Source organism: Pavona decussata, unplaced genomic scaffold (genome assembly GCF_977016875.1).
Source record: "Pavona decussata unplaced genomic scaffold, jaPavDecu1.1 SCAFFOLD_381, whole genome shotgun sequence".
Classification (NCBI taxonomy): Eukaryota; Metazoa; Cnidaria; class Anthozoa; order Scleractinia; family Agariciidae; genus Pavona; species Pavona decussata.
Genome location: NW_028145755.1, coordinates 421697 through 493547, shown reverse-complemented (window position 1 = coordinate 493547; position 71851 = coordinate 421697). Strand labels below are relative to the sequence as shown.

Genomic DNA, 71851 nt, shown 5'->3' with positions numbered 1-71851 from the left:
TCTTTATACATTTCCTTTTAATAGGTAATTGAGCAACCAGTATGTACCAACCAAATCCCTCGACAGATTCCAGAACAGGTGGGTTTTCTTTGTCTTGACATAGCAACCGGTATTGTCCTGATTTAGTTTGCATTGTGATGAGCTTGTGTGTTCTTGTGCCATCAAAAGGTGGAAAAATTTATTCTGATCTCAAATTTTATTATTTCAGAGGATCTACACCAGAGCTGGCCCAGGAATAATCATGGGAGGTGTTCTGCCATTTGGATGCATTTTTATCCAGTTGTTCTTTATCTTGAACAGTATTTGGTAAGTGGTAACTTGCTTTGAATCAAAATGTTTTGATGGTAAACTTAGCATATGATTGTGGTAACTATGTTAAATAGTTTTTTATCTAATTTCTCTGAGAATATTTAACATATCACATGGTGAGTGACATGGTCTTTTTAGTTTATGGTGTCTGTTTGTTTGTAGGTTGCTGTTTTGATGTATGCTAATGAGGAACAATGTAGACAATTGTCAGGAAAGATTTTCCTTTAGCTTTTGATAACTGTTTCATGTATACACACGTCACTTCCAGAAAGCCTTTTGTCACTTCAAGTGTTCTGAGTTTTCAACCACACCCATCCAGGATGACTGAGGTCTTGACATCCAATGACCTCTTTTTCAAAATTTCTTCTTCTGTTTTGCAGGTCTCATCAAATCTACTACATGTTTGGTTTCTTGTTTTTTGTGTGTTTAATTCTGTTACTGGCTGTGTCAGAGACGACAATCCTGCTGTGTTATTTCCATCTTTGTGCAGAGGTATGGAAGTCATGTTTACTTAAAATCATACTGTCTTGGATGTAGTGCTGCTCTGCAGCATTTATTTACATAATTAATAATTATGCAAATGATTAATTCAAATTCATAATTATGTAAATAGTTAATTCATAGTTCATTTGCATAATAACAGTACTACATTAAACTATTGTGCTGGCAGCTTTCATTTAAATACTGACATTACAAAGACTTCAATGAGACGTCATACAGGAAAGTACTGCTCATCAGTGGCTTTCAGTTGAATGGTCACACTTTAGGATTTCATCCACAGGCTCAAAAGTTAAAAACCACCTTGTACAGCATAATGAACAGCACCACTGCAGGAGCTTTCATTTGAAAAATGGTCACACTTTAGGAATTACATCCACAGACTCATAAGCTAGAACCACTTTGTATGTAACATAATAAACAGCACCACAGGAAAGTACTGGGATTTTGTCCACACAAGCACTGTTGGTTAAACCACATGATAGGTTTAGTTTTGACATAAAAAGAGTTCAATAGTTTCATTGCATAATTATATTAATGGCTAACAGTTAAGTTGTTTGATGCAGGATTATCATTGGTGGTGGCGGTCATTCTTGACTGGTGGCAGTACTGCAGTGTATTTCTTTTTGTATTCTATCCATTTCTTCTGCACCAAACTGACGATCACTGGAACAGCCTCCACCTTCCTGTACTTTGGTTACACCCTTATCATGGTGCTGATCTTCTTCCTCTTCACTGGTGAGAGCTCTGACTTTGTGCTGCATCTTCTCAGACTTATTAATAATTAATGAAAAGAAAACAAAGAAAATCACTATCGTTAATTTGGTGAGCTTTTGCTTTGAATTTCTCCAAGAATTATTAATAGATTGAGAAGCCTCAGTCATCAAAGTTGGTTTTAAAACACTTGGCTGCACCTCGCTTTTTTCAATCCACTTCTCAGCGTTTAGAAAATTGGATGAAACACTCTTCCTTGAGGTCTTTCCTAAAATTCCCTTGGTGTGTTGAATCTGCATGTACATACTAAGCCTCATATTTTAAAACATTATTTTGGTTTGCTTTGTCTCAAGCGCAAAGGCTAAACAGTTGTACAATCATACAGCTAAAGAATTCTTTTAACATTGTTGGAAAGTTTTTTGTTTGTTTTTTCGGAAATGACGTCAGCTCTCTTGGTGGGCCTGTTAGTGCTCTTAGTGCAAAAGTCAATGAACAATATGGTTTAAATAATAATTATAATATTAATAACAATAATAATATAATAATAATAATAATTTGTGTATACCATTGTCAACTAATGAAAAAGAAATTCAAACAAAGCTAACTTAAGCATAAATAAAAGAATTAGAAGTAAATCAGTGCCACGGAATAACAAAACTTGTTAATTATAAACAATACGAGGTACAAATTCTCTCAAGGAGAATTTTGGAAATGGCACAGTGAAAAGCATGTTGGGTGTTAGTGCTGATCTCAGTTTTTGTATTTCTCAGGTACTGTGGGCTTCTTTGCCTGCTTCTTCTTTCTGAGGAAAATCTACAGCATTGGCATATTAAAGTAGACTGCGCATGCAACATTGGAAACGTTTCTGGTCGGAATGTCTGAGAAAATTGTATCAGCAAAAAAAAAAAAGAATATTCTTTGACCAATCTTGGTTGACAGAGATGTTGTGTAAACTGGACATTGTTATGTGATATCTTTGGGTTCCTGTGGAAGGCTAGTTTCCTTTACAGCTGTTATTTGGTTCATTGCTCTACAAACTAATGCTAGATAACAATTATGAAGGAGACTAGTGATAAAAAAAACTGCGTTTAAAAACATAGTCTTGCTGCAGCCTTTCCCAGTTGTGAGTGGAGAGGCTTTTAATTATTTGTTTCCAGTTGCTCTGGCCTGTTCGTAGCAACTGCCCTGGTAGCAGTCGAAATTAGGCAGGAGGTGGAGGGGGGCAAGAAAAAGTAAGAGAAAAAGGAGGACTGAAAGTCCCTCCCTTTTTTCCCCTTTCCATCTTCTCCCCCTCCCAATCACGCCTGCTAAGGCTAGCAACCATAACTGGCAACCAGCAGTGAAGATGCCTGACTACAAGGATTATACAAATGACCAAGCAACAATCATGGAAGAGCTAGTCTAGCTTAAAACAAGCTATTTTGGGAGCCAGCTTTCCTATGGCTGGTGATAAGCATGACTGTTGTGAAATTATTCACAGAATGATGTCGTTAGTGCATCATCAGATAGTGGTTTTTTCAAAGCCACAGTCCTTCTTACTCACTCAGGGGCGTCATAAACATGTTTGTTGTAAATTAGTTAATCAGTGTTCTAGCTAGGCCAAACATTTGCGTAAGTTTACATAAATTTATTATCAATTTACAGACATTAACTACATAGCATTTCATATTATATTAGTTAATGTGTTTGCGTATATGTATATTTACTTGCTTAAATTAACGCCAAGTGTGAGTTAGTGAATACATTTGCCTAAATTAACTGTTTGAATAATTGGAAATACGATAGGGTGGCGGCTTACACGACTTCTCGATCAACGTCCGCAGAAAAAAAGTTTAACACTTTCCACTAATGAAAAACTTGTTAGTTTTAACTACGTCAAAGAGTTGCTGAGTGTTCAGGAATCTTCCGTGAAAGCTTTACTTTCGGTTTTTATGGTAAACTGACAATCTTACTCGAGAAATTGCAAATAATATTTATTTTGCAAAAACGCGCCGTGCGTACCTTCGCCAGCTGTGATTATCGAACAAACTCTGCTCCTCTTTTTCTCGAGTTAAAGATATTAGACATTTTTAAGCTCAACGCATTTCACGGTGCAAAATGTATGAACTTAGCATCACCAAATACTTCCTCCCTATTTTCCAATTTGTATCTTTGAAATTTGCAGACGATTACTGATCCCATACGTGAAATACCAGCACCAAAAAATTCACTCTTCTCTTTCAAGGTCCTTCTTTATGGAATCCTTTGCCTACCAACATTGTGAATTAAGAAACGCAATTTGTTTTAAGACTTTTAAACTATCGTATTCTTGTTAACATTTGTAAAATCAATTATCTCACTGTCGTTCTTATTAACCTGATTGTATTTACCCAGAACGACACTCAGAACTACAATCGAGGAGGCCCCTTCTCGACCCTTCGCTATAAGCCCTATGTTTCTGGAGACCTCCTCGCTACAGCTCATTTTTCATGGTAATTCCTTTCAATCTCCTAATTCCTAAACTTTTAAGCGGAATTCCGCCATACGTTTTGACGCTTTAAATTGTATAAATTAACACCACTTGAACATTGACCTTTTTTGACTCGAAAATGAAGCCAGGATGTCTTCCGAAACGTAATCTCTCTTCGCTAAATTTTCTTTTAAATTGATTCTGAAAATCCTTACACACTTTGTTTTTTGGCCTTATTTTAATCCTAATATTACACACTTTGTATTTTGGCCTATTTTCCATCCTACTACTACGGTGTCTTGCCACATTTGATCCTAATACTATACACCGGATTTTGGCCTATCGACGTCGCCATTTTTAACTCCTTTATGTCCCGACGGATCACAGCGTGTCGTTAAACCCCTTTGACACCCTAATTCGATTTAAAAGAATATTTGTATTTCGTCCAAAAATCGACTTTTTTCTAAGGGGTAAGTCCATGCTTTTTGGCCAAAAATTACCAAATTTTCATGTTGGTATTTTTCACTTGTTTACGTCCCCAGGTATCTTATCGTATCGCAAAACTAGTTTGGGAATCATTTTTAAGTGTAAATAACGCCCTGACAAAGAATTTTCTGTTTGACACTCACTCCGACTTCATCTTTTCTGGGCTATTTCTTTGTCCCTGGTCCCTTGGGAGTCCTAAAAAAAACTGTCTCAGGGGACATTTTTGGACACACTAATTCGAATGGAAGCTTTTAAAAATGTATTTGTATTTCGTCCAAAAATCGACTTTTTTCTAAGGGATAAGCCCATGCTTTTTGGCCAGAAATGACCAAATTTTCATGTCGGCATTTTTCACTCGTTTACGTCCCTAGGGATCTCGGGGTGTCGAAAGAATCCCTTGGGAATCATTTTTAAGTGCAAATAAAGCCCTGACAAAGAATTTTCTGTTTAACCCTAACACTGACTTCATCTTTTGTGGGCTATTTCTTTGGCCATTGGGAAGCCTGAAAAGTGTCTCAGATGACGTTTTCGGACACTGATTGGATTAGAAGCTTTTATTTTAAAGAATATTTGTGTGGGGTTTGGTCCAAAAATCGACTTTTTCTCCAAGGCGATAGTCCAGGGTTCTTTTTGTCAAAAATGACCAAATTTTGAAGTCGGCATTTTTCACTTGTTTATGTCCCTAGGGTTCTCGGCGTGTGGGAAAACTCCTTTGGGAATCATTTTTAAGTGCAAATAACGCCCCGACAAAGAATTTTCTGTTCAACTCTCACCCTGACGTCACCCTGACTTCATCTTTTCTGGGCTATTTCTTTGTCCCTGGTCCCTTGGGAGTCCTAAAAACTGTCTCAGGGGACATTTTCGGACACACTAGTTCGATTGTAAGCTTTTAAAAGAATATTTGTATTTCGTCCAAAAATCGACTTTTTATAAGGGGTTAGTCCATGCTTTTTGGCCCAAATTGACCAAATTTTCAGGTCGCTATTTTTCACTTTTTTACGTCCCTAAGGATCACGGCTTGTCGAAAAACTCCTTTGGGAATAATTTTAAGTGCAAATAACGCCCTGACAAAGAATTTTCTGTTTAACACTCACCCTGACTTCATCTTTTCTAAGCTATTTCTTTGTCCCTGGTCCCTTGGGAGTCCTAAATACTGTCTTAGAGGACATTTTCGGACACACTAATCCGATGGGAAGCTTTGAAAAGAATATTTGTATTTCGTCAAAAAATCGACTTTTTTCAAAGGGGTTAGGTCCATACTTTTTGGCCAAAAATGATCACATTTTCATGTCGGCATTTTTCGCTTGTTTACCTCCCTAGGGATCTTGGCGTGTCGAAAAAATCCCTTGAGAATCATTTGTAAGTATAAATAACGCCCTGACAACGAAATTTCTGTTTAACACTCACCCTGACATCATTTTTTCTAGGTTATTTCTTCGTCCCTGGTCCTTTGGGAGTCGTAAAAACTTTCTGAGGGGACATTTTTGGGCAGACTAATTCGATCGGAAGCTTTTAAAAAAATATTTGTATTTCGTCCAAAAATCGACTTTTTTCTAAGGGGTTAGTCCATGCTTTTTGGCCCAAATTGACCAAATTTTCATGTCAGTATTTTTCACTTGTTTACGTCCCTAGCGAACTCGGCGTGTCAAAAAACTCCTTTGGGAATCATTGTTAAGTGCAAATAACGCCCTGACAAAGAAGTTTCTGTTTTACTCTCACCCTGACTTCATCTTTTCTGGACTATTTCTTTGTCCCTGGTCCCTTGGGAGTCCTAAAAACTGTCTCAGGGGACATTTTTGGGCAACTAATTCGATTGAAAGCCTTTAAAAGAATATTTCTATTTTGTCCAAAAATCGACTTTTTTTAAGGGGTTAGTCCGTGCTTTTTGGCCAAAAATGATCACATTTTCATGTCGGCATTTTTCACTTGTTGACGTCCCTTGGGACCTAAGCGTGTCGAAAAACTCCATTGGGAATCATTGTGAAGTGCAAATAACGCCCTGACAAAAATATTTCGGTTTTACTCTTACCCTGACTTCATCTTTTCTGGACATTTTTATTGTCCCTGGTCCCTTGGGAGTCGTAAAAACTGTGTAAGAGGACATTTTTGGACAACTAATTCGATTGGAAGCTTTTAAAAGAATATTTCTATTTTGTCCAAAAATCGACTTTTTTGTAAGGGGTTAGTCCATGCTTTTTGGCCAAAAATGATCACATTTTCATGTCGGCATTTTTCACTTGTTTACGTCCATAAGGATCTCGGCGTGTCGAAAAACTCCATTGGGAATCATTTTTAAGTGCTAATAACCTGACAAAGAATTTTCTCTTTTTACTCTCACTTTTACTTCATCTTTTCTGGACTATTTCTCGGTCGTTGGTCCCTTGGGAGTTCTAAAAACTGTCTAGGAGGACATTTTCGGGCAACTAATTCGATTGGAAGCTTTTAAAATAATATGTCTATTTTGTCCAAAACTCGACTTTTTTCTAAGGGGTTAGTCCATGTTTTTTGGCCAAAAATGACAAAATTTTCATGTCGGTATTTTTCACTTGTTTACATCCCTTGGGACCTAAGCGTGTCAAAAAACTCCTTTATTTGGGAATCATTTGTAAGTGCAAATAACGCCCTGACAAAGAAGTTTCTGTTTTACTCTCACCCTGACTTCATCTTTTCTGGACTATTTCTTTGTCCCTGGTCCCTTGGGAGTCCTAAAAACTGTCTCAGGGGACATTTTTGGGCAACTAATTCGATTGAAAGCCTTTAAAAGAATATTTCTATTTTGTCCAAAAATCGACTTTTTTTTAAGGGGTTAGTCCATGCGTTTTGGCCAAAAATGACCAAATTTTCATGTCGGCATTTTTGACTTGTTTACGTCCCTTGGGACCTAAGCGTGTCGAAAAACTCCTTTGGGAATCATTTTTAAGTGCAAATAACGCCCCGACAAAAATATTTCGGTTTTACTCTTACCTTGACTTCATCTTTTCTGGACATTTTTTATTGTCCTTGGTCCCTTGGGAGTCGTAAAAACTGTGTAAGAGGACATTTTTGGACAACTAATTCGATTGGAAGCTTTTAAAAGAATATTTCTATTTTGTCCAAAAATCGACTTTTTTGTAAGGGGTTAGTCCATGCGTTTTGGCCAGAAATGACCAAATTTTCATGTCGGCATTTTTCACTCGTTTACGTCCCTAGGGATCTCGGGGTGTCGAAAGAATCCCTTGGGAATCATTTTTAAGTGCAAATAAAGCCCTGACAAAGAATTTTCTGTTTAACCCTAACACTGACTTCATCTTTTGTGGGCTATTTCTTTGGCCATTGGGAAGCCTGAAAAGTGTCTCAGATGACGTTTTCGGACACTGATTGGATTAGAAGCTTTTATTTTAAAGAATATTTGTGTGGGGTTTGGTCCAAAAATCGACTTTTTCTCCAAGGCGATAGTCCAGGGTTCTTTTTGTCAAAAATGACCAAATTTTGAAGTCGGCATTTTTCACTTGTTTATGTCCCTAGGGTTCTCGGCGTGTGGGAAAACTCCTTTGGGAATCATTTTTAAGTGCAAATAACGCCCCGACAAAGAATTTTCTGTTCAACTCTCACCCTGACGTCACCCTGACTTCATCTTTTCTGGGCTATTTCTTTGTCCCTGGTCCCTTGGGAGTCCTAAAAACTGTCTCAGGGGACATTTTCGGACACACTAGTTCGATTGTAAGCTTTTAAAAGAATATTTGTATTTCGTCCAAAAATCGACTTTTTATAAGGGGTTAGTCCATGCTTTTTGGCCCAAATTGACCAAATTTTCAGGTCGCTATTTTTCACTTTTTTACGTCCCTAAGGATCACGGCTTGTCGAAAAACTCCTTTGGGAATAATTTTAAGTGCAAATAACGCCCTGACAAAGAATTTTCTGTTTAACACTCACCCTGACTTCATCTTTTCTAAGCTATTTCTTTGTCCCTGGTCCCTTGGGAGTCCTAAATACTGTCTTAGAGGACATTTTCGGACACATTAATCCGATGGGAAGCTTTGAAAAGAATATTTGTATTTCGTCAAAAAATCGACTTTTTTCAAAGGGGTTAGGTCCATACTTTTTGGCCAAAAATGATCACATTTTCATGTCGGCATTTTTCGCTTGTTTACCTCCCTAGGGATCTTGGCGTGTCGAAAAAATCCCTTGAGAATCATTTGTAAGTATAAATAACGCCCTGACAACGAAATTTCTGTTTAACACTCACCCTGACATCATTTTTTCTAGGTTATTTCTTCGTCCCTGGTCCTTTGGGAGTCGTAAAAACTTTCTGAGGGGACATTTTTGGGCAGACTAATTCGATCGGAAGCTTTTAAAAAAATATTTGTATTTCGTCCAAAAATCGACTTTTTTCTAAGGGGTTAGTCCATGCTTTTTGGCCCAAATTGACCAAATTTTCATGTCAGTATTTTTCACTTGTTTACGTCCCTAGCGAACTCGGCGTGTCAAAAAACTCCTTTGGGAATCATTGTTAAGTGCAAATAACGCCCTGACAAAGAAGTTTCTGTTTTACTCTCACCCTGACTTCATCTTTTCTGGACTATTTCTTTGTCCCTGGTCCCTTGGGAGTCCTAAAAACTGTCTCAGGGGACATTTTTGGGCAACTAATTCGATTGGAAGCCTTTAAAAGAATATTTCTATTTTGTCCAAAAATCGACTTTTTTTAAGGGGTTAGTCCGTGCTTTTTGGCCAAAAATGATCACATTTTCATGTCGGCATTTTTCACTTGTTGACGTCCCTTGGGACCTAAGCGTGTCAGAAAACTCCATTGGGAATCATTGTTAAGTGCAAATAACGCCCTGACAAAAATATTTCGGTTTTACTCTTACCCTGACTTCATCTTTTCTGGACATTTTTATTGTCCCTGGTCCCTTGGGAGTCGTAAAAACTGTGTAAGAGGACATTTTTGGACAACTAATTCGATTGGAAGCTTTTAAAAGAATATTTCTATTTTGTCCAAAAATCGACTTTTTTGTAAGGGGTTAGTCCATGCTTTTTGGCCAAAAATGATCACATTTTCATGTCGGCATTTTTCACTTGTTTACGTCCATAAGGATCTCGGCGTGTCGAAAAACTCCATTGGGAATCATTTTTAAGTGCTAATAACCTGACAAAGAATTTTCTCTTTTTACTCTCACTTTTACTTCATCTTTTCTGGACTATTTCTCGGTCGTTGGTCCCTTGGGAGTTCTAAAAACTGTCTAGGAGGACATTTTCGGGCAACTAATTCGATTGGAAGCTTTTAAAATAATATGTCTATTTTGTCCAAAACTCGACTTTTTTCTAAGGGGTTAGTCCATGTTTTTTGGCCAAAAATGACAAAATTTTCATGTCGGTATTTTTCACTTGTTTACATCCCTTGGGACCTAAGCGTGTCAAAAAACTCCTTTATTTGGGAATCATTTGTAAGTGCAAATAACGCCCTGACAAAGAAGTTTCTGTTTTACTCTCACCCTGACTTCATCTTTTCTGGACTATTTCTTTGTCCCTGGTCCCTTGGGAGTCCTAAAAACTGTCTCAGGGGACATTTTTGGGCAACTAATTCGATTGAAAGCCTTTAAAAGAATATTTCTATTTTGTCCAAAAATCGACTTTTTTTTAAGGGGTTAGTCCATGCGTTTTGGCCAAAAATGACCAAATTTTCATGTCGGCATTTTTGACTTGTTTACGTCCCTTGGGACCTAAGCGTGTCGAAAAACTCCTTTGGGAATCATTTTTAAGTGCAAATAACGCCCCGACAAAAATATTTCGGTTTTACTCTTACCTTGACTTCATCTTTTCTGGACATTTTTTATTGTCCTTGGTCCCTTGGGAGTCGTAAAAACTGTGTAAGAGGACATTTTTGGACAACTAATTCGATTGGAAGCTTTTAAAAGAATATTTCTATTTTGTCCAAAAATCGACTTTTTTGTAAGGGGTTAGTCCATGCGTTTTGGCCAGAAATGACCAAATTTTCATGTCGGCATTTTTCACTCGTTTACGTCCCTAGGGATCTCGGGGTGTCGAAAGAATCCCTTGGGAATCATTTTTAAGTGCAAATAAAGCCCTGACAAAGAATTTTCTGTTTAACCCTAACACTGACTTCATCTTTTGTGGGCTATTTCTTTGGCCATTGGGAAGCCTGAAAAGTGTCTCAGATGACGTTTTCGGACACTGATTGGATTAGAAGCTTTTATTTTAAAGAATATTTGTGTGGGGTTTGGTCCAAAAATCGACTTTTTCTCCAAGGCGATAGTCCAGGGTTCTTTTTGTCAAAAATGACCAAATTTTGAAGTCGGCATTTTTCACTTGTTTATGTCCCTAGGGTTCTCGGCGTGTGGGAAAACTCCTTTGGGAATCATTTTTAAGTGCAAATAACGCCCCGACAAAGAATTTTCTGTTCAACTCTCACCCTGACGTCACCCTGACTTCATCTTTTCTGGGCTATTTCTTTGTCCCTGGTCCCTTGGGAGTCCTAAAAACTGTCTCAGGGGACATTTTCGGACACACTAGTTCGATTGTAAGCTTTTAAAAGAATATTTGTATTTCGTCCAAAAATCGACTTTTTATAAGGGGTTAGTCCATGCTTTTTGGCCCAAATTGACCAAATTTTCAGGTCGCTATTTTTCACTTTTTTACGTCCCTAAGGATCACGGCTTGTCGAAAAACTCCTTTGGGAATAATTTTAAGTGCAAATAACGCCCTGACAAAGAATTTTCTGTTTAACACTCACCCTGACTTCATCTTTTCTAAGCTATTTCTTTGTCCCTGGTCCCTTGGGAGTCCTAAATACTGTCTTAGAGGACATTTTCGGACACACTAATCCGATGGGAAGCTTTGAAAAGAATATTTGTATTTCGTCAAAAAATCGACTTTTTTCAAAGGGGTTAGGTCCATACTTTTTGGCCAAAAATGATCACATTTTCATGTCGGCATTTTTCGCTTGTTTACCTCCCTAGGGATCTTGGCGTGTCGAAAAAATCCCTTGAGAATCATTTGTAAGTATAAATAACGCCCTGACAACGAAATTTCTGTTTAACACTCACCCTGACATCATTTTTTCTAGGTTATTTCTTCGTCCCTGGTCCTTTGGGAGTCGTAAAAACTTTCTGAGGGGACATTTTTGGGCAGACTAATTCGATCGGAAGCTTTTAAAAAAATATTTGTATTTCGTCCAAAAATCGACTTTTTTCTAAGGGGTTAGTCCATGCTTTTTGGCCCAAATTGACCAAATTTTCATGTCAGTATTTTTCACTTGTTTACGTCCCTAGCGAACTCGGCGTGTCAAAAAACTCCTTTGGGAATCATTGTTAAGTGCAAATAACGCCCTGACAAAGAAGTTTCTGTTTTACTCTCACCCTGACTTCATCTTTTCTGGACTATTTCTTTGTCCCTGGTCCCTTGGGAGTCCTAAAAACTGTCTCAGGGGACATTTTTGGGCAACTAATTCGATTGGAAGCCTTTAAAAGAATATTTCTATTTTGTCCAAAAATCGACTTTTTTTAAGGGGTTAGTCCGTGCTTTTTGGCCAAAAATGATCACATTTTCATGTCGGCATTTTTCACTTGTTGACGTCCCTTGGGACCTAAGCGTGTCAGAAAACTCCATTGGGAATCATTGTTAAGTGCAAATAACGCCCTGACAAAAATATTTCGGTTTTACTCTTACCCTGACTTCATCTTTTCTGGACATTTTTATTGTCCCTGGTCCCTTGGGAGTCGTAAAAACTGTGTAAGAGGACATTTTTGGACAACTAATTCGATTGGAAGCTTTTAAAAGAATATTTCTATTTTGTCCAAAAATCGACTTTTTTGTAAGGGGTTAGTCCATGCTTTTTGGCCAAAAATGATCACATTTTCATGTCGGCATTTTTCACTTGTTTACGTCCATAAGGATCTCGGCGTGTCGAAAAACTCCATTGGGAATCATTTTTAAGTGCTAATAACCTGACAAAGAATTTTCTCTTTTTACTCTCACTTTTACTTCATCTTTTCTGGACTATTTCTCGGTCGTTGGTCCCTTGGGAGTTCTAAAAACTGTCTAGGAGGACATTTTCGGGCAACTAATTCGATTGGAAGCTTTTAAAATAATATGTCTATTTTGTCCAAAACTCGACTTTTTTCTAAGGGGTTAGTCCATGTTTTTTGGCCAAAAATGACAAAATTTTCATGTCGGTATTTTTCACTTGTTTACATCCCTTGGGACCTAAGCGTGTCAAAAAACTCCTTTATTTGGGAATCATTTGTAAGTGCAAATAACGCCCTGACAAAGAAGTTTCTGTTTTACTCTCACCCTGACTTCATCTTTTCTGGACTATTTCTTTGTCCCTGGTCCCTTGGGAGTCCTAAAAACTGTCTCAGGGGACATTTTTGGGCAACTAATTCGATTGAAAGCCTTTAAAAGAATATTTCTATTTTGTCCAAAAATCGACTTTTTTTTAAGGGGTTAGTCCATGCGTTTTGGCCAAAAATGACCAAATTTTCATGTCGGCATTTTTGACTTGTTTACGTCCCTTGGGACCTAAGCGTGTCGAAAAACTCCTTTGGGAATCATTTTTAAGTGCAAATAACGCCCCGACAAAAATATTTCGGTTTTACTCTTACCTTGACTTCATCTTTTCTGGACATTTTTTATTGTCCTTGGTCCCTTGGGAGTCGTAAAAACTGTGTAAGAGGACATTTTTGGACAACTAATTCGATTGGAAGCTTTTAAAAGAATATTTCTATTTTGTCCAAAAATCGACTTTTTTGTAAGGGGTTAGTCCATGCGTTTTGGCCGAAAATGACCAAATTTTCATGTCGGTATTTTTCACTTGTTTACGTCCCTAGGGATCTCGGCGTGTCGAAAAACTCTTTTGAAAATCATTTTTAAGTGCAAATAACGTCCTGACAAAGAATTTTTTGTTTAACACTCACCCTGACTTTATCTTTTCTGTGCTATTTCTTTGTCTCTGGTCCCTTGGGAGTTCTAAAAACTGTCTAGGAGGACATTTTCGTGCAACTAATTCGATTGGAAGCTTTTAAAATAATATTTCTATTTCGTCCAAAAATCGACTTTTTTCTAAGGGGTTAGTCCGTGCTTTTTGGCCAAAAATGACCAAATTTTCATTTCGGTATTTTTCACTTGTTTACCTCCCTAGGGATCTCGGCGTGTCTAAAAAATCCATTGGGAATCATTTTTAAGTGCAAATAACGCCGTGACAAAGAAGTTTCTGTTTTACTCTCACCCTGACTTCATCTTTTTTGGGCTGTTTCTTTTTTCCTTGGTCCCTAGGGAGTCCTAAAAACTGTCTCAGGGAAAATGTTCGGACACACTAATTCGATTGGAAGCTTTTAAGAGAATATTTGTATTTCGTCCAAAAATCGACTTTTTTCTAAGGGGTAAGTCCATACTTTTTGGCCAAAAATGACGAAATTTTCATGTTGGTATTTTTCACTTGTTTACGTCCCCAGGCATGTCGGCGTGTTGGAAAACTCCTTTGGGAATCATTTTTAAGTGTAAATAACGCCCTGACAAATAATTTTTTGTTTAACACTTACCCTGACTTTATCTTTTCTGGGCTATTTGTTTGTCCCCTGGTCCCTTGGGAGTCCTAAATACTGTCTTACGGGACATTTTGGCACACACTTATTCGATTGGAAACTTTTAAAAGAATATTTGTATTTCGTCCAAAAATTGAGTTTTTTGTAAGGGGTTAGTCTATGCTTTTTGGCCAAAAATGACCAAATTTTCATGTAGGCATTTTTCACTTGTTTACGTCCCTAGGGATCCTTGTGTTTCGAAAAAATCCCTTGGGAATCATTTTTAAGTGCAAATAACGCCCTGACAGAATTTTTTGTTTTACTTACACCTTGACGTCATCTTTTCTGGGCTTTTTTTTTTGTCCGTGGTCTCTTGGGAGTCCTAAAAACTGTCTCAGGGGACATTTTCGGAGACACTAATTTGATTGGAAGGTTTAAAAAGAATATTTGTATTTCGTCCAAAAATCGACTTTTTCCTAAGGGGTTAGTTAGTCCATGCTTTTTGGCCAAAAATGACCAAATTTTCATGTCTGCATTTTTCACTTGTTTACGTCCTTAGGGTATCTCGGCGTGTGGAAAAAAGTCCCTTGGGAATCATTTTTAAGTGCAAATAACGCTGTGACTTTTCTGTTTAATTCTTACCCTGACTTCATTTTTTTTGGGTTATTTCTTTGTCCCTGGTCCCTTGGGAGTCCTAAAAAATGTCTCAGGGGACATTTTCAGACAGACTTATTCGATTGAAAGCTTGTAAAAGAATGTTTGTATTTCGTCCAAAAATCGACTTATTTTCTAAGGGGTAAGGCTATGCTTTTTGGCCAATCTGTAAAACTTGGTCATTAATTAATTAAAAATCTGTTATTTGAAAACAGTTGAACTTCAAATTTGCAAAAAAATTAGCGAATTCATCGCTGATGTGAGTGATTTTATGGTCTCAACTAAAGAAAGATAGTTACTAGAATTTTTTTTTACTTTTTCTCTGTTCGGACGTTTTAACATTTTACAGTTATGTTACATATGTACGTGGCCTATACTTTGCCAGCGGAGGTTTTTATTTGTTATTTCAGTCTTCCGTCCTCCAGCGGAGGTTTTAATTTGTTACTTCCGTCTTCCCATATATATTTTGTCCATTCTATTTGAGCGACAAACATCAGAAAAACAGAAGCGACAAAAAATGAACCCCTACAGGCAGAGTACTTTGTATGCAGGGACAAAAACATTTCATGACCAGCTGAGGTAATAGTACTTTCATGACTGCCTGACCTGGCACTAAAAAATTCATGGTTGGGTATTGCAGTGGTTTCTAATAGGCCATTTTAAAGTTGTGCGTTTAGTGACCTGGCCTTGGATTGGAAGCGAGTCTGGGGGTGACCTTGTTTTGATACAGACCTCACTTTTTTCATATGTAAATGCAAACTAGTTAGCATAAGAACAACATGATCTACATATGAAAAGCTGTGAGGTTTGTACCAAAACAAGGTCACCCCCAGCCTCGCTTCCAATCCAAGGCCAAGTCACTAAGCACACAACTGTAAAATGGCCTATTGACTGTTGAAAGTGACTTGGTAACTAGATAAAGTAAATAAATGAGAATTTCAGTGGCTTCCACAGAGTGCCTCTTTCATCCAGTTTTCTTGTTGAATTGGTATTTTGGAATGTTGTTTTTTTGTGGAAGGAGGAAAACCAGAGTACCTGGAGGAAAAACCAATGGAGCAGGGACAAGAATTAACAGCAAATTTGACCCACATGTGGCATCAACGCCGGGAATAGAACCCGGGCCACATTGGTAGGAGGTGAGTGCTCTCTCACCAATTGCTTTGGTTTTGCTTTAAGGCTTGTTTCCATATGATCGTGGATCGCAGATCGCAGATCGTAATAAGTTCTGCGATCGTCTGCGATCATATGGAAACCAGCCTTTAGATAGAACATGGTTCTATCTTCTGCGATCGTCTGCGATCACGATCGCAGAAGTAGTTTCCATATGATCGCAGACGATCGCAGACCTTATTGCGATCTGCGATCATATGGAAACCAGCCTTTACTTCGCTCTGTGATTGATTAGCAAAACTAGCACCATTTTTTTTAATCAATGAGAAAACAAAACCAGTCATGACGTGCTTGAATGCCTTTTTCCACAATGGCAACTGTTGCATATGCAATGCTTTGCTGTCTGATTGGTTCATTGCGCTGTTTGGGTCTGTTGTGATTGGCTAGAGTAATTACCTTAAATTTGGTTTAGAGCACTCAATTGAAAACTGCTCTACTTGGTTAAAGGCCACTTTACTCGTAAAGATTTGTTGGCCCCGACAGTGTTGGAGTGCATATCTTGCTTGCAATTTCGATTGACATCTGATGGTAGTTTCTTTGAGATTGTCAGCCCAACTTGATAAAAATGTATTGCACTGCAACAGATTTTCTGATTTGGGGCTGATTATCATTTCCCAATTTGCCATTAAAATACAGGCACAATTCATGCTCTGATACGGTCAGGCCTACAAGTCAGGCTGACAAATCGTAGTGAGTAAACCAGTTAAACTGTGTTAACTGCTTTAAAGTTCTCTCAGATCTTGAGAGAACATAAAAATGAGAACTGTTAAAAGCCAATCTTTGTAAAATAATGCTTTAATAATGGTTTAAATACTGAGCTAAAACCTAAAACTTCTGAAGAATGTTCAGTCAAACGTAAGAAGCAACATCGTTTTTGTGGGGATGAAATGAAACTAGCTATTGTAGCAATGTCCATTGCAAACTATTTTCAGTTTATCAGTGAAAATACTGTCTGTTACAATGTTGGTACATAAAAGAGTTAAAAGGTGCTAAAACTGTACAGATACAACTTTTTCTTAGAACTATTTATAAATTCAGTGTCTCTGTTAAGCAGAAATTTTGAATGGCAGCCTCAAGGAGTGTCATCTCCCTGCAATGCAAAAAGAAACCTGACATCCGTAAAAGAGGGACAACAGAAAAGGAAAGTTCAAATGTATGCAGAGTACTCTCATTACCTGGGGCCTAAGCACCCGATGAGCTTAAAAGAAACCTGCATTCACTTGACTGTATGTCTATTGTTTTACCACATTTGCAATTGAAGACCCGAGAGCTTAAAGGGAGGGGTTCACATTTCAGTGCATGTGCATGAATCTGAATGCTTTTTTCTCTTTCTTATCAATTCTATGGCCTTAAAAATCCCACGCACACGTACTTCAGTAATCACATTCTATAATTAGTCCAAGGAAAATGACTGATGACCAAAATTTACAGAGACTGCTTGTGGATTGTACTCATATTGTCGATATTGAATTATGCGTTGGCCCGTAGGATTTATTCCATGGTTGATGTGTTTACAGTTATTTGCATGCGAAATAACGCAATCATATGAAAAAAATTACCACCCGAGTTACCTATTCCCTTCTGAATGGTTCATAAACAACAAATTAAGTTAAACAGACTTGGGTCATAGCGAGCAAAGGCGAAAAAGTGTTTTGATTCATGGACATGCGCAGAACCGTGAACCCCTCCCTTTAACTGCCTTATGTCAAATTTTAGGTTGATTTTTCGTTTCGCTCAAAAGCGCCTGAATTTTTGCACATGTCTTCAATGTAATCAAAGAACATTGCTTTGTGTTTTTTCGTTTAAGTAGTTTTTCTCAAAGTCTAAGCATTAACCAACAAACAGCGATGTTCTCTGGCTAAACTGCAGGCCACATGCAAATATTCAGGCACTTTTGAGCGACATGAAAAATTGGCCTTAAATCAATGTAAGGTAGTTATACTCGCAGCTCTTCAATTATTTGGGAAATGTCTTTAAGATATTATTCTGTTGGAGGAGCCATTGTCTTTGACTGGAGTAAAACTCGAAGCATGATGAATGCTCCCAAAAGGCCATTTCCAAGTCGCTGTGAACCTCATTATGAGGCTGAGTGCAAAGCTTTCCATATGAAAATTAGTTTTGTGTGCATATGAATGAAAACAAATTTTCTCAATGAGGTTGGAGGAACCTTGGAAATGGCCAATTTTATGAAGTTAAACCACTTCAAAGAATTTCCGCCACTTCTATGTGTGGTTGGTGTTCCTGTGCTGCAACTCTCCTCTAATAGTGTTGCCACTCTATGTATGCTGAGCTGATGAATTCCTCAAATGAGACAAATTACTCACCTCCATGATAAACATAGCAAATATTAAAGTTCCTTAACAAAACGATTTAAGTAACGCGCCGTGGAATAGCAACAGCTACTTGCAGGTTAGTGTAACAAATACAATGATAGTATTAAATACAATCAATTGTTCTTACTGTGTCTTTCTCCTCTTGTGAGTCACCATAGAAAGCTTCAGGCAGTTCCCTCTTTTCCCGTCTCACTCGAATAGGAGTCTTCTGGAGGTTTGAATAAATACAATTATGACTACAAGTATGACTAGTCAAGCGTCAAATGCAACTTCACAGGTGAGTTCCCGCCCCTCCACCAAACATTAAGAAACTACTTTTAGAGATTACAACAACTCTTGGACAATTTTGTGACAACACTTGACCCCTTGTTAAAAATTAAGCAAGCAACTGTATTAGTTTACTAATTTCAGATGAGGGTTCCCCCCCCGGGAGGTAGGTCAGAATGAATGTTTTTCTTCTATCTGTGGTGTCAAACTGTAACATTGTTTTCACTCTCAGCCATATTAAAAAATTGTGTTACCTTTTTCTCCATGTCTGCATCCTCTTCGCTCTCATATTCCTCAATCTCTTCCTCATCGTCATCCTCAATATCCTCCAGACTTGTACGCCTACACACATTTGATAAAATTAGAAATTTCATGCTACTTAGATTATCCTATTAAAACCAAGCCCTGTATTTTCTTTTCATCAATATTGATGATTTTGATTTCAATTGAATTAATTAAATTTGGACTTACAATCTCTGAAACATCAAGGAAAATTGACTCCCCTTTGCATGGGATTTTATAACCGGTCATGTTGTTACTGATCACATCATGCCAAACAGAAGTTTTAACCTTGCTCCATATTTTGAAAAGGGAGTCAAACTTTGCATTTTACGCCGCCTACAGTTAAGGGTAAAGCAACAAACTATATTATTTAGGTCTAAGCACTTCTCTATACCATTTAGCACTGATTATATAAACGGTTAGCTTTCAGTCGTTGTTATGACAGACATTTGATAGTATAGGACTTCTATGGATTCGACATTCGGAGTTCTGCAAAATACGCCTGCCATCATGATCAAACTTTTGTTGTTGGGAGATGACAGGAGCCACCAGAGCACAATAGACCCTTCTCCAAAATGGCGGCAGAAAATTCAAATAAGTTAAAAAAAACGTATACCAGCACTAGAAAGAGCACTTTTACTTTAGTAACCCTGCAAGGTTTGAGCATATCAGGTGTAATATCAGCTGAGAAAATGTAAGTTGAAAAATGAAAAATTTACAGACGTTTGTATGACTGGGGGTATGACGTACAAATGTCTGTAAATTTGTCACATTTCATCTGACATTTCCTAAGCTGATATAACACCTAATATGCTGAAACTTTGCAGGGTTACTAAAGTAAAGGTGCTCTTTCCAGTGCTGGTATCATTCAGTTCAATTTTAACTCATTCAAATCTGTTGCCGCCAGTTTGGAGAAGGGTCTATTCTGCAATGTGCTTTCCCATGTAACCAGCTACCTAGCCTGCTCAACAGGGATAATCAGGGAGGGGGAGTGAGAAAAAGTGAGGAAGAAAGAGGCGACTGGAGAGGCTACACAGGCTACCAGCTACCTACCCAATGCCTGAAGTGTCCTTCTTAGTACTGTAGCTAATCCGTGCCTTTTTGCTGGGCTGTTCACCTTTTTGACTTGACAACCAAGACCTTTGCGAAGATGCAGGAAGGCTGAGTGATAGTGAGAAGATAAAATGAGTCATTCTACTTAAATCACAAATGCTGTGAGAGTTTTTGGCCTAATAGGATTGCGAGTTAAAACTCGTGTCAAATCCCACTCTCGTTTGGCCTGTGTGGTAGGCACTAGAAAGGAGTAGGACAGACTGAGGGGCATTGGGTGAGAGTACGGAAAGCACTTTGAGTGTGCACATGATTTCCCTTGTCCCTTTCCCTTTTGAGCACCTGTCAGGCAGGCTTACTCTTATTTGCACCAAGATAAACAGATACCAGCTTTTAATTGCTAAATATTATATTTGCCATTTTTGTTCTATCAGTATTGATATATTGATTGTCATTGCTCAAGGTAGTGGCTGGGAATAGTGACAGGTTGGGCTGGGCTATGAAACTCCTCCCTGTAAAGTATTAACAGCGCATACACAAACAGGAAAAAAAAAGATTGTATTCAAGAAAACACTTAAAATTGGGGACTACAAAAATGATGTTGCCTTGAAAACAGAAATCCCATGAAATTGAAAATAACATGGAATGTCACACCATGTCTTGTTTTTCTGTAGCAGTGCACTCATTTTACAGGGAATTCTGCAATTAAGTAAGGCAATAAGAATTATTCTTTCAACTCATTACCTTTCAAAATCCTGATCCTCATCATCCTCTTCCTCCACTCCTTTCTTATCCCCTTCTTCATCAGACTGGGACGACTCCTCGCGCTTCCTCTTCTGTTGCTCCCGTTCCTTTGTCTCTGCACTTTCCTCTTCCCCCGTCTTACTTTCTTCCTGTTTACCTTTCTTGACAGAGGAAAGCGGTGTCTGTTCCTCTTGTGTCCATTCCCCCGATCCTGAGGAAATCTCATCGTCATCATCATTAGCCTGCTCTTGCTCAACAGGTTTAACTGGTTTTGCTGTGAGCTCAGTTTGCTGAGATGTTGTCTTGGTTGATTTTGGTGGCCTTCCTCTTGGCATCTTTGGCTTTTGTTGTTTGGATTTTTTCCCTTGTGCTGAACGCGCTTGCTTTGTCAGCCATTCTCCTTCTCTACTGTCATCACCTTTGAATAGTACAATATGCAAAACAACAATTACTCATCACAATGCCATTGTTAAGCTGATTATACAATTAGTGTTCTATGCGTTTAAAGTAGTGCCCGCTAAATTTGTATAATAAGGAAATCTAGACCAAAGACCTCTTTCTGACAGGTAGTGTTCAGTCTCCATCTAGGAGCTGGCGGCTAATAGTGGAAGCTCCTAGATGTCTCAGGCACCCAACCTCCACTTAGCGATGAAGTTGTTAAAACAATGTTAAAATGCATTATGGAAATCTGCAAACAGATTGACACTGAAAATGCTCAGTAAAGTGTACCTTCCATTGGAAGTTTTCTCTTTGCTCTGGTTCCTTTCTGTTGACCTACAGTTCAATGACAACAAAACATTACCATGGTGAGGAAAAGGGTGTGACAGAATGTAAGGATGGGGTGGGGTGGGGGAGAGGGTGTCAGAGGGGTGGACTATGAGGGTAACTTGCATAACAAAACACTGTGATAGGCACACTTGAGGGGGAAGTATCACGCAAATTTGCTGTCATTTCAAAACCCAAAAATGTTTGTCTGTCAAGTAAGAACAAGGAACTAATTGTCAAGTTTGTTATAAATTATCACCCCAGTGCAATAAATGTCGATTAGTGCCTCTGGCCTAAAAATATTAGGCTAATGTTTTTTTCAAGTTCGCGCATTTTTGTTTCCAAAATGCACTAGAACATATCCCGAGTTGTTCCTTTCAAGAATTGAGTTGATTTCTTTCCTCTCGTCATTCTAGAATTATTTGCCAGCTGATTGAAGGTCTTATTTCACCATTTTTAAGAAAAGATACCAAAAAACCCCATGATACTTCCCCTTAAATTCTTTAAGCACCAATAGTGACCAGCAGCTAATTTCTCCTTACAAAGTCCCTACTTGATCAAACACACAGCCAGGTCACGAGAATAAACAAGATGATCATCAAAGTTGTGTGTTTTGATATCTAAAGAAATTCTCCCAACTAGTGCCATACGAAATACAGAGAAAACAGTGAGGATATTACACATGTTGATAATGGGGCATAAAAGATCAAGGGTGAGGAGACAACGGATCATGTGATTGCCATTATAATTTCTCACGTGACAAAATAATGTGAGCTACATAGGTTTATAGGCATTCAATTCTTTACTGTATTTTGTTCCATTTGTTGTTCATACATGTATATATATGTACCTTCTTCCTCTTCATCTTGTCTAGCCAGACCATTTCTGTAAGTAATCAATGGACTCCACTGACCTCCCTTTTTGTGAACCATTTCTTTGGCATTATCATCAAGAAATGGCAAACTGTAAGCAGAAAAATAAACAAATCAACTATACTGCTTAACCTCCATGGCACAAGTCCTCACCTTAAATCAAGCTATGGATTAAAAGCTCCCAGTGATCTGGACCTGGACATTTTTCAATGTAAACTTCATCATTGCAAGTCTTGTTTGTCACATTGCTATACTTCCATCAAAATCATAGCCCCGCTGTTCACTACACTATATACTTTATTACACACCACACACAACCCTTAACTTAGTTGGTAGAGCAATGGTTGATCAAATCTGGAGGTCATGCATTCAATCCCTGCCAAGGTCACCAAAGGCCTTGTACCTTACTCAATAAAGCGACGGTCGATCAAATCCAGGGGTTTGTGGATCTGATTCCGCCGTGGTCAAAGATTTTGTGTCACATGCGGTTTTACTAGGGCTAACTCTTAAATTGGAAATTCATACGTTAATTCTCTGATCCACCATTAGCAGTACTTACACTCCAGTTGCACTAGTCTTATCATGGGCTATAAGCTTGAAAGTAAATTCATTCAACACTTCTAGGAACTGCAGATTGGTTGGTGGCTCGTCGTCATCCTTCTCCTTTTGCACAGATGTGTCGTCACTCCTCAAACTGTACTTAATTCCTTCTCTGTAAAATAAAACAAGCTGTTGTAAAATGAAACATCAAACCATGCAACAAATCACCATCATCGTCATTGTCAATGTCATCACCATCACCTTCAATCATCCCAACCAGGACACAAGGCGGCAACTAATTTCTCAAAGGTTTGGTTTTATCAACGAAATTGACAAGGTGATTTGGCCACTGTATAGAGATTTGAGTGCTGATGTTTGAAGCATTAGTCTTTCATCAGAACGATCTGCTCTCACAAAACTCTCATCTGCCCTTCCTGATTCACTTTTACAAAGGGCTAAGGCTCAAAACGCCAGCACTCGAATTGCTTTACAGATGCCAAATCACCTTATCAATGCAGCACCACAGTTTCTTAAGAAACAAAATGCAAAACAAAATGCTAAGTGTCATTGAGGATAGTTGATCTTCAATGCTGTTAAACCAGTTGGTCTGCAATGTGTGAAAATAGGAATAAATAATAATAATAATAATAATAATAACAATAATAATAATAATAATAACAATAATAATAATAATAATAATAAAAATAATAATAACAACAATAACAGCATTGACGCAGGGAGTCTACATGTATGTAGGTAGTTTTCTGTGGTGCCCTGCAAATAATAACAACAAAGATCATACCAATCAGATTATGAGAATTACATTTTAACTAACCGGTGCAACGTAACAACACATTCCCGAGCTTGAGGTTTCACAATATCGACTCCTAGAGAGAGCGCAAACCTATGAGCGAGTTCCTAAAGAAAACAAAAAGAATGTTAAATTCCAAAATAGCAAAGCCATCACTCTAATTATGGAAAAGATGTATAAAGACAATGTAGCCTGTTCAATTAACGATCATTAAACTTGTGGAGGCACGGTGGTGTAGTGGTTAGCGCATTGGACTTTTGATCAAACGGTCAGAGGATCTGAGGGTCGTTGGTTCGAGGCCAGGTTGGTCTCTTCATTGCTGTGTTGTTTCCTCAGACAAGAAACTTTGCTCCACATTGTCTCTCTTCACCCAGGTGTATAAATGGATACCGGCGACATACTGCTGGGGGTAGCCTTGTGATAGACTAGCATCCCATCCAGGGGGGAGTAGCAATACTTCTGGTTGCTTCATGCTACAGAAACCAGGCTAAGCTCTGGCCATGTGGGCCACTTAGGCTCTTGTGCGACTTTACCCTAAACTTGGGGTTACCAACAAACAACTCCAGCTAGCAGTCAGGGCAGGACTTGAACCAGGGACCCCCTGAATTGCAAGTCCAGTGCACTAACTTCTCAACCATGCTGCCTCCTTATAATTCAGTAAACTAACAAACCTTGATTGCTGCAAACTCCTTTGAGCCGCTGTCAATATCACCCTCACTGTCATCCATCAGTTTCTCAAACTCCTGTTGTAGACTCAACAGCAATACCCTGGCAAAGGCTTTAGTGTGGATTTCACGACATTTTCCCATGGTGTGGCGGATTATATCACCAAAGTTACTGTATGCCTAGACAAAGACAGCAGGAGTCTTGTTAAGATGTGTAAAAGGAGGTAACAAAATTGCAACAGCTGGTGATAGCAGACGGGAAGCATAGAATAGAATAGAATAGAATAGAATAGACTGTTTATTCACAAATACATCGCAGTCATTAGACTGAATTGCATATTTTACAGGGAAATATAAAAATAGGTAAATGTTAAAAATAATAACAATGATATGTACATGATACATGGTACATGATACATGGTGGAAACCAAACATGGCAGAGCTTGAAGTCAGCATTGTTTTTGACAAAAAAAAAAGCTCAAATGTGGACAACCCCTCTTGTCAATGTCTCCCAGGGATTGATAGGAGTGAGATGGACGGGGGTAGAATAGAAACTAAACAAGGCAAAGCTTGAAGTAAGTGTTGAATGTTTTTGAGGAAAGAAAATGCTCAAAACACAAGCAATTTCTTCACAGGTGATGGACTTTCAATGCGATATTGTCAGATGGATGTTTTAACAATATCTATGGAAAGGAAATTCCCCAAAACAAGGACAAGGTTTTTCAAAATACAATGAACTTAAAAGCAGTTTCAATAATTTTGGAAACATTTTTAAGTGATAGCCGGTAACATTTACGTTACTAGACATTTAAAAAAAAGGTTACTGGCACCGGCTCCTAACAAGAACGTTGGGACAGTTTATTGTCGAGCAAGTTACCAACATAATTTACTTATCTCTTGTTTGGTAGAAGCTTACTTACTAAGCCTAGAATAAAATTTTTGCAGTAGTGTTTGGAGGATTAATTCTTCTGAGATTTACAAAAAACCGTCATATTAACTTTTCTGAAAGGAATTTAATGTTGAAGTTCAGAAGTTCCAAAGCCTTACATTTAGTTTTAAAACAAGAACAACAACTGTGTTATACAAGGTACCAAACTGTAACACTGTATAAAAGCTCAACAGGTAACAGTGAAACTCTGAACTTGGTTACTGTAACATTTAAATTGTGGTTAACAGCTGTAGATTTTTAAGAAACTTATTTGCTGGAAGCAAGTTTTTGGGAGGGGTATCTAAATTTTTGGCATTTTGCTAGTGTTAAACTTACTAAAAGTAAAGAACCTAAACCACGCTCAGTTTGATGAGATCACCAGAATAAATAAATTCCTTGACTTTCCCCTAACTATTTGCTGACCACAAACCAATTTTCACTGACTACCAAAAACAAAATTGGCAATGAAGCCAAAGTCAACTCCCTTGAAGATAATCCTTGCCTTTGCTGACAAGGAATCTCTTTTCCAAACCTTGTGGCTTGCCAAAATAAAAATTTCTTGACTTAACATCGACTTTGGGTAAGGATGTAGAATTTCCCTGACATGTGAAAAATTCCCTGACTTTTCCCTGACAATAAACAAAAAAATAATATGTTTTTCCCTGATTGTAGCAGCCCTGTATGAAAACTGAAATAAAGAAGGGCAAAAAAGAGGCAATACCATTAGCAAGAAATGCTCTCAAACCTTGATGAGATAAGAAAACACAGGTGCAACCAGTTTCATGTCAATCATATTGTAAGCGATGAGTTTACAGAAGCCGGCTAGAGCGGTCCTCTTTTTACTGAGCTCCAAAGCACTGGCGTCAGTTTGATCTTCTGTAAACACAAGTAAATAACTACAGTATTATCACAGTGTGATAGCTTCTATGGACTAAACCTGTCAGCAACATTATTTTACATAAATTTGCACACATTTGCATAAAAATCTTTTCACTATGTTTTTAGCTCTGAGTGTGGATTTTGCACAGATCTTAAAATAATTTGATAACATCAAAATGGTTACGTTGCTAGACTTGTAAATCCATGTGTCACAGGTTTAAGTCCAGTGCTGACAGCCATGTGCAAATCACCAAAGGAAGCTCCACCAAGAAAACCAGAGGAAACTTCTTTGGTGCTGGTCGAAAAGATGGCAGCACTGATCACAATCCTATGATGGAGTACAGTGTAGCATCCTATCCAAAGGTGCACTAGTATATAGTGAGCAGCAGTTATTAGGCAAGCTGAAGCAGAGGCAGTATCAGAAGGCCTACACAGAGTTCAACTCCTCAGCCATGCTCGTAAATAGCCAGCTGGTCTATGGTTGGCTTGAATTATTTGTTGCCCATTATTTGAGTGGAGTGCCTTTAGACTAGCTTTGGTGTAGCTACGTGTACTGCCACTAAAAACAGTGCACTTACATTTACACCTTTGTACACCAATCTGGCACACCTTTACAAAAATGTACCTGAAACCTCAGAGAAACAAGAGAGCTTCATTTGGGAAGAAGTCGCTTGCCTGGTTTTGCACAAAAATCTTCAATAATAAGAATCTCAAACTCTTGAGTGTACATGAAATTTTGCCTCAAAGACCGTGAAGGTGAACATTATTCATAAACAAAAGACAACTTTACCATCGTCATCTTCTGGCTGTTCTTCATCCAAGTCTTCAAACACATGATTAACAACATAGTCTCTGAGTCTGACTTGAGTGCTCTGGTCTGCTTCATACACCAGAGGAGCTAATATAGGTGCTACAAAGTGCAAACAAAAAGCATGTCATCACCACGTTCGGATCATCACATTACTGGGCCGTCAAGTCAAAGCACAGGCCTTCAAGCAAAGTTTGCTTTTTAATTAATACACAAAATAATACCTCTATTCTTTAACTGCTTGGCAAAAATGACCAGCAAATCACAGATACAATTGAACGCCTTAAAGAAAAAGGCAACAACAGATGATTACTATAAAAGGAAATAAATGGAAGGTTCTTTGTGGGGTAGAGTAGCAACTGCTGTAAAGGGATTGGCTTGGACCAAAGTACAAAGTGGTTGGAAAAAATGGTAGGGCAACAGAGACAAACGACAAATAAATATTACCAAGTTTTCCTATATTCAACTACTTATGAAAAGTGTTAGTCCTTGTGGTTTGAAATGAGAGCTCAAATTAATAGTTTGTATTATGACTGGGTAGCATAGGTGTTCATTGGTACCACAGCAGACCCATGAGGGAACAGTGTGTAGTCTCAACAAGAAGGATAAAAATCCTCCAATCACTAACAACCAATTAAGTGAGGATCAAAATGCACCAATGACCATCAACCATGGTGCTATTTATATTGATACACAACAAGTCGACACCATCGCCTGAGTAAAAACCGGCAGTAAAGCAGTCAAAATGACTCCATCAACGCCTACAGACGATTAATTTGAGCCATCATTAAACTACTTTCTGAAACTTAACATTCTTTTTTACACAGTGGAAATGTCAACAAAAGCCTAACATTAGAACCAGTGGGGATCTAGGGGTGGGGCTCAGGACAGGCCCCTTACAGTGTATTTTTAGACCAAAATCAAGGCACATACGGCCAAGGCACTGAAATATCTGAAGGTCTGTATCTGCCAGGGGAACAAACTATATCAGGCAAAAAGGCAACAAGCAGAGCCATAAACACTGATTCAAAATTAAGTCTTCACCAGTTCAGCCGTGAAAACAAGCCATTACCTTAAGGGTGACAAAGCAATGGCTGACAAGTATGGATTTAGACACAAAGTTGGTGTGTAAAACACTAACTTAAACCACCTTAGTTTGATTGTTGTCAAGCAGAACCATGACCTTACTCACCACTCTCTGCACTGAAGGTGAACTAAACTGAATGAGCTCGTCACACTGAGGGATGAACTTGCTCACACGTCTCTTCAGTGTGCGCACATCATGCTGAAAATAAGATAAAAATATGTAAATAAATATTTTGAGCGAATTTGTTCCGAGGTTGGGAAGCACTTGGTGGTTAACAAGCTTTGACTGTATTGACTCACTGGTGTGAACCCTGGTTTTAGTAAAGGCTACATTTATTAGAGGGTAACACTTGACAATAGTAAGAACACTGATAAACCCATGGCCCTCATTACAATATGAAAAGCACCTAAAAACAAAACCAGTATTATAAACATTCAATATATACATTACTTCAAAAACTCATAAGCCCATTGACCTATCAAATGGTCTATAAAACATCATGTGCAGTGGTTTTAAAACCCAAAAAAACCTCCTCCTTATTAGTATGCAGTGTTTAATGTTTTTCTTGTATGCTAGTTTCCAACGCCCACAAAAGCATCATTGTTATGAACTCTCTTGACACACGCTTTTCCAGTCATATGTTGTATTGTGGAAGGCGACTCAGCTGAGAAGTTCAGTTCTCTAAGATCAATGACTGTTTAATTACCAGGACCAAATCTACAATAAGAAGGGAACACATCAAAGTGTTTCCTTGCTTCTTCTTTACAAAATTGTTATAACACATGTTGATGTACCTTATCAGGTTCATTGACATCAATTTCTGTTAAACTCCAGATGAGAAGCATCTGCATGCTTGTAAAGGTTAGCTCCAGAATCTAAAGGACATAATAATATCATGCTCAGTGTTCTAGCTTGGCTGCAAAACATCAGGGTCCAGTTGTTCAAAGCCTGATAAAGCTAAACCTGGATTATCAAGACCTTTGGTTCAAGTTCAATTACACAACAGTAAAAACTTTTCAGAAAGATTTTTGCCCTCAGCTTTGATGTTGAATTTTTCTTTACCACTAGCTTAACATTAGAGTTAAATAAAAACAATAAATTTTAATGAGTGAGATGAAAACCTCGGTTAACTTTTAATTGTGGATTAACGTTAATCAGCTTTCGAACAACTGGACCCAGGGCACCAAATAAACTTGATATAAATTATGCAACAATTTTTGTATACATAAAGATAAATTTGCATGATTTTCCATTCACTCACATAAATTGAAGGGGTGCGTGGAATAAGGCCCTAAGTGACTTTTGTTGTAAGGTCAAATTCTCCTTTAGTTTCACAAGCGAATACAATGAAATTTGGAAGCAGAATCTAGCTTTTTATCAGAAGTCACTAAGGGCTTTTTTCCAGGCACCCCTTTAATTTGCATTACAAAGAAACTCCACTACATTGGACACAACAAGTTCACAACAACATGAATGCATTCACAGTACAAAAAGAGGCTCCATGTGTTTGCGTAAGCTACAATGAACATAAACAGTGCCTATTAGCATTGGCTATTAGCAACTTGCTGGATGGTACATCAATGGCTAATTGCTTACCTCATCTGGCACACTGTTCTTTGTAGCGTAACTAATGATGTAAGATAGGTCATCATAAAGATCCCACTTGTTGAGGTTATGTGATCTGCAAACACCATGAGATATTAGAAAGGTTCACATGGTTTACCATACATATTCCAGAATAAAGTTTATCACTAGGCTCCAATTTATTGATGAACATAACCACACATTTGCCATTTCTGATCCTTGCAGTACAGTGGAACCTCCGTTTTACGATATGGCAAGGGGACAGCAAAATCATATCATTAATTTGGGATATCATTGTAAACAAACTCCCGATTTATAAATAACTTTTGTCAGGACACAGAATGTTGGTCGTTAAATTGGGAATATCATTAGATCGACGATCATAAAACGGGGGTTCCACTGTACTGAGGGAATGTATCATACATGGAGCTTGTTAATAACACCAAGCTTGCAACAAGCCTCTCTGCATCTCTAAGGTTTCAGAAGTACTGTAAGTACCATATAACTCTAAATATAACTCCGTCCGCAAAATAAGCCCCATGATATCTCAGCAATAAAGGTTGTACCAAGTGTGTGAGCATCTTACTATGTAACACGCACAATAAAAGTAAATAAATAAAGAGAATAATCAACCTTTCAAAACAAACAAAGCAAAAAAGACTTTCACATGGTGATTGCCCAGCTGTTTTATCATGTAGTTCCAGAAACTAGCCTTTAACCACCTCCACCTCACCCCTCTAAAAATAATATACACTGTAGCTTCACATACTTCTTTGAATTTTTTTAGGGCCTTGATCCTCCCCACCCCCACCCCACCAAAAATTTTCAATCCCTTCTGTGCGGATGGGGTGTGGAAACTGTCTGGAAGTGCTCATTGTGTAAAAGTTCATAACTGAATTACTCTTTAAATCCCGATTGTGGTTATGGCACACTGTGTTATTGGCAATCTGCGTTGCGCACACTTAACAGCTTACAGCGGGGTATAAAACTTACTTGTAAAATGACGCTATTCTTGTGAGGTTCACGTGAAGAGCAAATCTGTCTTGATCGTCTTCATCGCCCTCATCCTAAAACATTGTCAATAAAAAAAAAAATCAACATCATCCAAATCTTAAACATTGTTTCTGAATCTAATGCACCTATCATCAGCCATCCCCTGAGGGGGGACATCTGGCAAGGGAGGGGAATTTGTAAAGTTCCCCTCAAAAGTGCTAATTACCCTGGCTTGGAAGGGGACATAAAACAATCAAAGTTAAGAAAATTGCCCCCCCCCCTAGAGAGTCATCACAGAACAAAAATGTGAACTAAATAGCCCAGGCCCTCTGCGGCCAGCATTGTCTTCGTTCTACACACGTCAAGAACCGTGGTATCAGTATACCATGTCTCACATATATCACACTAGATCATTAGATGGATTTGCATGACAATATCAGAGCTTACAGAATCTGATAATGTCAAGCTCTTCAGAGCACGTGGAAACATCAGCCCAAGAAACATCATGTACAGAAGTCTGTTTGCCATTCATTTACAACAGCTACAATATGGCTGCTTGGTTTACAAAGGCCCCTATACTTTCCCCAAAGGGAACTTAAGTGAAAGAAAACAGACCTCCTTCGCTTCTCCTTTCTGAGCAAATCATCGATCAAATTTCCCTTTAAGTCCGCGTTAAATGGTCTACTTGTTCCCCCCCCCCCCCCCAAAAGGGATAGCAAAGATAGGTGTAGAGTAAATGAGTGATCAAAACAACACAACTCATTACGAAAACTTACAGCTTCTAAACCATCCTTCAGGTGGTTTTTGAATTTTGCCACAAATGAGTCAATGAGTTTGTTCTTGGATACATCCTAAGGAACATGAAAAACAGAAGTACAATAAAAATGTTGTTGCAGGCATTAAGCGAATAATTGAGAGGAAACTTCACTGCAAACATATATTATGGTACAAGTAATATACATATAGGGTTGTATGAGTACTCACAGCAGTAGAAGCAAAAGTGTATTCATTATCTGTTAGTGTCCTCAAACTTTTCCCACATTCATCTAAAACCTGAAAACAACATAAACAACCATCACCTGAGATTCCTAAATTCACAAAAAATATCTACCAGGATTTTTGAAAAAAGGCCCACTCAAATCATGATTGTTTCTTGGAAAGTGTGGTGCAAATGGCTTTTTCCCTAAAGGTGCTGTTATGGGTGTAAAAACAAAACGTTGTATAGTTTATTCCCGTCCTATCTCTTCTTTCTCCTTTCTTCTTCTTTTCCTGATCATTCTCAACCTTCTTGGGGACATAAAACCATGATTTGGAGCCAGAGAGGGGAAGGAGGAAGAAAGGGAGGGAGAAACGAAGGAAGGAAGGAAGGAAGGAAGGAAGGGTTGAAGGACGAAAAGAAGGATGAAAGGGAAGGAGGGAGGGAGGGAGGGAGGGAAGGAGGGAGGGAGGGTGGAAAGGGAGGAAAGAAGAAACAGTTACAAGGATACTTACATTGGTATCAGAATGCTTCTCAACAATATCACTGAGCTGTACCAGAAGTTCATCCAGATACTGAAAAATAACACCAGAAAAGACAGGTATTAATGTACAAGCTTGGATAAAAAAATGTTTATGACAATGCAAATATAAAGTTTACAAACCTTCCCTAGTCTCCTGTGTCCATACTCCTCCAGGTCAAAGAACTGTGGAACTGACACCAGGTTTACAACGTTGTCAACATCTGTCCCAAACTGGAGAAAAATGAAATATCATTTATTGTATTAGACCATGATGACCCAAGACCCCTTTCACAACAAAGACAAGTTTTATAAGCAAAACAGCTACAGAAAGTACAAACTGTGGCATGCTGTTATCTAGCAACACCCCATTACCACAGGAAACCAAGGAACCAACATGTGAGTGCTCACTCCTAATTGCGCTGGAAAGGCTTACATTTCTCCGGACTGAATCTTAGAGGCCTATACTAGTAAGATAGATAGATAGATAGATAGATAGATAGATAGATAGATAGATAGATAGATAGATAGATAGATAGATAGATAGATAGATAGATAGATAGATAGATAGACAGTTTTATTTAAAATCACCTCGCAGCCTAAAGGCTGAATAATACATATTAATTGTTTACAAATATTAAAAAGTAAACCTAATTACAGAAATAATAGAAAAATGTAAATACATGTATGTCTCATCAAAGATGCGTATATTAGACCAAAACTAAAAACTAGAAACCACAGCCGGGATAAAGTTTAGCTAAATTTCAAGTTAAATTTCCTCAACATAGCAAAATAATATAAACGTATTCTTAGTTATATCAGTAAAAAGGCGTGGCATATTAAAATGGTGCTGTTTCCTAAGGTTATAACGTGAATTGTCATGCAATGGTGGAAGTAAAGTCGACATATACTAAATCAAAGCACAAATTGTTCACCTTGTTTAACAAGCTTGGAAGTGTCTGCATGAAATGTGCACTGAGATTTCTCTTGTCATCCATAGATGATTTTGTTTCTTTGCTTTTACGTACAGTCCTTCCCGGAGGACCCTGCCGTGTGGCAGCTTGTTTACATGCACACACCATAATATCAATCAGAGACATTTCTTCACTGTCATTCAACCCTAGCAAAAGAAAACACAAAAAAATTGCAGTGTGCAAACAAATACAGAACTTATTACTTGGGAATAATTTGTCCTTCTGCAGTTGGCTGTTATCTAGCAGTAACCTGACAGACAAGGAGACCCACAAAAATGATATTCATGGAAACCTAACTTTTTTTTTCTAAAATACAAAAACTAAAAACAAAGAGTCACGAAATCGCAATTCCAAAGCTTGGTCAGAACAGTATGCACATACACAGCACAGCTACATTAGTCATGACGTGGCATCCATGGACAGCAAAGCCATATTCTTTGTAGCTTTTTCCCTTACTTGTTGTCATATTTTTCAGCCTGGACTCCATATTTGGCACATTTTATGGTATACATGTACCTATTTTGAACATCATTCGTTGTTAACAGTTTCAATGTACCTTGTTTGTCACTTTTATCCAGGAGAACGTCAGTCATCAACTTCCACTCCTATTAATCATACCGAGCAGAAACATGTTAATCAAAGCATACTTGGCTTTCCTGTTACAACAACCTGTCTATAAATTGCGTCATTCAGCAGACATGCATGGGTATCCAAATGACCATGACCAACAAACTCTCTGTGAATTCCTTCTTGAGAGGAATCACTTTTTCTCACAATTAGCCAGCCTGACATAACACAATGGAACACATGTTCCTGGGGTAATGCATGTACCTCCACTGGCACCAGCCAGAAACTGCTGAGAAACTGCTACATTGAACACAAATCCAGGCAACCCAGCCATGAGCACTGCATGCCAAGGTAACACAATTTTATAAAGAAAGAGGGAGGGGGACAGGGTAGAATACACTCACAAAATTGGACTGATAGAAGCCCTCTACATCATATCGTCATTTTTACCCCTCTTTAATTTTCGAACTGGGAGCACTGATACTCAGCGTGACAGCTACTTACAATGGCTGGAAACATAAGCTTGTGGGCTACATGCTTTAGCCGGTGGTCAATTACCCTGGTTAAATTTCATATAATTTTAACCTCTTAAATGCTGATGCCTGTAGACCACTTTTTACAGGTTGATATGAACCATGCTCAATTCAGTTACCTTTAGTATGTCCATAGTTTCCCACAAACTATCAACTAGATATGCAGCATGATTGTGAACCTGTATAAAGGGCATAAAAAACAGAACTACATAAGAGTCACACAAGGAGGATACCTGAACAAAGTTACATTAGGGGCAGGGTTCGTACTCTTTTGAGCTTTTGAAATTCCACGACTTTCCATGACCTTTTCCATGACTTAGAATCCAAGTTTTTCATGACCTAAATTTGACCATTTTCTTGGAAATCATCTTTCATTTTGGGTATGTTTTTACTATTTTCTTTGCAAAAAAACCCAATTTATTTTGTACTTTTTAGTAAACAACATTTTCCATGACTTTCCATGACCCACACCTAAATTCCATGACTTTCCAGGCCTGGAAAATGAAATTCTAAAACTCCATGACTTTCCAGGTTTTCCATGACCTGTACGAAACCCTGTAGGGAAGTGGTCAAAACTACTACAACAGTTTCAAACAGAACCTACCAAACTACAAAATAGATGGTGGTCTCTGCCTGTACTTCACCTTCCTCAACCTCAAAAGATGGTGTCTTTAATTATTCAATAGCAACCACTCTGCCCAGCAGTAAAAATGGCAATGAGATTCAAACCTCACTTTTCTTTATTTCTTATATTAAAGCCAATAAAATTTTTTTGGCAATGTTCATGAGATAGGTGGTGTCTTTGATAACTCCTTACCCCAGACGAGGTGGGTCCTCTTCGAACAAACTTGTTACGACCGGTTTCCATTAAAGCATTAAATCCTGGTTAATACTGTACATACTATTAGCTAAACAGTTTGCAATGGAAAGTGACAATTATGTGTACTTACTTCACTGACAAGAAAGAACTCAATCAGTTTCTTTAACTGAAAAACTTTGACTTCTTGGTCAGCTTTCTTTCCTGCAGCAAATCAAAACAGTGCTCAAACATACCATAAAATACAAAAAATGTTCTCACAGCAGATGTTATAGACCCTATGCAAAAATGGCTGATATTTTAATATTCTTATTTGTATTCAAATTAACCTCACTAACTTCGTTCTTGAGTTAAAAAATCAAAAGAATATTTCACCGTGAACGAGGCTAGTGAGGCTAATTTGAATACAGATAAGAGAATTTTAAAATGTCAGCCATTTTTGCATAGGGTCTATAATGCACTTGTTTTGAAACCACCAAAAAAGATTTATGCAAACACCATGTAAATTAGTTGCAAATTTGTGTAAATGTATGCATATGATTGGCAAATATAATGCAAATTTATGTAACCTTTGTGTAAATATTTGAAAACAGTTAATTATGCCTTCAGCTTGCCAAGAACATGCCAATGTACTGAGAATATTTGGCAACATTCACCTCGTTTAGATTTACTGGCTTTTTTCATTTCCTCATCTGCTGCCATCACTAGTCTCTCCTTCAGGAATTCTCCAGCAGCTTTTGCAACATTCCGACTTGTGCAGAAGACAAGATACTCCACCTGCTGACACTCTTCTTCGTCTAGTTTGTCATTCCTATAAAATAAATAACAAAAAGGATGCATTTTAGATCACTCATTAGCTGCACTTGGCTCAATCAGCCTGTTGCTGTATAATGAACTGCAGTCTCATTGATTCACACAAAAGACTCTCACAGAAACAAACACCAAGCTGTCAAAGCCACAAGCGTCTCGCACGGTATTGTACCCAACCGGAAGTGAAATTTGACACTTCTATATGCCTCAAAAGCGGAGATGAAAAATTGACAAGGATTTTTTTTTCGACTTTTATACCAGAACATGAAGATTTCGTCAAGCAAACAAAAAAATTCTGTTATATGCACTTTAAAACTCACTTAAGTAGTAATGTAACCAGTTTTACTGCTTCAACTGCTACTTCATTCTCCTTGTCCAGAGTCATAGCAACTAGTCTTTCCTACAACAGAAGCAACAAACACCTGATTTCTTTACAACTGCATTTTACATACACATGCAAAGAAATTCAGACAGCGTATCAAGAAAGCAACAAAATATGGAACAGTATTGTACCTTGCATCTTTCAGTCAAAGACTCAAGATTGGACGAAAACTCATCAACTTCATAAAGGCCTCTCAAAGCCAGGATAGCTTTCTGACGAACCTCTCCAATCTAAACATCAGTAAAACAATAATTAAAAACTTAAAATCCCTGCCAACCAATGATGGTCCATACTGCTAATGGATTGGAGAGCTGCCGTTTCCAATGACCCTTGACTCTGACATTGGTTAAAAGCAGAGGCCATAGCTGTTATATATACCAGCTGCGAACTGGCTATTAAGCCAACCACTTCATAAAGTGAAGATGATAGCTTACCAACAGCAGCATAAACAGGGCTTTAGGTACAAAAACAACCCTTGACAGGATCATTAATAAACCCAGCCAGTTCTATTGGACTGTACACCTTTAAAATTACCCTCAAGTATTTGTGTTGTTGAAATTTCAGCCGGTGACAAGATCTCTTTCATACAATAAAATTCACTGGTAGCCGGCTCTTAGGGACATCCCGGCATAAAGATTTTCTTGCTTGGAATGGAAAGTTAAAGTAGGATTCTTCTTCCATGTACCCAGCAACAAAAGTTGAAAGTTGTAAGATGCAAAGCTTTCAAAACTTGTTCAAGTCTCTAAATTAATGTAGAAGCTTGTTTTTAAAAGGACTAAAAGATGACAGACATGAAAGATTTTCTTCAGTTTCTGATCAACTACATTTTCACGTAGAGCTTGTTCAAAGTTATGGGAATCCCGAGCTTTCAAACCAAGACATGACCCTTTTAATTTTCTGGTACTTTTTAAGGAAGGCATAACTTAAATTTTTCAAGTAGGTAATCTAGCTACATGTAAAAACAGAAGCAAAAACAAAAAAGGTAATTACCTTGTCAGACTATCAAGGCTTACCTTATCATGTAAGCTCCAAACAATGTATTTCAAAAACTTATCGCTCAGAAAGTATGTGCTGAAAAAAAATCAGAACATTACAAAATTACTTTCCTGATAATAATCATAGAAAACAAATGAATGGGACAATCAAGGTTTTAACCAGAAAGATGTCCTAGCAGCCTATGGACATCTACTGTATGTGAAAATTAAATTCTTGGTACAATTTTGTGGGAAGACATGCCTGTTGGATGCCCGATGATATTTTGAAATTCTGGCTTAAAAGCACTTCAATATTCCAAAGAGTGTTCAGATTGACTTAGTGTACCATCTGTGCATGCAGTGAGAAGCATGCAGAATTGACAAGATCATCTCATACCTGTACTCCTTCACCCAATCACCCATTTCTGCAATGCACAGAGCTCTGATTTCATGCCTGGAATCCCTGATTATAGAAAAAGGTAAGAGTGAGGATGCAAGGAGGCATAGCAGTCAGCGGGTCACAGTTTCATTCAAAATTTAGGTAGGAAGGTCTGAAAGCTGAAAGTCAGTTGTTTGGGGTAAGGTTTGTCTTGACATTGTCACGTTTTCTTTGACAACAAACTTTACTTCACTGATAACTCTCTACCAATGTGTATAAATGGATACAAGTGAAAACATACAGGAGAACACTGGCATCCCATTCAAGTGGAAGAAGAACGTGGAGTTCTCTTCTTACTTCATGTTGCAGAAACCAAGTTAGCTTCATCTTTATGAGCCAACTACATTGTAGGTGCAGAGTGACGTAACTAATGTTTTTGTTAAATGTTTTTAAAATGATACAGATGCTGAAAATCACATGATGTCATCAGGCAAAACGAAATGACCCTTGGGACTAGGTCAACAAGTTTGTCTGGGAGTGTTAGCAGTGTATCAGGAGGACCTCCAGTACTGTATCAAGAAATACAACTGCACTACCATAAGAATTAAATGTACCTGTATCGGTGAATGAACATTCCTTGGTGTACAAAGTTCATCATATCCTCTAAGTCACTGATGTTTTGTCTCAACTGTAGGATGATAAACAATACATGAGATTGAGAAAACTATGTTACATGTGTACGTCACTGTCAGCAGGGGTGGATTTTTTTAATAGTTTATCAACACATCCCACCTTTTGGTGTCAGACGTGCAGTCAATTCTTGTTCCAAAGGAACGCTGGCATGAAAGTTTGATAAACCATTTTTCATTAGCCTGACAGTCACTTGCAGTACTGTACATCTAGTGAATCTGTGTGAATGACAAGCAGTCCACCATATGCATATCTCACTGTAGAAGGAGTGGTGCGGGTATATCGCAAGAGACATGTACAGAATCACAAGAAATGAACTGGAATGGTCTCTCAGTATTATTAATAAATAAACTGTTGTTTACCTCTTGTCTCCTGTTTTGTAACATCTCTATCTTTTCAATGGCCTTTTTGGAGGAAACTTTACTACTTTCACTATCTAACTGGCGCTGGAGAAAAAAATTTAACAAATAGAAAATAACAGTTTTAATATCCGAATATGATATGATAACGATAATGAGGGTGATCATGATGACATAAGAATGATGACAAGAATATATCACAATGATGAGGACGGCAATGATGATGATGATGATTATGATGAATATGATCATACTGAGGATGATTATGATGATGATGACGAATGTGATCATACTGAGAATGATAATGATGATAATGGTGGTTGCGTTGTTGTTGATGATGCTGGGGAGGAGGATGACGTACAACAGTGATGGTGATAATGTACCATAAAAGTGTTGCAATTTGTCTCTAATAGGCCATTTCCGAGTTTCTTTGAATCTCATTATGAAAGCAAGGCTAAAAGCAAAGCTTATCATGTGAAAATTAATTTTGTTTATAATATTTAAGAAAACTAATTTTCATAATAAATACTATGCATGAAGCCTCGCGTTCTTAATGATGTTTAAAGCAACTCAGGAATGGCCTGTTTGATTTTGTTTTCATTATTTTGTCTTTCCATCAGCCTAGTAAGTGTCTTTAATGACTGACTATCGAGAAAACAAGTAAACATAAAAGTTACTATCTACATGTAACGATTTAGACTCCATACCTGTGTGTGATCTAATTCTATATGGACAATCTTTGCAATACGTATCAATGAGGTCACAAGTTTCATCCCTGAAGAGAGGAAACAAAACAGTACCTAAAAATACGTACAGCAGAGGACATAAGTAATGCTGTACAGATACGCTAATATACTGAGAAACATCACAAAAAAGATGAATATAAATAAATAAATAAATAAATAAATAAAATCAACTTCGTTTAAGAGGGTAACACTTAACAGAAAACAGACTGTTAAGACTGACAAACCTGTGGTCCTCAGATTTTGGATCAGATTGGAATTTGTAAATGTTGGTTTTGGAGGAGAGGGAAAACCGGAGTACCTGGAGAAATACCTCTCCAAGCACAGACGGGGGCCAACAACAAACTTAACCCACATATGACGCCAAGTCTGGGAATCAAACATGGGCGACATTGGGGGGAGACAAGTGCTCTCACCACCGTGCCATCCCATACATGGATGTACTGTTGTATGAGAAAGTTGAGAATAATTATACGAGACCTGCACCTTACTAACATCCAGAGAAAAGTGATGACAACTCTTTTAATAAATGATGCTACTAACACAGAATAATCAAAAGACAAGGCTGATATTGTAAGAATGTACTATTGTACTTAAAAAGTAAACTGCCTCACATCTGCGTGGGTCACTTTTCAGGCTTAACACTGAAAGGTGCACAGTAATTGAGTTAAACAATAAGAAATCTTACCAGCTAGAGTACTAGTGTGTCTAAAGGCACGTACTGGAGAGTCTGACAGGCGGATTAACCAGGATACTAGGGTGTCCAACATGTACTCATCATAAATTATACTGTGTTGACACTGCTGAATCAGTGAATCCACAAACTCCATAAAATTTACCTGATGGTGCAATAAAATCCACCAACTATTAATTGAAAAATGTCCCAGTCGCCTGCATTTCTTGTTTTGAAGGCACGGTTACAACATCAGTGTCAGACATTAGTGTTTTTGTATCCATCTTTACCGAGTTTCAACGATACAATAATATAATTTCTTAATCCTCGCCCTGCTGTTCATAAAAACTACCTGTGCCACTATTTTGTCCTGTATGCTTTTTTCCAGTAACCTTTGGGAACTTGTACATATCCTCCTACCTAGTCTTGAAACAATAATCAGCCATCATCCAGGCAATAATTTTATTTGAGACACATGGGCTGGTTTACACTGGCAACGGAACCGGAAGCAGAGTCAAAATGAACCTTCCATTTCAGTCTGCATAAAAAACTGAGAACAAATCGCAATCAGAAGCTTAACGGAATCAGACTTGCAAGGTTCAGAACGTTTCCTCTTTCTTCTGATTCCACTTCTGATTCCATCACTTGCAATCAAGTGTGAACTGGTTGGTTGGAATTGTAAGTGCAGGTAGAAGAATCAACCAATCACATAGCTCATTCTCAATCCCCTTACCTGAGATTCAGAATGGAAAACATTGCAGCCTTCCACCATTTTGAATTTCGTAACACAGAAAGTGAGGCTTCCATTTCTGCTTCAGTCGTATCGATTCACTTTACGGCAAAAGACTCTGACTCTGATTCTGATGCTAGTGTGAGCCAGGCCTGAGGCAATAATGTGAGTGCTCATCAAATCAACAAAATTAAGAATACTGCAAAAACAGTTTAAAGTTATGAGGATGTACTAGGGGCAAGCCTGAAGGTCTTTTGGTCACTTAAGACCATGACATGGTACATGAGCCCAAATTCTAATGGCCTCAATGGAAAAATGAAATCAAAATTAAAAGCCCCCTGTTGTAGACAGCACCTTCTTTGCATGCTGGTGGAACTTACCCTAAACTTTTTGTATGCTTGACCTGTCATGATAAGGGGATATTCATGGCTGTCCTGAGAAGCAATTAGTGAAGCAGTAGTTAATCAGTATGTCAGATGAATTCCTAATTGTAATGTAACAGTATCAATAACATATTACTACCCAATTTCTGCCCAGAATTTTGAAAATGGGCCAGCTCAAGTCATGCCTTTTTTGAGAGTGGGGTGCGAATGGTTTTTGATCTACAAAATTGTCAATATAAAAGTAAGAGTTTGCGTAGTCTTTTCTTCCCTCTTCTTTCTTTTCTTTCTCCTTTCTTCACTCTTCTACATGTACATCATTCTGAATCTTCTTGGGACCATAAAACTTGTTAGTCAGTGTTGTTTCATAAAAGCGCTATAGTTTTCATGGGCCACCCTTTTCAACAATTCAGACTGATTGAAGTTAGATAATAAATACAAATATTTCCTTTATTCTGACCTCATCAAACTGTTCTGTCAGTTGACGAATAGCATTGACACTTTCTTCTTCCTCCAACATTTTTGGGGTGACAGTTCCTGAAAGAAAATATTTTTAAAATAAAGTGTATCACAACAATGTTAATTTGCCCGCAAATCGAACAAACAAATTTAAGTTAGACATTTAAGTTTTGAAACCTTTACAGCCACAGCATTGGACAAAGAACTGTATGAGATCCACCATTCCTGTTTCTTTGTCTGAATTGTAACTCTCAATCCAGTCATCTACCACGGCCTGAAAGAAGACGAGTGAGCGCCATGTCAACACCAACTTTGATGTTAAATCAATGTGAATTTATTGTTAATTTAGAACTGGGCCTTTCGTGATTCCCACTGATCTGGTACAGTAGACAACTTTTTTTTCTGATTTTCAGGGTTCGTACTCTTTAAGACTTTTTCAGAATCCATGACTTTCTATGACCTTTTCAAGTTTTCCATGACAAAGTGTTCACATTAAACAGTGTCAAAATGTGCAGTGTTTATTTCTGCTGAGTGAAAATCTGTTTCTTGGTCCCTTTTTGTTTTTGTTTTTTTATTGTTCATCTTCTTCCTTTTTATTCCGTAATTAAAGATTGCTTTCTTAGTGATTTTTTCCATAAACATGATTAATTTTTTCAAATGGCTTTCCATGACTCACAATGTGTGGTTCCAGAAAATATCCATACCCCCACCACGGAGGGAATTGGAAATTCCAGAGGGGTGGGGGGGTCAAGGGCCCAGGAAATTCCAGAGGGGAGGAGGGGTGAATGGTTGGATAAGTTTCCAGAGGGTCAACTTCCCGGGGTCAACTTCACGTTCATGTCAGACATAATTGTTCAAAATTGTAACTTACCAACTTAGCAACTTCGTAGATCTTTCTTGAAGACGTAACTTTGTTTAACTGTTTTAAAGAAACCCTTGTTACATTAAAAACATGTTCCTTTCTCCGAAAAGCCTTTGTAAGCGAAGTAGTCCAAGTGAGACAAGAAATCTTTGTCTGCGTTGCGTGACTCAGTTATTATAAAACATTACCGTTGTTTGTGAAACTTTCTTGCGAAGAAAAATATTGTTCACTGGCAACAATTGAATTTGTATCAATGTTTAAAAGGGAAACTTTTGCATGGCTATAAAGTGAAAGCCCCAATTTTACATAAAACATTGAAATATTTGTTTGTTATTTTAGTGTAAAGTTACGGGCAAAGGTCAATTCCCGGGGTCAATTGATCAGTTTGTCAAAACTGACCCGTGTTAAAACTTATTTCGTCCAAAGTATTTCAACTCAAAGTCCAAAACTATTAACTTGATTTCTATGTCAAAATTCAGCAAAATAGAGCCAATTGGACATTCTTTTAATGCGTTATTGATCTCATACAAAATTTGCATAAGAACGTGAACATGCTAATTTCGTTTTGCGGCTCCATTTCGTCTGCGGTTTCAAGTTACGATCTGAAAGGTCAATTTGTCTCCCTGGCCTGCTAATGCTTATTTTGTCCAAGCTATTCCGATTCAATAGGAAAACTATTGACTAAAATGACTAGAATGAATGATTACCATGAGAAATATTGATTGAGTAGAACTAAAGCGATAATCCTTTTGATCTCCTACAAATTTGCATAGGAACGTAAACATGACATATGCAAATTAAATGAAAACACATTTTTGCATTGCCGGACTTATTCCAACAATTTAAATTTAAAATCTTCAGGGAAGCTAATGGTAAAGTGTGATGTCAATGACCACAGGTAAATATAAAACACAACAATTATTTCAGTATCAAGAGCTTTTTGGCAAACTCTACCGGTGAGATTGAACAGCGCGCACGCTCTTCGATAACGCATATTTTCTCCTCGTGTAGGCAGTTCTTGATATTTCTGAAATGTTCACATCAAACTGATTTTTGAGGCGTTCTTTTGAAATAAAACTTTTCCAGAGGGGGGTGGGGGTATATTCTGTATTTAAGGAATTTCCGAAGGGGTGGGGGGGTTAAAAAAATACCTCGAAAATGGAAAATCCTGGGGGGTGGGGGGGTCCTATGTGAAATTCCCTCCGTGGTGGGGGTATGGATATTTTCTGGAACTACACAATTAAAATCCATGACTTTCCAGGTTTTCCATGTAAAGTAGGAACCCCGGATTTAACCATCTATTTGGTAATACCCGTAACTAAAATGTACAATAAAACATACCCTGAGCGCTCCTTTGCCTGCTTTTACAATGTCAAACAAGGATCCTTGGCTCTCATCTGCATCAGCTCCCCCTTTTGACTTTCTTGACCTTTTCTGAGGTGACGCCTGTTTAGATTTGGCTTTCTTAGCCACCTGCAAGAAACAAATATGATTTATATAATCATCATCAAACGTTTTAAGCCCAATGGAGCATAGTAAGCTTAATCCCTGTGGCTTGTGGTTCAACCTCCAATCTGACTGGCTATGATACAATAAACATGACACAGTCAAATCAGAGTGTTCTGCTTTGCAGATCTGTAAAGTAAATATAAAATACCAATTTATTTGGTAAACTAAAATATACTGAGTTATCTTAGTTCTTATAATGGACACTATTTATATTTATTAAATTCTCAACCACGGATATTGCATTTCTAGCATTCTGATTGGTTCACTAAATCTCGGTTATCAGCTCATATACTGCAGTTTGACCTTATATGGAAAACGAATGCCCCAGGTGTCGCTAAGCTAAATTTTTTTTTTCGGCGGGAAGCGAAAGTTTCTTCGGAAATATGTAGAAAAAAAAAAAAGAAAGAAATACCAAACAATGCCATCTCAATATAACAACAATAAAAGCTACAAAGTTCGGTATGACACTATTTAATGGTACGTATCTCTGAAGTTTCCCTTAAATCTTCAAAATTGCAAGATTTTACGATTTTTAGATCACATAACAACAACAATAACAACCGGTTACCATTAAAAATTTCAGGATGGCTTGCAAATCCTGGCAGTAAGCCAATCGAAGAAATTTCTTAGGAAGAGCTTTATGCCTGCCTTTATGTTTCTACGCATTTACGAGGACTTCAGGAAAAGTTCATCTATGAAATCCGTACGAGCGACGGCCATAATGTTCGTTTCCGTCGCTCGGCACCACTCAGCAAAACATTTGCACAAATGTGCACAGCTCTTACGCTTCTCGATAAGCTTCAAGTTTAAAAACTTGCACTGAATGCTTGTCTCAGTGAGGTTGTACCTCGTACACTTGGACTTGGCTTGCCTTAAGTGTTTTAAAACGTCTGCGAGGAATTCAGTTCAGCATAAAAAAGCCGTCCTTGATCCCTTCCTTCGCTCGGCACCACACAGCAAAACATTTGCTCAAATGTGCACAACTATTACGCTTCTCGAAGAGCTGGAACTTCAAAAGCACTTGAATGCTTGTCTCAGAAAGGTTGTTACTCTTACACTTGAACGTTTCTTGAATTTAAGATGTCCGCCTGTGTCCGATCTACTTTGCTTTCAATTTTACATTCAACTCCGTTCGCAATGAGCTGCGCGTGTCATGTGATCATTAAGTTTTGCGCGCTTTGGTCGGAAGTTGCCTCTGAACATCCGGTCGTTTTAATTTGAAAGAAATTTTTACTTAAAATGAAATTCTTTAAACTTCAATATCAATATCCAAAAGCAGAGAATTTAATAAAACAATTATTCCATTCGCGCTTGTTGGATATGAGATTGGTTATAGCCAACGAGGCGCGAATTTACCATCTCATATCCAACGCGCGCTCATGGAATAATTGTTAATTAAAGTAGTTTTACTGAAATATCTAGGCTTTGTAATTTTTTTTTATTTAGCAGGTACAATGTAGGTATTTTGAATGAGCTTTTAGCTCATTAAACATTGCATGGGTAAATAAATGATTGATTCACTGACTGATTGATTGATTGATTGATTGATTGATTGATTGGTTGATTGATTGATTGATTGTTTGATTGTTTGACAAGTCCAGGGCTGATATTCATTCAAAGGACTCTTTCTGGGACTTACATTCGTACTCTCAGGGTGGTAGGATAGGGGGAGGCGGGGACTGAGTTTCAACAAGTAGCCCTATTGTTCTATGGATAGTGCTTATTATTCAAAGGTATTTGCATCTGAGATTGGGGTATGAAATAAGTAGTGGATAAACATTTCAATGGTGGGCTTATTTCTGGAGGGCCTTACATTTGGAATTTCACTGTAACCTTTGTCATGGAAATGTACGAAGTAGATAGACATTTCAGTTAACAAAACATTTCACAGTTTCTAGCAAAGTAAATTTACATTTTTCTAAGACCAAAGTTAACAATAAAAATTTCAGAGCCTTACTGGTACAGCCTTAAAAATTCCAGCAGCTCGTTTCCTTCCTCGTCCTGGAGGGGGAGCTTGTACTGGCGTTTCCAAATCACTGTCCTCACTAGATTCATTTCCAGACTGATCACTACAAACAAGAATAAAAAGAATCGGATGATTTCTGTAGAAAGTAACCACTTAAAAAAGGAGACAAAGTTTCTTGTCAGGGTCATCACCATCTTAATTTGTGCATCCACTCCAGGATATATTTGCAAAATGTATGCAATCCTGTGATAGGCCCTAAGGATATAAGGGTAATGTAACCCTCTCTCTCTTTTGCCTGCAGGATACACTTTACTATAAATGCTTATTCTTGACCTTGGAATTAAACAATTGTATGAAAAACTCTTTTCTCGAGGTCTACCAATGTTGAAGCATTGAAGCTTTCGACTGTTTCTTACAGACAATATTTGTCTGAAGAAGACCGTGAGAAACAGTCAAAAGGTTCAATGCTTCAATATAAGTAAATCTTGAGAGAAGAGTTTTCGATACAATTAGGATACAACTTAAAAACGAAAAAAAAAACAACAAAAAAAAAAGTGGGTGACCGTATTAGCAAGCATACCATCTTTGAAACCACTGAAGTTTAAGGGCGAAACTTCATGGCAGTTTGCATTATGGGAAAATTGAGTACATCAACAATTTAACAGGCTTTTCGCCCATCAAACGTTAAAAAAACCCATGCACTTTGGACAACCTGACCCTGATATTGTTTGATTTGAAGAGACAACAGAGTCAAGTTGTTGAAATGTCATAGTTTTTAAAACAAATTTTAACAAGGGAATTTTTTTGCTTATTTTTATTATTAATGAATGAAGATTACAGATCTTTAAGTTGCTCAATTATTTTTCCAAATTTTAGAGTGTCACATATGTACAGTGACCTGTCAATGTTTAGATTCTTTAAATTGTTTATAAGGAATAATTAGTTTACTCCACATAAATTAGGTCTGAAGATTCTGGTTCAGGAATGCAATAAAGGCATTACATTGTATTTTGAAAGTCTTGTCTCACCAAGCATTCCACCATAAAGGCATGGTATCAGTGGTTAATGGTGTTACACAAGTTGAATCATTTTCCTGTAAGTTTTATAGCTACTGTAAGATTGACAGATGAATTTTTCAGTCGATGACACCAGCATACTCAGAAAAATAAATTCTGAGTTCTCCCAGCAGGAGTTGAACCAATGACCTTCTGATTACTACATGTAGTTCGGATGCTCTAATTCTGACCTACATGTACAGGAGATTCATGGGAGTTAATTTGCCACATGAACCAAATTTTAGAAGGCCAAAGGTTTGATTTCTGTTGGGAAAACTGAGATTTTCCTTTTCTGAGATTGCCTGTGTCATAGACTGAAAAATTCATTCTGACCATCATTTTTTCACCAGGGTACAGTCGTTTGAAGAGCGGTAAATTGTCTTTCTCCAGTGGACAAATCGCTATCCAGCAAATAAATTTACTCCAACCAATACATTTTATCAGCTGGATAGTGATGATTTTTAGATTTTTTATCGCTTTTTAATTTATTGTTAAATACATGTATAACTTTGTTCCATTTTGTAGTTTTAACTATCATATTCCCTGCAGTTTCTTTTAGATATCTTTTAACTTATTGTGAAGAGCATTAGATCATATACATGTAATGAATTTTGCACTATATATTATTATAAGCATTAAATTTATTATTATTATTATTATTATTATTATTATTATTATTATTATTATTATTATTATTATTATTATCATTATCATTTTTTTATCCACTGGATAAAGACAGTTATCTGCTCTTGGAACAACCATGGCCAGGCTAAAAACATTTCATCTCATAATTTCTTTCACATACTATAAGATTTATCAGAACCTATTACCCGGCCTCCTCATGTCCTCCTCCTCCTTCTTCTTCTTCTCCCTCATCTGAGCCACTCTCTGGGGTCTCCCCTGTCTTCTTGGATTGAGACTGTGGTGTTGCACCAGGAGCACCTGGTTGTCCATACAAGATCCTCTGTTTTACTTGCCTGCCACTGCGTCTTGGTGATCTGCCCATCTGCCCAGCATAATAATACAAATGGATAAAGTCACATATACCTCTGACATGAACAGTTTTGTCTGTACACTGTATCTCTGCTTTCCGTGTTACAGATCTGACCATATCATCTTTGTCTGGGCTTGAAAAGAATGATACAGTCACAGTGTGCAAAGAAAGCCATGTCCGATAGCTCAGGGCTAGTGGATTTTCCAATAGGGCTAGTGGATTCTGACCATCACTTGCTCGACGAGCAAGTGAAGTTTTTGTGGGAATTAAAATTACAAAATTACTGTGAACCAAAAGCTGTTTTTCAAGCTGATCTCACAAAGGAAAATCTTTTGAAAAAAGTATCGCATTACATGTACATTTCATGCCCGACATAATGCGTGCAATTTTTCCTTTGTAGTCTAGTCCACGCAATTCAAGTAAAATATAGGATAAAATAAGAATTATTTCAGAGAAAGCTAGTTGTCTGTATTATGCTTCATTATTCAAAGAACGTACCAAAAAGGTTTTGATCCTGTACTCCAGTAAGAAAGTTATTCAGTTGTGTTCATGGTTTTTGCAATAACACGTGACTGTCAATAAATTCTACACAGTATGTATTAAACAGTTGATGAAAATTTATCGATCACGTCCTAGTGCTTTCCCATAAATTATCAGATGTAAATTGCAAAAATGAAACAATCTTTTTCCTTTGAAACCTTTTCATTGTGCCAATGTGTAAAGTCTCTTACCAGGCCAACTGATAGTACACTCTTTTACCGTTAATTAGAGGTTTTGATAAATTATGGTGGATTATCAATTATTAATAAAGCAGCTAACTAATTAACTTGTCGTGTAATTGATAATCACCTATATAACTAAAACAGTGAATAAATTAATACTACTTGTGAATTTTTTTCCAGGCTAGTTAAAATGACTTTCAGGCTAGTACATGCTAGCCACAGCTTGCCTGAAGGGCAAGCTGTAAAGCTGACTTTCTTTGCACCCTTCGGTCATGACAATGATACAGACATGCCCTTTGGGTACCCAATAGATGTACTTATATCCCATATAATCCTTCTAAAGATTAGGTGAATTTTCAGTGGATATTTTCCTTTTCTATTTTGCCCTTGTGCTTTTTTGTTTGTTTTTCTTCTTTTTTTTTTTTCAAAAGACTAGCAAGCAATCTGTCTGGACATCCTTCTGTCTGAAGCATGGCTGTACACTTTACCTTACTCCTGGAAGGAGATGGTGTGCCAACAGAAGGACTAGGTGCTGCACTACTGCCGCTAGCCTCTTCCTCTTCAGGTTGTAAAACAGGCATCATCTGTACGCACTAAGAAGGAAAATTAAAGTGAAAGTTGTTATACAAACTTGAACTGGTTGATACTTTCTTTTTTCCACTCCAATGTTTTGTTTGTCGGTAACCATTTTTTAAAATCTGATTTGGAGAGATCTCCATACAATATCATGGCTCATGATATATTTTTCACAATAACATATATATTGTACATGTTGTAATAATAATAATAATAATAATAATATTATTATTATTATTGTTGGTCTGTACCCAAAATTATATTGAGTGCACTATGAAAAACGGCAGATACATGATGTGATTTGCCTGATCAGAGTGCAGAGCTCGAGGTAAGGTTTTGCGAACTGTTTTTATCACTACATCAGGTGCAAAAGCTAAGAACACTCATCAAGTTATAATTCAATCATAAATCATAATATTTTTCTTCACTTTTCATTACTTTTTACTCTTTTGACAAATAATGTATTCAAAATTGACTTTTTTAACGCCTTCAATAATTAGTAATTCATGTACCGTATGTACAGTGTATGTCCTTAACACCACCTGCCTAGATTAGTTCGCTATTTGCAGGCAGTGTTCATTGTAAGTAACTTTTTGGAAAACTTAATAAACTTGAAACAGAGAATAGCAAATGAGTAATGTTCAGTGACAAACTGGATAGTAACCATTGGAAGTGACTTTGAATCAGCTACCCAAGCTTGAAGTTCACTATCAGACAAAAATTATAGTATAATAACAAGAGTACCAGAAAAACTCAAAGAGTGCAGAGCTGTAGAGAAAACACCTCAAAAAGTCAAGTATCTTGTCAGAAAACCAAGTCTTGTAAACTTGTTGTACTTTCATCATTTTCCAAACTTTTCTGGCTAATTTATTTAGTTTATTCCATATTGTGACATCAAGCTCAAGCAAGATTTCCTCTTGCACAATATACATTTGACAAAAGTGCAGTCCAAATTAATATGCATAGAAAGTAGGAGCAAAAAACCTAATTGTTTGTTTTCAAACATTACTTGCTTCCCTAATTGTTTCAGTATAAAGCTGTTTTCAATCACGTCATAAAACCAGTACCAAGATAATTATTCAGACCAATCACAACCGCACGCAAACAGCTAGCATAACAAACCAATAAGAATTCAAAGTGAACACATGTCACTGGCACCCAGGGCGGGAAAATGCATGCAAGTCACAATCGGTTTGGTTTTTCTTCTCATTGGTTAAGAAATTAGCATAAGTTTTGTTAACCAATCACAGAGCTGCAGGGTAGTACATGTAAAGCAAAACCAAAGCAAATGCGAAATAAATTTCAACAATCAATTAAAAACCGCTCGCAAATGAAAGGTTTTACTAAATTACAATGTTATTCTGAAGTTTAAACTGCGCATGTTGAGCACATTTTGCCACTATCAATGGCGGAATGGACTTTGAATACTGTATCCAATCAGATTTCAGCATTCATAATAGAACATAGCAGATCAATACAAAAATTGAACAGACACAGCTAAAAAAGGTAATCCATTAATTAAAAGTTGTTCACTACATTAGCTTACAAATACTCGTACCATGCATACCCCATTAAAGATTTACAAGCATCGACCATGAATAGAGCTAATAACAGGAATCTTATGCATTAAAAAACATGGCGCTGTGTGGAAATCTGACCCAAAACACCTACAAACTGCAGTAAGCTTATAAGATTCTGTGAAAATGCTACAACAAATGCATCAACTACAACATGCACCTTTAATTTACTTAGTGAAACAGTCCCATATCTATTTAAAAGCTAGTTAGAAAACCAAAATATATTTTGAGACACTACAAACGGTAACCAATATAAGAAAGGGAGAAATAATAATCTTGTAAGCTCGTTGTAAACCCAAAATTTTCGACAACACACGTTTGACGTTTCGATGATGAGCTTAATTTTATACCGAAGCGATCACCTCATTATTAGCCGACTTGTGTGCAACTTTCTGCGTCCTAGCTAACTCTCAAAACCTAAAAGAAACTTTCTTACTCACCTGAAGAATCTCCAAGGACGGTTTTCTTTCACGAAAAATCAGAAAATCGAAAAGAACAGCTTAACACACAACAACATGAAAAGAAAGTTCTTCCCTCGAAGCTCGATTCTGTTTTGGCGGGCACTGATCACATGATCTGAGTCAAGTTTGCCGCTGACAAAGCAAGTTGCGCGGGAAAAGGCTTAACCAAGAGACCAAGGACAGATTGTCGGGAAGCGACGAAGATTTCACGAGCGAAATCGTGACAAGCGAAGTTTAATTAACCTTCGCCTGGGTCTCCGAGGATGTAAATTGACCGTTCTGCACAATTTATGCACGTCAGGCCCCAGTTAATCAAAGAGCGGATAACCTTTCCAGCGGATAAGTCGCTATCCAACGAATAAAATGTATTGGTTGGAGAACATTTTATCCGCTGGATAACGATTCATCCACTGGATAGAGTTATCCGCTCTTTGAACAACCGGGGCCAGGTTGATTGGCTCTTGCTATTCTTATTCCTCGGTAAACTCTACGGCAAACTCAAAATTGCCTTCCAGGCCAGCCAGCTAGTCAGTCTCTTCTCGATTTTTCCCGCTCGCAGAACGAGATTTACCGAGAATTCAGAGCCCCCTTCAACTTTCGAAATTTTAAGGTGGCTCTGAACCCCTTCCTACAATTTGCGAAAAAGCTGTATCTGAGCATACTAATTATAGTTACATTGTGAGAAATGGAGATCAGCAATTTCAATTCTGAGTTGAACCACTTAAAGATAAAATTAAGAGTGTTTTTAAAAGGTTATACTGTTGCTGTGATAACCTGTTATGTCGAGAAAATGACCATGACAATCAATCAATGACTCGTTTGACAATGATTCGGCATTTTTTCGATACCATAATTGTTGTATCAACTGATAAAGAGTGGTAATATTGATCCGTCGAAGTGTAGATTTCTTTTTTCCCTGCAAAGAATGTGGAAGTTTATAAAAACAATGGAAGCTCCAGTAAGCGGACACCCACGGGAGGCGAAAAAGGTGTCCGTAACTGGAGCTGGCCACTTAGGAGAATGGTTCTCGTAAGTGGCCACTAGAGGTGTAAGCCGGATAGATAGCTGCCCGGCTAACAATACATTGGGAATACAAAACTATTATTAATAACGCCTTATCTGATAAATTCCAGTCTTGTAATAGCCTTACGTGACACAAAAAATACAATATTTACAATACTAAACACTACTTTCACCACTCACAATAATTACAATACTAACAATAGCTACTATACTTACAGAAATAACAATACTTATTACACTTCTGATACTAACAATTCTTACAATGCTCACAATACTTACAACACATACAATTCCTCACTTCTTACAACACTTATTTGATCCGTCAAAGTATAAGTGCTGGATTGTTCTGGATACCGGTTACAAACACGGTTTTCTTAGAAACCAGAATTCAAAATATTATAAAATAGACGTTGTAAGATATTGTAAACCGACGTTTCGGCAATGGTGCCTTCTTCAGGGTACAAAACTATACAAAACTGCGCAGTATTACAATCTTTATTTCTTAGAAACCATTCTGCTCTACAGTAAAGAATTTCTTAGAGAGGAACTATGGGTGTACAAATAATTCTCCTTTCAGTCTTGCCAAGGTCCCCAACATCCGTTCTTTTCAGCAATTTCCCTTGCCTTGGGATCCGTTGGCTTGTTGAGTGGCGTCACTGTGCTATTGACGTAATACATCATTCTTTCCTTCAACCTCATTACTACATCCGGGTACTTGCTGCTTATGTCGTCATGCTCGTTGGGGTCAGCGGTTAAGTTGTAAAGAGCCACTTCAATAATAGGCCTGTCAGATTGCAGTTTGCCCGGTTGATTCTACATTGATTGAAGAAGAACAATATAAGAAAAATATGGCGTAGAAAAGAACGAGAAACTCGGGGGGCGGACACGATGGAGCCAAATTCAAAATTGCTATCAATCCATTTCATAGTACGGTGAACACTGTCTAGCGCCATTGATATAAGTTCAATTTTTAAGGTAGAGTTTTCTTCGGGCGTCGATAATGTCATAAAAACAGGAGTATCTGATGGAGCCGCTCTACTAAAAACCCGCTCTGCAGGCCGCTGGAATAGAGCTGGCTGGGAAATTAATACATTAGATGGTCAACTGTCTGGAACGTTTCTAAATATCTAGTTTGCTGAGATTTTATAATAAAACACAGGCTTTAGCTGGCTAAAATATGTCTCGTTTGTTTTTCCTGCCTGTCAGGACCCCTGTCAGGCTCGTAAAAAATCGTATTTAACTTTCGCTGTAACACCGTCTTTACCAATGTAATTTGAAGGTAAGCAGCGCCAGGAAATAACGGCGCCTCCACTGTTTTCCATCTTGTGTTGTTTTTTCTATCTCTATATCACCCTGCGTATGTCAGCTGTCTTTTCTATAGCGGTAATACAGAACTATTCATATCATAGCTGTATATTTATATGCGCAATATAAGTTTTATATTTATTATTATTAATATTATAACAACTCGGCGGCGTGATCAACAACAGCCGGAAATCCGTTTACATTCGCCGGTTAAAAGCCCTCAAGTGATAACGTACGTGTCTCTTTTGTTTGAAGTCGTCGAGTCAGGAGTTATTTACATTAGGATTAGTACTTTGTGGTCGCCCCAATGTCAGATTAGTTTCTATTTTTTTGGTAATATTTGGAACAAGAAAGGGCAGCCTGGGCTCAGCGGACTCATGACAGACAGTGAGTGGTGTCCAGGAACTGCAGTCAGCATGAAGGCGAAAAAAGTATCAGGAAGAAATCGCTGAAATCGGCTCTGACGATAACGCTTCACTTCGCTATTCGCCAAAGCTCATTTCAATGAAATTTCTGATATTACTATTATTATTATTATTGTTATTATTATTATTATTATTATTATTATTATTATTATTATTATTATTATTATTATTATTATTATTATTATTATATATCAGCAAAAAAAGGAAATGGCCATACTCGCGAACTATTTTACAAAATCCCTCAACGTAAGGCACGCATGCGCGGGGAAGGATCGATGGTCCACACTTATCCTTTTCCATTTTCTCTGCCTGACAGAAATAATTAAGAAATAAAAAAAAGGGAGGCCACACTCGTTATTCATGTGCTTTCTTGTATTTGCTAGCTAGCCGCGACCAGGCGACTAGCTGCCTGTGTCAGTCTCATTTCTGCTACGTTTTCTGATACAAAACTTTCCCTAGCCTTCTCTCTTTATTTGGTCTCCGTCAATCCATTTTGGATGACGTGGTCCCCAGCCGTTCGTTTCCGAAACAAACTGACCGCGAGGGCCTGGGAGAAAGCCGTACAGGAACCAGGCAAATACAAAGCCATTCTCGTTCCCAAGGCCCCACGGTTTTTGCAAGCGCTGACCAAAAGATCGTAGGCTCTGGGGACGAGGATGAGACAAAGCACTCTTGGAGAATTCGAAAAAATTTAATTTTTTTTATTGGCTGCTCCGTAACGGCTTGCATAGTACTCCAGAGTCTCTCCTGGCGACCAACCGCTGGTCAAAGAGCCTGAGGACTCTGGCTACGAGATTGGAGACAAAGCGAACTCACCAATAGATCCTCCACTCGGCATTGTAGCTCCAGCGTTTGCTTAGTGAATCTATCTTCTAGTTCAGGTGGCTTAAACCACGTGGCGTTGGGGACATTCAACAACAACTTCATGTCGCCCACACGCAATGCGGCTCCCTTGATGGTGTCAATGTTAATGAGAACCTCATTTCTTGGAGAGGGTTTCCCCGAAGAGATTGTCTCCCACACGTCAAAACCGTCCACAGGCTTTGGATGTGAGGGATCAAAACTTCCTCCTGCCAACAAAAAAGTAAAGTTTGACGATTTGAAACTGCTCACCTTGTAGAAATCTGCACGTTATATCTGAGCGCGTTGAGTAAGTCTTCATGATTTGTACCATGTGCTTGTTTTTTACCTGATGCTTACATATTTATGATCTTTATTTCCTTACAATTACAGTTAAATACATGGAAAGTAAAGGGGGACTTAAATTAATATTACAACTGATTTAGGCCTGGATATATTAACCTTATACTACACGCTAAAGAGCTCGGAATTACAATTTACAAATTTGGACGCTTCACTTCACTTGTCCCCTGGCGCCAAGATGGCAAATTTGGAAGCACTGGCAAAAAAACATTGAGTGCTTACCACTGATTAGGTTAAAGGGGGACAAGAACATAGCTTTCTTAACATTTAAATAGAAATTACAGTGCCAGATACATCCAATTGAAGTAGATACAAGTTAAAACGCGAAATGCTCCCCCGTCTCTGCTCCCCCTTCCCCCCCTCATTGGGGTAGAGTTACTGGGCGCAGAGTCTCTGCAGAGTCCCAACCTCACTGGTCCACCCGCACGAAGGAGCTCTTAATACCCTGATGATGCTCAAAACATTATATAAGACACGACAGCGTCTTTTCCTCCCATGTGGGACACATTTTCTTAGATGTGCACCAGGCGCAGCTTCGTTTTGGTGCGAAGCTTGTCTTCGTTTTATAACATCATTAAATTATTGTTTTCATTCACAACTCTGGCAGAAGTCTTGAACTCGTGGATTTCTTGGCATCGTTTAGGTTGATGTCGATTATATCAAGGATTTTCTTGAAAATGTTCGTCTTAAGGCGGGGGTAAACCTGAAAGCCGTTTCCGCGCCGCTTAAAATCGGTTTAATGGAAATATCTCGTTCACGTTTCAACAAATCCAAAAGCTCCCTCCTTATCCCGTGAATTTATGTTGTGGGGTGTTTTGTGAATTTTTAGGTGAATTTTGGGTATTAGTGCGGTCCGGTATGTCCGAAAAATCGCTCCCGTAGGACGTTTGCGCCGAAATTGATTTTTTCGCTGTTTTGCACTAATTGTGAGTCGAATAATAAGAATCCGATCGGGTTCAAATTTTCCGACCCCGTCTTCCCATGTTTCTGGCTACTTAAGTATTTAATTTATGCTAATTAGATGCAAAAAACGGGTTTGCAAATATCTTTGCTCTAACTCAAGATACATCGACGAAACTTGACGCGAATCTTGATCGTGATGACGTACATCGTATGACTTAAATTGGTTACCATGGCAATCAGCGATAACGTCAGGATTAACTACCTCCTGTTTTGGTGGCTGCCATCTTGGATCCGTCATCTTAGATTTTCGAACTCTCATTTTTCTAAAGCAAAACGATGCATTTTTGATAAACTTTAACTAACAAATGATTTCCATTACGAGCGATGTCCAGTTAAGTGCAGAACTTTCTTTAGTTTCCTTTTTTTGTTAAACGCATGTACTCTTTCAGTTTTCTCATACAAAAATATCATTGACTTTCGTTAGTCCCATAGTAACAACACAGACGCTATTCGTCTTCTTTCTGTTATGTGTAATACTAATGTACAGTTCCGTTAAAAGTGTTCGTGCATAAAATGTGACTAAAAGTTTTTATACACTAGGTGCATCATCATCCTCTTCCTCGTCATCAAATCGTGTGTCATCTGTAAATGGATTTGTACAGTTTTTTCCAAAGCATTTACTAAGAGGAGTGCATGGAATTCCGTTCTTGAAACAGCCACAGCGTCCTTTGCAGTCTGACTTGCAGCAGCATTTGGTAAGCTCAATGACAGATTGGGGTGCAGGGAGAGACAGGCACATAACGGGAACGTATGCTCCTTGGTGTTCACTCCAGCCATTCTCTTTAATGGGAGGAAGATCTCGGCAGCTGGTGGTATAGGATTTGTCGCGCATGACCATGAAGTTTGCGCGCGCGATGTGTGGAAGTAAGGAAGCATGCGTTGGAGGCAGCATCTCACCTTTCAGGTTCCCGGATCTAAAAGCTCCCATCGAAGTTCACGAAGGGTGGTAGGTCCCGCTTTGGCAGACAAATTTCTCTAGGTCTTTAACTCGAGTCGGCAACTCTCCGTCAAAAACTTCAGGCTATTTTGGTTTTGATGAAGGCCGAGTAGTGTTTGATTGCTACTTTGAAAGCTCCCTGAAGAACAAGACGCGCCGAAAAAGATCCACAACATCTGTCGAGTTCCAGATACATCCGAAATTCGAAATGAGGCTCACCATATCCATCAAGGACCTTCTGTCATCGTCAAAGTCCAAAAGCATGCTGGTCACTTTGTTTGCCAATGGATTATTAGCGCGCTTCTTCAGCAACACAGCCATCAAGCTGGTCGCAATTTACTATAACAAAATCAGATGTCTCGACTGTGAAGAAGAACACACCCACGAAGAAGCGGACACGCTGATCCCTAACCAGGTGTTGCGTTCATTAGATGAGCATTTGTCGCAGGAGATTTGTGTATCCTCGCCGGACACTGACGTACTAGTCCTGCTGCTCGACTTGGTGTCCAGGGGACGTCATGGAAACCTGAATAGCATGAAGTTTTTGACAGGCAAGGGCGCAAACTACAGAGAGATTCATGTTATTCTGCGAGTCCTAGCGATTGGAATACACAAGTGTCAAGATCTGATTGGATTGCACCACTTTACCGGAGCCGACTGGGGGAGGGAAGTTTGTTGGTATCACGAAGAAGACCTGGGTAAAAGCTTACATGGCACTCGATGACGACCATCCCGCGATCCACTGTTTCAGAAAGCTTGGTGAGGGTCTTATCCAAAACCAGTTAGCCAACGGAGAGCTGCCCACTCAAGTTAAAGACCTAGAGAAATTTGTCTGCCAAAGCGGGACCTACCAGCCTTCCTGAACTTCGATGGGAGATTTTCCGATCCAGGAACTTGGAAGGTGAGATGCTGCCTCCAACGCATGCTTCCTTACTCCCACACATCACACGAGCAAACGTCATGGTCATGCGCGACAAATCCTATACCACCAGCTGCCCAGATCTTCCTCCCATTAAAGAGAATGGCTGGAGTGAACACCAAGGAGCATACGTTCCCGTTAAATGCCTGTCTGTCCTTGCACCCCAAGCTGTTATTGAGCTTACCAAATGCGGCTGCAAGTCAGACTGCAAGGGACGCTGTGGCTGTTTCAAGAACGGAATTCCATGCACTCCTCTTAGTAAATGCTTTGGAAAAAACTGTACAAATCCATTTACAGATGACACATGAGTTGATGACGAGGAAGAGGATGATGATGCTCTTACTGTATAAGAACTTAAATCATATTTTATGCACGAACACTTCTAACGGAACTGTACATTAGTATTACACATAACAGAAAGAAGACGAATAGCGTCTGTGTTGTTACTATGGGACTAACGAAAGTCAATGATATTTTTGTATGAGAAAACTGAAAGAGTACATGCGTTTAACAAAAAAAGGAAACTAAAGGAAGTTCTGCACTTAACTGGACATCGCTCGTAATGGAAATCATTTGTTAGTTAAAGTTTATCAAAAATGCATCGTTTTGCTTTAGAAAAATGAGAGTTCGAAAATCTAAGATGACGGATCCAAGATGGCAGCCACCAAAATATCAGGTAATTAATCCTGACATCATCGCTGATTGCCATGGTAACCAATTTAAGTCATACGATGTAAGTCATCAAAATGAAGACTTGTGTCAAGTTTCGTCGATGTATCTTGAGTTAGAGCAAAGATATTCGCAAACCCGTTTTTTTCATCTAATTAGCATAAATTAAATACTTAAGTAACCAGGAACATGGGAAGACGGGGTCGGAAAATTTGAACCCGATCGGATTCTTATTATTCAGCCCAAAATTAGTGCAAAACAGCAAAAAAATCAATTTCGGGACGAAAGTCTTACGGGATTACAAGCCGTACCGCACTATATATTTGGGAGGAGATAGTTTTTGTACAAGGATTGCTAAAATTAGAGAAATAAGAAATATTGAAGATTTAGTGAAGTTTTAAAATTAGAATTTGTAGTTAATAATTAATAGACGGATACCAAGTTAGTCCACTGGAAACCTGGGGTGCTCTTGCGTGGGTATCAAAAATCATTTTCTTTCTTTTATCTCTTCTTTAAACCTCTTAAAATTCCATTCAAATTCACGTTTACCCCCACCTTAAAAAACTGGATCACGTTTAGCAAAGGCAGTCTGGTTCGTTATTTCAACAGTATATTAAACAATTTTCAATCAAAAAATTGGCGCGAGATGAAGACGAAATCTCTCACCTGCTAGCTTGATTAAAGTCGGATACCAGTCGGTCACGTGAAGTAATTCTTTGCTTGTGACGCCCTTTTGTTCCAGTAATTTACCATAGACAAATGCAGCCCCACGAACCCCTCCCTCCCATACAGTGTGTTTCATACCCCGTAGTGGCCAGTTAAACCCTCCGTTGCGTGGTTTCCCACCATTGTCAGTGCTAAATATAACCAATGTGTCATCCCAAAACCTGAAATAATGAATCGATATATTTTAAGATTGATGGAGTTAGATTATCCTTGAATGGTCCTTTAGGGCCCTTGCGCCACTACGTTATTTACATTGTACCCCTCGGTTGTCAGCGCTGCGCACGCGCGTCTCTACGTTGTCTGTTCCATGTGCTCGCCATTGGTCCGAGTTGTTGTATATTAAACCTTCGAGTTAACGCAGTGTTCCCTCCATATTGGCGTGGTGGCAGCGCTTAACCCACGCCTCGAATTCCCTAAAACAAGTGTGGACTTCGGATCCTGCGACATTTACTCCATAACAAGGTGACAAATCCGTTTTTTCGGGTGAGCGATTTGAGAACTTTCTAACATGGCCACCTTGCCTCGAGCACCCAAACAGTGGCAAGATCGAGACGATTACCTCGTACGAAAGTTGGCGGCAGAACTTGATCTATGTTCTTTCTCTCGACAAATACTTTGTCCCCTTCCTCGATGCAACCTGGAGGAAACAAACGACCGCCAATCCACGTAGGGGCCTCACCGACGATGGCACTGCGGTTCCTGAAGCTCAGCGACTCACTGCCGCCCAAAAGAACGCCCATCTGGACCTACTACTCGGCCAAATAGCCAACTTCTGTCCTGTAATCTCTAGGAATTCTATCGTTAAACACTCAATTTCCCTAAACGACATATGGCAGAAAATCCGTCAACATTATTGGGTCCAGTCCACCGGAGCGCACTTTCTTGACTTGGCTAGTATACACCCACAGCCAGATGAGAGACCCGAGGACCTGTTTCAGCGTCTTATGGCTTTCTTTGAGGATAACCTCCTTTCTGTTCATGGCGGCTTAACACACCATGGAGATCAGGTAACTGCCGATGAAGACCTCTCCCCCACACTAGAGAACAATGTCGTTGTCCTCTGATCCTGACCAAAAATACGGTTCTGAATTACGCAATAAGACCCTGGCTTCCCTCAAACCTGAGATCTCTCAAGCTCTTGGATCTCTCCTTGATGAGGTACGTAGCATTGAAGATACCAAAGCCATGCGTATTGGCAGTACCACACCACAGCACCACCCTAATAGTGGTCAACGCCAACCTCGACGACGCCCCCTCTTGTCCTGCATCCTCTGCAAAACAGCTGGTGGCCCACATAACACTCACAACCTGATGGATTGTCGTTACCTGCCTGACCATCGACCATGGGCTCGGTCAGCCATGGTGATGGATGACCCTGACGACCTCGGTGCTGAGGATTGCGAGCCCTTGGACGAGAACAGTGACCTTGTAGTCCCACCAGCCCAGCGTGAAGAGCCAGCAGCCCTTCGTGTGAGCATGGTCCAATCACCTGTCCTTAACACCTTTCATCACGAACACCCAGTGCAGCTGACCCTGGACACCGGTGCAACTTCCAACATGGTCTGCGCCTCCTCCGCCAAGCTGTATGGTTTTCCCATAATCCCGGCCTCCCAAATGGCTCGTCAGGCTGATGGAGTTACCCCAATGGATGTCATTGGCGAGGTTCACTGCTCCCTTACCCGTGGACAGTGGACATTTGAATTAGATGCCCTTGTCGCTCCTCAGCCAGACGTCGATATCCTGACCGGTAACCCCTTCATGGTCCGCAACGACATTGGTGTTCGCCCTGCCGAACGTCAGATTGAGATAGGTGGCACCGAAATTATCAGCTACAGCTCACCCTCCAGGCGTACACGTCAACCCAATGTGCGGCGTACACAATCCTTCCTGCTATGCAACCCAAACCGCACAGTTGTTTTGCCAGGGGAGTATGTCCAGTTCAGTACCCCTGCTGACGCTGACTCCGACACCTTGTCAGCCTTTGAGCCCCGGCTAGACTGTCCTTCTAACATGCCACGTAAACCAGGAGATACGTGGCCTCCTCCCCAGCAAATTAAATCCGTAGATCATGCCGTACGCGTTTCCAACATGACAGACTCCCCCATTCTTCTGAAGAGCGGTAAGCAGTTATGCCAGGTTCGACATATTCTACCTGTCGAAGCCTCCACCTCCACTTCACCTCCCATGACATGTGGTGCTGCCTCTCCTTCTCCGGCCATCTACAAGCTTTTTTCACCCCGTGTGATCGTTGATCCCGATGGGTGCCTCGATCAGGACACTCGTGACAAATTCATAGTTCTCAACCTGGAGTTTGATGATGTGTTCAACCCCTCCATCTCTAAATACAATGGTGCAAGCGGCAAAATTGAGGCTGTTGTCAACATTGGCCCCACCCTTCCTCCTCAGCGCAAAGGCCGGCTTCCACAGTCCAACAGAAACACCCTTAGGGAATTACAAGCCAAGTTTGATGAGCTCGAAGATGCCGGCGTCTTTGCAAAACCTGAGCAAGTTATCGTCCACACGGAGTACCTGGAGACCTTGTTTCACGTAAAGAAGCCCAACGGCGGTAGCAGGCTCGTGACATCCTTCGGAGAAGTTGCCCAGTACAGCAAGCCTCAACCTTCCTTAATGCCAAATGTTGACAGTGTGCTGCGTGAAATAGGGAAGTGGAAGTTCATGGTAATCACTGATTTGCTGAAGTCTTTCTATCAGATTTCCCTGGCCAATTCATCTATGAAATACTGTGTTGTCGCAACACCATTTAAAGGCATCCGCGTTTTACACTCGTTCTGGCGTGTGAATGCCCGGGTCCGAAACTTGTCTTGAAGAACTGATGTCCCGAGTTCTGGGAGACCTCATCCAAGAGGGCTGTGTTGCTAAAATCGCTGACGACCTCTACGTTGGGGGAAACAGCACCATTGAAGTCCTTGACAATTGGAGGAGAGTTCTTGCCCTACTCCAAAAGAACAATCTTCGCTTATCCGCAGCCAAAACTATCGTCTGCCCAAGAAAGGCCATCGTACTGGGCTGGATGTGGTCTAATGGCACCCTGCAAGCTAGCCCCCACAAATTGGCCGCACTATCCTCGGTCGAACCTCCCTCAACAGTGCAAGGCCTCCGCTCCTCTGTCGGAGCCTACAAAGTTCTAAGCCGTGTGCTTCCAAGATTTGCGGAGTTGCTTGATCCCTTGGACCAAGCCACTGCAGGGAAAGAATCCAGAGAAAAAATTGTGTGGTGCGATGAATTGCTGCTGACCTTCAAAACCACCCAACGTGCATTGGTAAACAACCGGACCATCACAATTTCCTAGCCCCAAGATGCCCTGTGGATAGTGACCGACGGCTCCGTCAAGAATAGAGGCATCGCAGCCACACTATATGTACACCTTAATGGGTCGCTGCTCTTAGCTGGATTTTTCAGTGCCAAGCTTCGTAAGCATCAAGTGACTTGGTTGCCTTGCGAGATTGAAGCCTTTGCTATTGGCGCGGGAATTAGACATTTCGCTCCCTATATCATTCAATCCCCACACACAACCGAGGTACTCACCGACAGCAGACCTTGTGTTCAGACTTACGAAAAGCTCAAGAGAGGAGAATTCTCAACGAGTTCAAGAGTCACCACCTTCCTGTCAACAGTCAGCCGCTATTCAGTCCACATACGTCATATCGCCGGAGTTGAGAACCTACCCTCTGATTATGCAAGCCGAAACCGAAAGGAATGTTTGGACTCTAGTTGCCAAATTTGCAAATTCATCATCGAACTTGAAGATTCTGTTATTCGCAGCCTCTCTGTTAGTGATGTCCTTCACGGCTCTGTCAAGATGCCCTTCACAAGCCGTGCTGCCTGGCAGGCTACCCAGCTGGAGTGCCCTCACCTCCGGAGAACACACACACCTTAGCCAAGGTACCCGTTCCTCTAAGAAAGCCACCAGAATTATTGATGTGAAACGCTACCTTAAGGATGTCGTAATCGCCGCTTACGGCCTTCTCGTTGTGCGAGACCATCAACCCTTCCAACCCCCTGGTGAGCGCCTGGTTGTTCCTCGCTCCGTCTTAGACGGCCTGCTTAACAGCTCAAATGAACTGTACCAAATGAAGCGTCTCTTCAGCCGATACTTCTTCGCTCTGGACGTTGACAAAGCCATCGACCTTGTATCTTCCTCCTGTCACACCTGTGAATCTGTGAAATCAATCCCTAAACACTTCCAGCCCCAGTCAAGCGAGGAAGCACCTCGGTCCATTGGCATTTCATTCGCTGCTGATGTTGCCCGAAGCCACCGACAATTAATCCTCGTACTAAGAGAGACTGTCTCCTCGTACACTTTAACCGCCCTCATCACGAGTGAGAAACACGATCGCGGGGACCTCTGCAACGCCCTCGTAGTCTTATGTTCCCGGCTGCGTCCCAAATAGCATCGGTGAAGCGGCTCTGAAACAGCAGTTTACATCTCCGAAGGTTTTGCCGCTGTTTGCAACATCTTATATAGAACCGTGACGTCCGCCATTTTGAAAAATAAAGCAAACGCATGCGCAGTCTGTTGTTGTCTGGCTTTCACAGGCCTTTTCGCCTCGGATACGTCACCGAAACGAATTGACCGTGAAGGCCTGGGGGAAAGCCGTACAGGGACTAGGCAACGTTATCATTCAACACATTGACACTGCCCAAATACCGTTATGGTGCACTCAATATTCGGCTTACGTACACAACCCATATCCTGCGATGTACGAGTGTCGGGGAGAAAAATGGCAGAAAAAATATTGTCTTCAGCTTCTCTACAATATAACTGTACTTTATTTATCAATGTTTTGAACAATAAGACAATTATCCTGTTCAATTTCGAGGACTATCCCCCGATTTAAGCCAACTTGGCCGTAATTACAAGGCGATATTCCTCGTGATTTCGCAGGATAATTGTTAATTATTCCACTGGCTGTAAAACGTTTTCTATCAGGCGTTTTTCCTAGGGTTCGTAGTTTTAACCGTACCCTGCTGTTTTAAACGTGTTGGTAAGGTTTCCCACCGCTTCATCCAGTATGTCCACCATACCAGCGTACCGTCTCCTAAGCTCGTTCTTGATAAACTTGTATTTGTCGACATATTGTTGCGGGGCTTGGACTGGGCTGTGTACGTTCTGAAATGCCATGTACAGAAACAAGGGCTGCGCGGGGTCATGTGCCTTGACTATCTTCTCCATCCTCTAAAAATCCAATCAAAGACATTTGTGAACTTACAAGAGTCATTTTCGTGTGATTTCCAGTTACGCAATTATAGTAAGCGTGGCTGAATAGCTGGCGGAGCTTGCCAGCTATAAAAGTTATGATTTAAATCCATCTGTACTGGAGAGTGGAAAATTCAATCAATGCCGTTTAAGAAGGTGTCATAATCCGGAAGCCGATTGTGGCTCCTTCTAACAAGACATGCTAGTTTTATTTTTCTTTCCTGCGAACGACTTGTTCGCCAGGTTTGTCGATAATATTCGGCATAAGTCGGTAATACTCGGCATCAGCTGTGCTAAAGAGTTCGATCACACCTCCGTGAAAGTCAGCGCCAAGTATACCGATTTCGACCAGTTATCAGACCACCCACCAGGGGGAGAGAAAGTGGGACTTGGGTGGGGGGAGGGGACGAGGGCAGTTTAACCGGTAACCTGCGTGGCAGGCGCGCGCTAGAAAGGAAGAGACAGGAGAGGAATGGTCATGCGCACGCTTTCCTTCCCAAGCGCTTTGCACACAGGCTTCTGACAGCTAAGAATCAAGTCGCAAGGGCTTTTTGAAATCCAAACAGTGAAAAGTATTTTTCAAAGGTAATTAAGCAACAACAATTCGAAAAAGCTGAAAACTACAAAACAATTTATGCCATTTTCCCTTCAAATTGAAGCTTAATTATTTCCGAAAAATGCTTGGTTACTCCTAATTTTCGTTTTGGATTCCAACAACCCTAGCTAGGATCTGCTTTTCCCGCACAGTCATAAACCACGTAAAAATAATATCTTTGTTTTAGAAAGTACCGTTCTTAAGGTTACCCGGTACCTTCAGAGGTCTCCTCAGAGGTGTCTCGCGTCGAAGCGATGTAGCGCGTCCGGCTTAAACTGTAGATACCTGAACCCTTATATCAAATTAAAGCTTATAGAACTGGCTATCCAACTGAACCAAGAATCTTGAAATAAAATGAATTGCCGAATTTTTAGCGCCCCTTTTTTCTTGAATAAATATTTTTCACTTGGAGGAGCCACTTCAAAGAGCTAAAACTCAAAAGAAATTTGTTCGTTTGCCTTCAAATTTGGACAGTAGCTAGTTTAACATATAAACAACAAAAATGTGTCTGCGAATTTTTTCTTTCAAAATATTTTTTCTTCGAGAGCGATTTTTGTACGATTACTCCACATTTTTTCCATCCTATTTCGAAAATGCTCTATAACTTTTCACTGCGATTGAATATGGCAAAACGCAGACACGTTTTTTTAGCGCTTTGGGTCAGGAAATTGAGGAGCAAATTAAATTACTAAAAAACAAAATTCACTCTGACTTGTAGCTTTAAAAAGGTGATTCGGACGCTCGCAAGTAGAAGTCGTGAAAAATTCCACAATTCATGCTATTTCAAAATTCTTGGTATGGTTTGATAGTCAGCTCTATAAGCTTCAATTTGATATAGGGGTTTAGGTATCTACAGTTTAAACAGGACGCGCTACATCGCTTAAACGCGAGACACCTCTAAAGGTATCGGGTAACCTTAAAAGAAACCCGACGATTCCGGGAGGCACAGAACGTTTGCGCAGTAGCAAAAGTAGGAACGACCTTAATTTGTTCAATTTCGTAGAGAAAGCGATTCTAGGAAAATTGAATATTGCACAAGATACCTCCATGTAAGCATACATGGCGTATGTACCATTCCAGCTTCTGGCAGGTTCTTCTCCATCTCGAAAATCTAAAAAGTCTTTGGAATGAGAGTAATGATCCTCCGAACCGTCCCAGAATCCAAACGCAGTATCAAAGCCTCTTCTTGTAGGAACATAGGGCCACTTGTAAAAACCGAGATGCCATTTGCCCACCAAATGAGTCGCATAACCTGGTGATACAATGAAATAATTTGTCATTTAGAGCGGTTTTCAATTGAGTGTCGAAAGTAATTTCGCGTTTGCTTTGGTTTTGCTTTACTACACTCTATGAATGGTTGGCAAAGTTCGCGCCATTTTCTTAACCAATGGGAAGCCAAACTAAAACCAATCGTCCTTGGTCGCACGCGTTTTCCCGCGCTTGACGCAGGTTACATGTATCTGCTTTGAGTTCTGATTGGCTGATTGTGCTGTTTACATCTGTTATGATTGGCCAGAGAAATAACTTTGGTTTTGGATTTACGACACTCAATTGAAAACCGCTCTATTCCACGCTTGGCCAAAGCAAAAATAAAAAATAGCCTCTTAAGCAGACGTTCTTTCGCTCGTCACGTCACGCACTCCTTCAGTGGGGAGAGTGCGTGACCTGACGAACCAAAGGTAGTCTCCCTCGCAGCCGTTCTGTGTCTCGTCACGCAACGCTCCTCCTGGGGAATAGGCCTCCTGGGGACACAAAACGGCTGCGAGGGAGACTAGGTTGGAGGCTAAAGCAAAAATTAACTGTCAACCAATGATATGCATTTCCTCACAAACCTCTTCACAGGTGCATTGGGACGCGATAATTTTTTTTTTGTAGTTGATTAAATTTTCCTCATATCGAATCATCTTCATTTTCTCACAAATCTTCAACAGTTCATGGTATATATTACCGTATTCTGAAGAGAAGACTAGAAAGTCTAACCATTTGCAGATGTCATCACAAAGGCAGCGCTTTCTCCTCAGTTAATTTAAAGACCCTGAGTGTTGGTCTGGCCGGGGTTTGAACCCGCGACCTCCCGCACGGGAGCCCGGTGCTCTACCAACTGAGCCAACCGGTCGGCGGTTAACAAAGGATGTACTAGTACAACTGACCATCGATTAGCTTCACCTTAATTCCTTTGTCACGACAGTAAGACGCTTCCTCGAATAACAAACGCAAAACTTCAAAAAGGATTGCACACAAGAGAGCCGTAAAATGAAACAGGTTCAAAATGGCTGTGTCGAAGAGATCAGTGACTTACCAACTTTCTTCAACTCTTGAGGGAGAATGCTGTACTCTAACGGCAGCCCAAAAGGGTCTTCACGATGAATCGTACCATGCTGTAGACCTAAGGCCAAAAAACAAAAAAAAAAAACAAAAAGAAGACTCTGTAACACTGCTCACCTGACCCCGTAAAGTTTCGGATGCTGTTGTGCTGTACGATCGACCTTCGGGGTTTATCTTTCGGAAAAAATTCTTCACGCGTGGCTTTTGAATGAACTATAAAAGAACAAGGCAACACTAGAAAGCTTAATATTTATGGAATTTGGACAAGTTATAATCTTGGGAATTTTTACGCTTTCCCAGGGTGTCAACATGTTGAAAAGATCGTACTGTAACACCTTTGCGATCCCTTTAAAATTCAGGTAAGCATGTAAATTTTGAACATGTTTTCGTTTGAAGTTTTAGATTAAACTCCTGAAGCAAAGACGTACAAAAACTACAGAGAGATTTAGGGCTCGACTTTTGACAAATACATTAGCGAGAATTGAATCAGTTTGCACGTTCAGTTCTGGTTGGAGTCTGCGTTTGAATAGCATCTCATGAATGAGACTTGAACGAGGCAATCAAATTTGTTGGTGCATTTCGCAAGCACGTGAAACTCTTCTAAAAAACGCTGTGGTATCCGGTCATTATCCGGTCACAGGTTAACCTGTGCGATGCAGGATATGTGGGGTATACGCGTGGGCACCTGCATGAGCGCGTAGACGGACACAAAAGAAAGTCGTCTTCCATTTACAAACACTACCATCTTCAACATAATGATCGGATACCACAGCGTTTTTTAGAACAGTTTCACGTGCTTGCAAAATGCACGAACAAATTTGATTGCCTCATTCATGAGATGCTATTCAAACGCAAACTGAGAACTGAACGTGCAAACTGATTCAATTCGCGCTAAAGTATTTGTTTAACCATCTATTAGTAGGTTAATTTTCAGCTCTAGCCTATTTAAATATCCGCGTTCATAAACTGATTTTCTCTTGATAATGGAGTCAAGATGGCTCTAAAACGTCGAGCCCTAAATCTCTCTGTAATTTCTGCATAACTTAAAATTTGTCAAAGAAAAAAATCCTTTGTTTTCACTCACGATCGTTGGTCGTAACCTTAACTTTTCGTAAAATATGCGCATCTGTAACTAATGACACGGGGGAAAACCAAATAATTGTTGAATTTGCGTACTTTGGGGCTTCTCGTTGTAGATTGGCAAATTATGTGGACAGATGCGTGCGTATAAAATAAACGATATTTAGCATATCGACACCGGGCAATTATCATTACCCCATTAGCCGTTTGACAACAAGTCAATGAGTTTTACTTATTCTGCTCGACGTGGACGTCGAGTTTTAAGGGAAGGCGTATGTTAGGGAGATCTCGGACAATATTTATCGTTCTCAGAGGATATTTTGTGACTTAAGGATTATGTTATTATTGGTTCCATATCATATGCCACCCAATTAGTAAGAGCAGTGGTAACCTTAGTTTTGGTTTTAGCTTTTCAGTAATTTGCCAAGCTGTTCAAAAGATCTTGAAAACCTTATCATACTCGTTACTAAAGGGAAAATAATTAGAAAAGCCGACAGTAGCTATGCAAGGAAATATTTTAGCCCGGCAACGAATTACATTGCAGGCTATCTGATTAAGTACACCCCCCCCCCCCCCCCCCACTCCCCAGGTCCTCCTTCTCTATTTAGTTTGTCATAAAAACGTCCTGTTAACCAATACCCACCCCCGAGGGAAATAAATAGTTCTTTTGCGTTATCAGAAATGATGCGATGTTACCTCAAACACTCAGGGGCACCCAACGACAGTTTTCTCTCAAATCCTTTGAAACGCAATTTTAAGCTATCTGGGGTGCCTTTAAAGCTCTGTAGGTTCATTTCAGGACGCGCTATAATATTTTTATCTATTCGGTCAATTTAGGGGAATGTAGTCTTTTCCGGAAATTACTAGGGCATTTTTGTCCATTTCCCGAAAACCTTAGGTCTTATTTCCTTTCCGAAAATCTTAGCTGACCTTTCTTCGGTAGCCGAAACCAAATTTTTATTAATCCGAAAACACTAGGCCTTAAATTTCCCATATCACGAACGTTCGAGGTGAAAATTCCCTTTAAACAGATAATTTACCGAAACGATCCGTTGAGTGAGTGCCCCTGAATACTCAAGGTCACACATTTTAAAACTCGTTTGGTACCGCTTAGAATGCTTACCTGTATGTATCGGGTACCTTCCTGTCATGAGAGCGGATCTTGTCGGTGTACACAGTGGTTGTACATAGTAATTATCCAATATTACTCCTTCCCTGGCCAGATTGTCAATGTTTGGAGTTTTGATAACAGAGCCATGAAAACCTACATCGCTCCAGCCAAGGTCATCCGCGACGATTAAAAGAATGTGAGGAGGTTTGGGGTTACTTGAAACATGCGACACTAAAGCGTTGGTAAACAATGAAATGAGAAGAATCAAAACTGCTTGGAACAGCACAGCCTCCATTTTGATTTATGACGTGCCATGCGCATGTCACATGAGTGACCCCTAGCCCTTGGTGAATTCATTGTCACGGAAGCATTCAAGAGGACAGAAAACTCATTAAACTCCTAACATCATCTGAATGACTAAAGCCTGCCACACACTTGAGGAAAGTGCTGAGCAAACTGCCTTGCGAGGCCAAGCAAGGCAATCAGCTCAGCTGTTTCCTTAAGTGTGCGGTTGAGTTTTCGTGAGAATTTCGCCTCGCGAGGCGAAATCTCAAATATCAAACACGACAGATATTTTCCTCACGGCCTCGCGAGGAGAAAAACTCACGAAAACTCAACCGCACACTTGAGGAAACAGCTGAGCTATTCGCCTCGCGAGGCAGTTTGCTCAGCTCTTTCCTCAAGTGTGCAACAGCTTAATCAAGAAGTGGTATTGTGAGGAGAAATTGCTATTTCCTCCAGAGCTGCGGTTTTAACAACCTCGTTCTCAGGGCTTTGGGAACGAGGTTGCCGGGATCCACCATTACGCAAGAAGGTCTAGAGGTCACCCATATACCTCAGTAAAAACCAGTAAATAGACTGTGTTTGCAAGGACCACCGCGGCAAAATAAAAGTGCCGGATCCTGTAGTGAAGGGTGTAATCAGCAAAAAAAAATGTAAAGCAAATAATCTAAAAAAAGAGCAAGGCTGATTTCACGGTCAGGGAAGTTTATTTTCATATATTTTGAAAGGCACGGCCTTTCTTCTTCAGGGTATGTTTGAGACTGACCCTGTGGCAAAATACTTTACAATTTTAAACAGGTACAATAGATACCTGAAAAACATGGGCTAAAGTTACATAAACAAAAACGTTACAATTTGAAATTTGAAAATAAAACTGGTAAATAGGTATAAGCAAAATAGCTAACGTTACAACGTGGAAGAAGAAAACAAAATACGTAACAATGAGTTAATTCCATAACTTAGGAAGATGAAAGACGGGAAAAATGTTCATGTCTCATCTCTCCTATTTAGGCCTAAGGGTTCAAGAGTTTGACCTCTGTCGACAAGGTATGCCTCTCTAGCTTTGCGTACACTGTCACAATTAGATTTGATGAGTTCGAGAGGAATTAGTAGCATGTCAGAAGCGTTATGGTCGTTAGAAAGAAAATGTTCTGAAACTGTGGTGGGTTTGGAACTGTTTGTTTGTTTGTCGACTGGTCCACCGTGTTCGTTAAAACAGTCTTTAAGTCCTCGTTTTGTTTCTCCTATAAATTGTTTGTGGCAGCGGTTGCAGTGTGCCATGTAAATAACGTTTTTAGAGTTACAGTCTATATGATGAGTAATATGTCTAGTTTCTCTAAGAGTAACTATGACTAAAGAGTTAGAATGGCGTTATTGGGTAATTGTCCGAGTTGTTGGAGTTTGTTAAGGAAGTGTGTAGTGTCTTTTATGAAGGATTGCGTAGTCTGTACCAGAGGTTTGAGGTGATAGTCTACAAACTGAGAGATGCATTCTGTAGGGTGAGAGTTACTGGAAACAATAGGGCGTCCGGGGTTACCCTGTTTGTGTATTTTGTGTAATATGTAAATGGCACTATGGAGCAGCGCAAAAGGGGGTGTGCCACTGAGACTATGAAACCCTTCCTATAATTGTATAAACCAGACCAAATGCAGCTGCTTTTTGCATTTTTCGACTTTACACCAACTGGATTAATGACCAAATATACCTACCTTATCCCAGACGCGCTACTTTCCAGAAACTCGGTCACTATCACAGTCCAGCCAAAGCAAAATCTTCTACGTGTACAAAAACAACTGAAACACATTTTTCAAGTGTCAATTCCCGGTAAACAATTCTAGACTAAATTATTTATGCAATTGATCAGTTTTCTGGAAAATGATACCCTATTCTACACCAAAACTCTCTGATTACTATACCCGTTCACAACGGCACATATCCATTTACCAAATACAGTCGAAACTGTATTAAGCGGTCAC

The 71851-nt window shown here is 39.2% G+C and overlaps 3 protein-coding genes and 1 pseudogene across 6 annotated transcripts in view; 2 read left to right on the top strand and 2 right to left on the bottom strand.

The window, feature by feature from the left end:
* The window catches only part of LOC146451937 (transmembrane 9 superfamily member 2-like), a 23332-nt gene extending 20041 nt beyond the window's left edge, over positions 1-3291 (top strand). For all 3 annotated transcript variants that reach the window (XM_085098490.1, XM_085098492.1, XM_085098491.1), the window contains 5 exons: positions 25-78; positions 209-306; positions 690-801; positions 1374-1545; positions 2292-3291. In XM_085098490.1, coding sequence (XP_084954616.1) covers positions 25-78; positions 209-306; positions 690-801; positions 1374-1545; positions 2292-2359 — 504 coding nt within the window. In that variant the 3' untranslated portion in view covers positions 2360-3291. The remainder of the gene's footprint in view (positions 1-24; positions 79-208; positions 307-689; positions 802-1373; positions 1546-2291) is intronic.
* A 12716-nt stretch (positions 3292-16007) lies between these two features.
* On the bottom strand, positions 16008-51223 carry LOC146451936 (cohesin subunit SA-2-like). Of its 2 annotated transcripts, none has more exons than XM_085098237.1 (42): positions 51074-51223; positions 48969-49073; positions 47595-47770; positions 45701-45812; positions 43576-43707; positions 41550-41646; positions 41374-41450; positions 40914-40967; positions 39819-39969; positions 39095-39162; positions 38391-38474; positions 37953-38026; positions 37357-37422; positions 36999-37056; positions 36117-36215; positions 35924-36003; positions 35450-35604; positions 34927-34997; positions 34096-34155; positions 33433-33481; positions 32838-33022; positions 32047-32136; positions 31898-31957; positions 31391-31459; positions 31183-31257; positions 30407-30480; positions 29426-29510; positions 28624-28704; positions 27935-28027; positions 26967-27024; positions 26725-26844; positions 25801-25931; positions 24134-24307; positions 23487-23569; positions 22671-22823; positions 22090-22202; positions 21204-21248; positions 20475-20892; positions 19734-19841; positions 18653-18740; positions 18259-18339; positions 16008-16888 (listed from the first exon to the last, which is right to left on the bottom strand). In XM_085098237.1, exons 2-42 carry the CDS (start codon positions 49062-49064, stop codon positions 16871-16873), a joined length of 4161 nt encoding a protein of 1386 aa, XP_084954363.1. In that variant the 5' UTR covers positions 49065-49073; positions 51074-51223; the 3' UTR covers positions 16008-16870. The 2 variants fall into 2 exon arrangements, with proteins under 2 accessions (XP_084954363.1, XP_084954364.1); XM_085098238.1 differs by having other exon boundaries at positions 18259-18336.
* A 1375-nt stretch (positions 51224-52598) lies between these two features.
* On the bottom strand, positions 52599-69922 carry LOC146451934 (arylsulfatase B-like). The gene is made up of 7 exons (XM_085098497.1): positions 69606-69922; positions 67377-67463; positions 66121-66329; positions 64250-64461; positions 59205-59425; positions 54664-54917; positions 52599-52930 (listed from the first exon to the last, which is right to left on the bottom strand). Exons 1-7 carry the CDS (start codon positions 69886-69888, stop codon positions 52691-52693), a joined length of 1506 nt encoding a protein of 501 aa, XP_084954623.1. The 5' UTR covers positions 69889-69922; the 3' UTR covers positions 52599-52690.
* Positions 59432-64182, top strand: LOC146451935 (uncharacterized; annotated as a pseudogene).
* Positions 69923-71851: the final 1929 nt, after the last annotated feature.

What these genes read in the sequence shown, in the direction of transcription:
- LOC146451934 (XM_085098497.1), bottom strand. Translation starts at nt 69,888, where the DNA reads ATGGAGGCTGTGCTGTTCCAAGCAGTTTTGATTCTTCTCATTTCATTG. An exon ending in AAGGTACCCGATACATACAG is followed by an intron (nt 67,464 to 69,605) that starts GTAAGCATTCTA and finishes TTTTGGCCTTAG; the next exon opens with GTCTACAGCATGGTACGATT. An exon ending in GACTTTAATCAAGCTAGCAG is followed by an intron (nt 54,918 to 59,204) that starts GTGAGAGATTTC and finishes TTTTGTTGGCAG; the next exon opens with GAGGAAGTTTTGATCCCTCA.
- LOC146451936 (XM_085098237.1), bottom strand. Translation starts at nt 49,064, where the DNA reads ATGATGCCTGTTTTACAACCTGAAGAGGAAGAGGCTAGCGGCAGTAGT. An exon ending in CAGGCAAAGGAGCGCTCAGG is followed by an intron (nt 41,647 to 43,575) that starts GTATGTTTTATT and finishes GTCTTCTTTCAG; the next exon opens with GCCGTGGTAGATGACTGGAT. An exon ending in ATGTCAATGAACCTGATAAG is followed by an intron (nt 28,028 to 28,623) that starts GTACATCAACAT and finishes TCTTATTTTCAG; the next exon opens with CATGATGTGCGCACACTGAA.